The sequence below is a fragment of the Halichoerus grypus genome, chromosome 6 (assembly GCF_964656455.1).
Source record: "Halichoerus grypus chromosome 6, mHalGry1.hap1.1, whole genome shotgun sequence".
In the NCBI taxonomy this organism is placed as follows: Eukaryota; Metazoa; Chordata; class Mammalia; order Carnivora; family Phocidae; genus Halichoerus; species Halichoerus grypus.
In genome coordinates, this window is record NC_135717.1 from 172,076,372 (window position 1) to 172,145,364 (window position 68,993).

General features: G+C 51.8%; 3 protein-coding genes across 12 annotated transcripts; 2 read left to right on the top strand and 1 right to left on the bottom strand.

Annotated features, from left to right (window-relative positions):
• Positions 1-2,907: 2,907 nt before the first annotated feature.
• On the bottom strand, positions 2,908-14,300 carry CENPM (centromere protein M). Of its 6 annotated transcripts, none has more exons than XM_036098284.2 (6): positions 14,211-14,300; positions 13,054-13,133; positions 11,890-11,982; positions 9,091-9,170; positions 7,865-7,956; positions 2,908-3,686 (listed from the first exon to the last, which is right to left on the bottom strand). In XM_036098284.2, the coding sequence occupies exons 2-6, from the start codon at positions 13,086-13,088 to the stop codon at positions 3,546-3,548; spliced, it is 441 nt and encodes a 146-aa protein (XP_035954177.1). In that variant the 5' UTR covers positions 13,089-13,133; positions 14,211-14,300; the 3' UTR covers positions 2,908-3,545. The 6 variants fall into 6 exon arrangements, with proteins under 6 accessions (XP_035954177.1, XP_035954174.1, XP_035954172.1 ...); XM_036098281.2 differs by lacking the exon at positions 14,211-14,300 and adding an exon at positions 13,683-13,827; XM_036098279.2 differs by lacking the exon at positions 14,211-14,300 and adding an exon at positions 13,267-13,442.
• A 4,995-nt stretch (positions 14,301-19,295) lies between these two features.
• LOC118539581 (small integral membrane protein 45) lies at positions 19,296-23,354 on the top strand. Of its 2 annotated transcripts, none has more exons than XM_078076689.1 (2): positions 19,296-19,615; positions 22,133-23,354. In XM_078076689.1, the coding sequence occupies exon 2, from the start codon at positions 22,147-22,149 to the stop codon at positions 22,351-22,353; it is 207 nt and encodes a 68-aa protein (XP_077932815.1). In that variant the 5' UTR covers positions 19,296-19,615; positions 22,133-22,146; the 3' UTR covers positions 22,354-23,354. The 2 variants fall into 2 exon arrangements, with proteins under 2 accessions (XP_077932815.1, XP_077932816.1); XM_078076690.1 differs by lacking the exon at positions 19,296-19,615 and adding an exon at positions 19,679-21,922.
• A 5-nt stretch (positions 23,355-23,359) lies between these two features.
• On the top strand, positions 23,360-54,165 carry SEPTIN3 (septin 3). Of its 4 annotated transcripts, none has more exons than XM_078076687.1 (11): positions 32,602-33,937; positions 40,292-40,483; positions 43,410-43,538; positions 43,949-44,030; positions 45,004-45,141; positions 46,543-46,660; positions 47,482-47,577; positions 49,191-49,290; positions 50,533-50,584; positions 50,879-50,972; positions 52,826-54,165. In XM_078076687.1, the coding sequence occupies exons 1-11, from the start codon at positions 32,617-32,619 to the stop codon at positions 52,889-52,891; spliced, it is 2,388 nt and encodes a 795-aa protein (XP_077932813.1). In that variant the 5' UTR covers positions 32,602-32,616; the 3' UTR covers positions 52,892-54,165. The 4 variants fall into 4 exon arrangements, with proteins under 4 accessions (XP_077932812.1, XP_077932813.1, XP_035954181.1 ...); XM_036098288.2 differs by lacking the exon at positions 32,602-33,937 and adding an exon at positions 35,924-36,081; XM_036098289.2 differs by lacking the exon at positions 32,602-33,937 and adding an exon at positions 35,924-36,081 and having other exon boundaries at positions 49,194-49,290.
• Positions 54,166-68,993: the final 14,828 nt, after the last annotated feature.

The window sequence follows — 68,993 nt, forward strand, 5'->3', positions numbered from 1 at the left end:
TGCTGGAGTCCCATCCAGTAGGCCTGGCCCAGCACCAGCTGTGTGAGGGGAGGGGCAAGCTGGGGCAGGCCTTTATCTCAAGAACTCCCCAGCACTCCACCCTGCCCACCACCCCCCTGGGCACAAGCAGCCAGCCCTGTCCGGGCAGGGCATACACGGGGCACACACAGTGTCAGACTCTTTGGTTTCTCTGAGACTTACGAGAACCTCAAGAGGCTGTGGGGACAGGAAGACAGGAAGTGAGCTGCCCCAGGTCACACTGCAGGTTGGCCACAGACCCAAGTCAGTGAGACTCAAAGGCTGGGTCCTTTCCCACTGCATCACTTCCCCTCTGTGACCAGGTCGTCCTGTCGGAGCCCCTGCCTCATTCACTGAGGGGTGAAGGAGACACAGCTGCCATGCTGCTGAGCCCCCTCCTCCCTGGGAAGGCTCTGCTTCCTTGGCCAGGGTGGGAAATAGCATTAGATCGGGGCCAGGACACACAGGCCCAGGCCATCTCCTACGAAGAACGTGAGCTCCCTGGGGTGCGCCCAAGGAACAAAGGAACCTGTGACTTGAACAAGCCTTGCCCCTCTGAGAGCCCCGGATACCTCATCCGCACGGCGGGGCCCAAACCCCTCTCTTTCCTCCGTGTACTCAGACAGCATGGACCCGGCAGCTCCCAGGTCCAATAGGAAAGCATCTCCTGCAGGAGCCTCAGGCCGCCCACCCATTCAGACTGGCAGCGCACCCTCTGTCACTGCCTCCAAAGTGACCATCTTGTGACCAAGGCCAGCCTGAGAGTTCTGACATTTGCTTAAAGCTTTATGTTTAAAATAATGGCTTCTTGGGGCTCCTGAGTGGCTCAGTTGGTTAAGCGTCTGCCTTCAGCTCAGGTCATGATCTCGGGGTCCTGGGATCGAGCCCCGAGTCGGGCTCCCTGCACAGCGGGGGCTCTGCTTCTCCCTCTGCCTCTCCCCCTGCTTATGCTCTGTCAAATAAATAAAATCTTTAAAAATAAATAAATAAAATAAAATAATGGCTTCTCCTTCTCAGTCCTGAGACCAGCTGGGGAGAAAGGCATTCATTAGTCTGATCTCATCCTACAGACAAAGAAACTGAGGCTCATGGAGGATAAAGTGACCTGCCTAAGGTCATGAGATCCGTAAGAAGCCAAGCACAGCCTCTCCCAGCTCCCTCCACCCCACCGCAGCACCAAGCACCCATTCCAGGCACCACTGGGGCATAAAGACTGGTCTTCCATTACTTCCCTTGGTGGAACTGCCTCCCAGCGTCCCTGGCCTCCAGACCGTGCAGAGCAGCCGCCCCGCCTGGCCGGGGGCACAGGCCTGGGAGGGCTGCTGATTGCTGTTCAGCGCTGCTCAGCTGTGCTGTGAGGCAGACGCGGCCTCTCGGTTCCTGGGCCCCTGCCAAGCTCGCTGGAGTTGGCAGCTGCGACAGCACCGAGTCCCCCCGGCACTTGGAAGGCTCTCAGATCCTCGGCTGGAGTGTGATGCCACTTCTCTTGTTAAATGGCACCAGGTGGCAAAGAAAACATGGCACAGGGACCAGAGAGAGAAGTGTGCCCCGTGCCGGCTGGCGGGAGGCCAGGGGGTATGGGGAGACCCCGGGTCTCCAACAAAGTGCCGTGCCCAGCGGAGGCAGGCAGGCTGTGTCCAGGCTGCCTTGCTCTTCTGCTTGGATACCTGCTCCATCAGCTCCCAGAGACCTACCCTACTTGCACCCCCTCTCCACACTGCCCTGCAAAGCCCCACCCTCTCTGGCCCAGGCTACTGAGGAGCTGAGACAAGGCTGGTTCCTAGGGGGCACCGGGCCTCTGCCGATCTTGCCCATCCCCTCAGAGACCAACACACACTTCTACTTCTCACCTCGGCCTCTTCCTTCAACCCTGGACGCAGCAACCTCACCACGGGAGCTGGGCTCCCTTCCCCAGCGCCGAGGAGCCCCACGTCTGCAGTCATATTCTCCCTGGCTCGGGCAGTGCTCCCACCCTGCTCCTCGCCCTCTCCTCCCCCAGGCCTGCCCCTGTCCTGAGGCGCGGACCCCAGCACATGGGAGCGGCTCCTTGAGACTGCCCTTCCTGACGGCTGCTTTCTCAGTCAGGGCCTGCCCAGCAGAAGCGCCAGAACCTTTGTCCAACCATCAGGCACCTAAGAAAACGACTGGAGGGAAGAGCAGAGGGGGGTCTGGAGGCGGCCCCCCGATTAGCTGTGTGACGTGGACCCACTTCTGGCCGCTGCAGTCCTGGCTCCTCGAGCGGAAGTAGGGAAACAGTATCAACCTCGCAGGTCCACCGGGACAGGGGTGGGGGTGGGGGTGGCACAGGGGCGGCTGGTGAGGAGACTAAAGCGTGCAGTGTCCTGCTGCGTTGCGGACACGGGGGACCTCAACTGGAATCTTTGCTGCTGAGGTGCTCGGTGAGCCCCGTGGGGCGGCCTCCAACCAGCCAGGTGTCTGGCTGCCGGAACTTACTGAGCACTAGGGGTGCGGCGCTGGGCCAGGCTCGGGCAGGAGCCCCCGGAAAGGAGAAAGGCAGGCCCCGCCCTCATGAGTTTCAAGTGGCCCCACCTCATGGGGAGCATGGGCTCCGGCTGTGATGGCAAAGTCGAAGCGGAGGCCCCGCAGGGCCGGCCCTGCCCCGGGCACCAGGCAGGGCCTGGCACTAGCCGGGTGGGGGGCAGCGTCATGGTCCAAGGGAGCCCAGGCCCGGCTCTCCTCCTGAGGTCCCATCCACCAGCCCCCGTGTGCCCAGCTGGCTGACCAGATTCCTGGACTCCAACCCTGGCACTTCTGCAAATCCTCATCAGACCCAGAGGAGACGGGGAGCCACAGTCACGGCGCAAGCCCTGGCCGCCAAGCCGGGAGCCAGCCCTCCAGACAGCCTCTCACATAATTCCCACAAACGTATCAATTCATAAACAGTGTAATTCCTGGGTTTGCACCAGCTTTTGAACCTAGCTCCGTGGGATTTCACACGAGTTACCGTTCACTGAGCGCTTAGCTGGTACCGGGCAAGGTCTTACTGCAAAGGATCACGGGATACACGGAATACAAGTGCAGGGAGAAATACAGCTGCGGGCTTGTCATTTCATTCGGTCCTTGCAATGCAGCAAGGACACTAGAACGATCTCCATTACACACCTGGGAAACTGAGGCTCTATGAGGCCACAGCAGGCTCTGTAAGGATGGCAAGGCTAGGATGTGGGGTCAGATTGGGTCGCAGAGTCCAAGCTCCCCTGCCCGACCCTAACTGTCCGAAGTCAGTGTCCTCATCTGCACAGTCAAGGTGGTGCAGGAGACCAGGGGTTTTCAGACTTATTTTGGAGCCATGGACGCTTTGTTCAAGCGAAGCCTGAGGTGGAGAGGGAGCCCGGCAGGTGGATGAAGAGCATGGCGGGGAGGGGGCTGCATTCCCACCAGCAGGGCTCCGAGGCTGGGCCGTGCGGGGAACCGACCGCTGACCCAGAGCCCGGCAGGCAACAGCGGAAGTCCCCCGCGCCAGGCACCAGGCCATGGGGAGGGCCAGCTCGGGGGGCCGGCGGCTCTCACACGTCCTCCAGGGCGGGGTTCTCAGAGCTCCTCAGCAGGGACAGCAGGTTCAGGGCTGAGACACCAGGCACATGGCCCGCGCAGATCTGCAGCATGCGCACCAGGCGCTGGGCCACCGTGGCTCGAAAGCCTTCCACCTGCAGAGGGAGAGCGGAGGACAGGGGTGAGGCGAATCGGGCCAGAGCAGCTGCACAGGCTGCCAAAGGGGGGCCGGGTTCGGACATCACTGCCCATCACGGCCAGGCCCCTGTCCGCAGCACTCCTCACCCAGCAGCTTCCAACTGCTCCGACTTACAGAGCCTTCAGACGCCCTCCAGGGACACCACAGGCGACAGCCCCTCCTCCAGAGGAAACAAAGCTTAGCAAGCGGGGCTGGTGAAGTAGGCGAAGCGTCTCTTGGCCGCCCAGCTGGGATCTGAACCAGAGCTAGTTCCAACCGACGCCCAAGAGGCAGAAGCTCCAAAGGCTCCTTACCTGGGAGCGAGGAACACACTCCCAGGCGTGGAAAAGAGGAGTGGACCCAGAGTGGCCCTCATGGGGACAGGGAGGTGCCATCAACAGAGTTCCTTTATCAGGGCTTTCGAAGGCAGGGACCCAGAGGCGCCGTGGGGTGGGGTCAGGTAGGGCGGGCAACTCTGACCCCGGGCCTGGCGCCACCTCGGTGCCTGGTGAAGGACAAGGATGCTCCGTTGCCCTTCTCTGCCAACAGCCGCCTTAGGAGCGTCTCGTGCTCCCCTTGCTCCCCCTCTAACTGAGGAAGTGGGCCTCACCGTCCGACCAGTCACCTTAACTATTCCAAATCCAGAGGTGGCTGTCATTCTCACCGAGTCTCCTCTCAGCAGACCCTGGTCTGCCACAGCGCCCCCCCTCTCCAGAATGCTTCCCACCTGCCCCCCCCCCCCCCCCCGGGAGGCCACACCCCCCCTTCCTCCCGCCTCACAGGCTGCTCCCTCCTGTCACACATCTAAGTTCTAAGTGCTGCCCCCGCCCACAGCCTTGGCCTTTGCAGGGCTTCTCCCCACACACTCCCTGGAGACCTCATCCAGTTCCGTGATCTAAAACCATCTCACTGCCTACGATGCCCAAATTACATCTCCAGACCCTCCCTCTGAACATCAGACGCACATGTGCGGCTCCCTACCCGAGACACCCTGATCTTATTAGCATGTCCCCAGTGGAGTCCCTGAGGGTCCTCCCAACCCGTCCCCCCTGCAGTCGCCCCATCTCAGCCAAAGGCAGCTCCATCCTAACAGCGGCTCAGCTGAAAACTCCAGGGCCATCCTGAGTCTCCCTTCTCCCATGTCTCACAGCCAGGCCACCTGCACAGTCCGTGGGCTCCACCCTGGAAAAGCCCCAGTACTGCAGACGGTCCTGCCTCCCTCTTCTCTGATCACGGAGCCCAGGCCACTTCTAACTCTTCCAGAAACAGCCCCCCCCATTTCCCCATTTCTGCCCCCGCTTCCCTTCTACATACTCTCCTCCCAACAGCTGGAGGGATCCATTTAGACCCGCATCACATAAATAGAAAAGAAAAATAAATAAAGCCCAGGTCAGGCCGCATCCCTCCCTGCCCCCGCACCCTCCCTGTGGCTCCCGGTTTACTCAGCCAAAAGCCACCGCCCTCACTGAGGCCCACAAGGCCCCCCTGCTCTGGCGACGCGGTGACTGGTGCATCCACCACTACTCTGCCCTGTGTTTGCTGCGCTCGGGCCGAGGCCTCCCCAGGGGACCCTGGACACACCAGGCAGGCCCCGCACGACAGGCCTTGGCACTTGCTGTTCCTCCGGCCTCATGTGCTCCTTCCAGGGCCTGCCCTCCTCCCGTCTTCAGGTCTTCCAAGGTCTCATTAATGGTCACTGCCGTCAAGCCCGCTAAACTGTAACCGCTTTACCACCTGACCCACCACATCCTCACTTTCTAACACGTCGCACTCTTGACTTCTTTACTTTGTTCCCTCCACGACAACAGAGCTGGGATTTTTTCTTCTTCTTTCACTCTTTTGTTCTATGCTGCGTCCCTCGTGCCTAAACAGCGCTTGGCACACTGGACCTAAGAAGTCTTTGTTGCCGAAATCCTCTCCCTCTGAGTTCTGTGGCTTTGCCCCCCGAAATATACCTCCGAGCCGGCTGTTGCTGCTCGCACCCAGGCTCCCCGGCCAGCCTCCTGCAGCAGCCTCGACCCCCAAGCCTCGTCCCTGGCCGGGCCTCCTCCCATCCGGAGATGTGGCCCCAAGCCCAAGTCTGAGCACATCAGGCTGCTCCCGTCACCTGCAGGAATGACTTCATCCCACCACCAGGCTTCCAGGTCTCCGCAAGTCCTTCTGCTGTGGCACGCCGCACCTGCTGGCCTAGCTCACCCGATTCCGAGGGGGCGGGCGCAATGCCTGGCTCATTTGTGTGCTCAGGGAACGGCACAGGGCCCTATCAGCGGCGCTCGGAAATACAGTCACCGCGCCAATCCCCCAGCTTCTCGAATGTGTTTCTTCATGTGTAAAAGGGGGCTGAAAATTCCTGCCCCGCAAGGCTTTAAAATACAGCGAGGCTCAAACTCAGGTATGTGGAGTGTGCCCTGCAAAGGACAGCACAGGGACGAGGAGTGATGACTGTCCAAACGCCGGGTGCTTCTTCCGAGGGCAGGCCAGCTGCTGCCTGCAAACAGACGGGGCCACAGGCCTTTTCCTGGGCGCTCAGGCTCCCGGGACCCCAGGACCTGGTGTGGCCTGCCACCTACTGGCCACAAGGAGGACTGCACCACACGGGGCCAAGTGGGGGGCACCGCAGCAGGAACCACCGAAGGTTTGAGGTACCTGAGCTGTGGAGCAAAGATTAGGATTCCCCTTTGGAGATAAGGAGATGAAGGCTGCATGTAGGGGAAGCGACTTGTTCAGAGCTACACAGTCAGCAGACTAGGAAGGGCAGGGGACAGCCGTTTGCAAACCCGCGGGCTGTGCCGCTAACTTACTAGCTGCGTGACTGAGCAAGCAGGTCTTGGGTTTCTGGGGTACGTGGTGAGAAAAGCCTGGACGGGAAGGCAATTCGGGCGTGCCCCAGGCCTCAGTGTCCTATCTGACATCAGAGTGCTGACTAAAATAGTCATCAAATACGAAAAACGAGTTCGTGACAGAGTAGGGTGTGCATCTTTATTGATGCACTGAATAAGGAGAGCTGCCCATCCCCTTACGAGATGGAAACATCTGCCATTTCTGCTGGTAAAACAGCCCTAGCCCCTGCCAGTACTACCGACATCTCTTGCCTTTATTCATAATGCTAAATTTCACATAGAGTTTAGTGGGAAAGAAAGAAGTATTTTCCTCTTGTACAAATTCACAGATCCCCCGAATTCTACCCTCAGTCCAGAGGTGTCCACAGACCCATGACTAAGAACCCCAGGTCTGGGTGGTGATAACGGACAGGGTGCTGACTCAGCTCTCTCTGCATGACATCACTTGGCCTTTGGGAACAGATGCAAGACCCAGAACAGAGCAGAAATGAACCTCAAACCCAATAAATAGACCCCAAAACTAACTGAGCAGGTCTGGTACGTGTGTGGGGCGGCCCAGGCCCTGGGAGCCCTCTGAAGACCACCCAGAGGAAGCAGCTGCTGGGCACTTTTAGCAAAAAGTCAGGATTCATACTGCAGAAAGAGAAGCTGAAGAGCAAAATGTATCAGCAAAATAGAAATCTGCTCTGCTGTGCTCATAATTAGGATCGCCACTGAGAAACGCCAACAGAAGCGAGTTGGGGCAGAACCGACACCATACACATCCCTCCAACCCTCTACCCACCCACTCCCCCGCCATCCCTGCTGCCTGCCGGATGCCGTGCCCCAGGCTGGGACTGGACCAGGCCTGCAGTCCAGGGGCATAAGGGGGACAGTGGGCATTCTGACGGCGGGAGGACATGAGCAGCCCTGGTTAATGAAACAGACAAGATGCCTGGCGTCACAGCACTTCCAGCCCAGCAGGAGAGTGCGATATTAACGAGGACCCACCCATACACACACAAGACTTAGTTATGAGAGAAAACAAAGCAAAAGAAAAAGCAAGGCACAAGCCCTAGCACCCGGCATCTAAGAGGTGCTCGGGCTGAACGCATATCATCGCCCTGCTTTACATCTGTGCACCCCGACGCTTAGGGTGACTGCCGCACCCAAGGTACAGCCAGTGAGCAGACAAGCCAGGGTTCCAATCACGATCTTGTGTCTTCACATCAGGACCCCCTTGCTCGGGCACGCGACGACCCTCCGAGAAGCGTTCTCGACACACCCACGGCGTGCTGACGGCCCTTCCCTGTGCCCACGCGATCCGTGTCCTCACCTCCAGGTCACAGAAGAGCAGAGGGCTCCGGTAGGTGCGGGCCAGCCTCACGACGGTGTTCCGGTGAATGCTGCAGTGGCCCTCCCGCCCAGCTGCGGAGAAACCGGGAGGGCCACGGGCTGGAATGTCTGCCTTCGCAGCTGTGAGCCAGGGAACACTGGGAAAACTCATTCACTACCCCTCTCGGGGCCTCAGTTGCTTACTGGTCAGTGGGGTGACCATCCTGTTCAACCTGCTTTCCATCAAATTAGAACATAAAGCTGGAAGGCCCCGGATAGAGTGCTATATAAAAACACGAGTTTCCTCATCTCGTGTTGAGGATGGGATGAGGATGGGAACGGCCCCCAGCACTATAGAGATTCAATTAATTAATCTATAAGAATGACCTGGCATTCCTTATTCATCAATGCTTATTGAGAATAATCTGTGCCAGGCCCTCCCCCCTTCAGGAGTTCACGGTTCAGCTGGGTGGGGGCAGAGAGCTCAGACACACCACCCGTGTAGGAGGAAGGGTGGGGAGTCTATGGGATGGACTCCTTGGGGCCCGGACTGCAGGGCTGGTCAGGGAGGTGTCCCCCACGAGACGGGAAATAGGGGTTAGCTAGGCAAAGAGAAGAGCATTCAAGAGAAGCTGTAGGATGTAATCATTAAGGGCCTGGACTCCGGAGGTATGAATATTGGCTCCACCACTTTTAGCGGTGGGCCTCGGGCAGGTTACTTAACCACACGGGTAGTTTCCTCAGCTACACAACCTAACAGTATGTGCCTCAAAGGGTTGTACGTAGTGAAGATGAAGTGATACAGAAACGAAGCACTTTTGGAACAATGTCTGGTATACAGTGAGTGCTCAGGAAAGGCGAGCTACTGTTATTTCTGCTGTTAAATACGACAAAGTCTCCGGAACGGCAGGACTTGTTCAGAGAACTATAAGCCGAACCAAAGAACGGGAGAGTGACAGGAGACAAGCCCAGACAGGAAGGTGGAAGGCCGAAATCGTGTCTTCACAGGAGTTGGGATTTTACTCTGAAAGCCACAAGGAGTCACCGGGTAACTCTCCGCAACTCTCAGCAGAATGATCTGCTCAGATCTGCTTTCGGAGAGACGGCCAACAGGTCAGATCCTGAAGCTCACATTCTTTCCGTCCCCCCGGGGCGGCCTCAGTGAGGAGTCTACACAGTGCCAGGCACACGGCACCCGTGGCGGGGGCCGAGCGGGGATGCACTTACCGCCCGTGATGAGGAAGCCCACCTTCCCCAGGAAGAAGGTGGCGTCCACGTGGTGCAGCGACTCCTCTACGTTCCGGAGGCTGGTGCGAGAGGACAAACCAGAGGGCAGACCTTACCACCGAGAAGGCAGAAGGCCTCCCTCATCCCAGAGAGGCCGGGGAAGGAGATGTAAGAGGAAACACCACGGGGCGCCTGGGTGGCTCAGATGGTTAAGCGTCTGCCTTCGGCTCAGGTCATGATCCCAGGGTTCTGGGATCGAGTCCCGCATCGGGTTCCCTGCTAGGCGGGAAGCCTGCTTCTCCCTCTGCTCTCTCTCTCTCTCTCTCTCTCTGACTCTCATGAATAAATAAATAAAACATTTAAAAAAAAAAAAGAGGAAACACCACTAGGGGAGTATTTTTGCTCTTTTCATTTTGTTCAAGGACTTTTAATTACAAAGTGACTCAAGCCAGTAGAACAATCCAACAGTAAATATGGAGGCATTCAGTAAAAAGTCTCCCTCTTCAGCATCAACCTTCCGTCTCAATATCCTGGAGGTTACTGCTGCCCACCGTTTGGGGTATAATGCCATTTGCATATGCATATGAATTTCTCATATGCAAATACAGGCAGTGATATGTATAAGCATGTAGTTGGGTTTGGTTGGGTTCGACCTGTTACATTCTTTGGAATGATCACCTGGTATCACGATCTATTTTCTAAGTGATGGACACTTACACGGTCTCCAATTTTTCACCATTACAAAGAATGCCGCATGAACATTCTTTTCCTTGTATTCTCACACATGTGGGCAAATGTTTCTGTAGGAAAGATGCCAGATGCAGAATGGCTGGGTCACAATATGTGTCTTTCTAAAATGTACCTAGGTAGGGGCACCTGGGTGGCTCAGTCAGTTGAGCGTCTGACTCTTGACTCCTGGTTTCGGCTCAGGTCATGATCTCAGGGTCCTGAGATAGAGCCCCATGTTGGGGCTTGAGATTCTCCCTCTCCTTCTGCCTCTGCCCACCCCCACTTGTGCATGTGCACGCACGCTCTCTCTCTCTAAAAAAAAAAAAAAAGTACCTAGATATCACAAAATTGCTTTCCAATAAGGTGACAGTATTTACAGTCATATCAAGTATATGAAAACAGTCTTTTCCTCTAGGAAAAGGGCACTTTGACCTTCTGGGTCAAGGGTTTCATTCACTGGTGTCCAAGGAGCGATGAAATCTGTTGTCTCCTGGCCAAAACGCCAGCTTGGTCAGGTGAACCAAGCCAAGGTTTCAGCTGAACGAGCAAGGCCTGAGACGAACGGTAAGGACGGCTCTCTGCCCCTAAGTATGACTGAGGAGCAGAATCTCCCCAGAGACCAGTCAGCGTCCCTTTTGAACAGAGAGGTCTCACCCAAAGAGCAACAGATCTGCTGAGTTAGGACCTCTGGCCATCACGGCAGATCTCAGGCCTTTCTCTGCCCCACCATGGGCTCCAGTCACTGCCCACCTGTTCCAGCTGGCTGGGCAGCAGGTCTGGATTTGATCCTCCTGCTGGGTGTGTCTGGTAGCTCTATGTCCCTGGTTCTAGGTGTTTCCACCAGCCTTCCCTTAACCCCCACATGACTGGGTGTGTGCCTTGGTTTCTGTGCTGGATGCTGCACCCTGCCCAACCTCAGTCAGCCATCCCCCAAGAGGGAGAGAGCAGACCTTCCTCCGTACTCCCCAGGTTGGCTGCAGTCCTGTCCCCCAGGGCAGCCAGCACCCCAGGGAGGCCAGGCCGGGCCCCCAACATCACCACCACTCATTCTTCCTCTGGCTAAAGCCCCACATTGCACTGGGCTCCTGAGCCTGGACCGGCCTTCACAGTCCTGCACACACATTATACTCCTCCTGCCTGTTACATTAACCTTCTTCATCTGGAACCTTCTACTGACTCCCATTTTTACCAGGCTAGCTTGACCTGGTCACCTCCAGCAGAAAGTCTACCCTGCCCCAAGTCCTGAGAGTCAGAGGTCTTGTTGGGGCTCTCATAGCCCAACGTATTCTTCTTTTATGGTACCTATGCCAGATACTGTACTCATCTGTTCAGGACTCTAGCTTCCTCTCCCAGTGGGTTGGGAACACCTTGGGGACAGGGGTCTGCTTCATTCATGTCTGGGCCTGCCATCAGGGATACAGAGAAGGCTGCAGAAAGCTTTAGATAATTGACTGATGCCACTGCTGGAGTTAATTAGTGTCTTTATTTTTTATTTTTTAAAATTTATTTATTTGAGAGACAGCAAGCACATAGCGGGGAGGAACAGAGGGAGAAGGGGAGAGAATCTCAAGCAGATTCCGTGCTGAGTGTGGAGCTTGACGTGGAGCTCAATCCCAGGACCCTGAGATATGACCTGAGCCAAAATCAAGTCTGACGCTTTAACCGACTGAGCCACCCAGGTGCCCCTTTATCAGTGTCTTTAAAATATCATGCACTTGTGGGGCGCCTGGGTGGCTCAGTCATTAAGTGTCTGCCTTTGGCTCAGGTCATGATCCCAGGGTCCTGGGATCGAGCCCTGCATCGGGCTCCCTGCTCAGCTGGAAGCCTGCTTCTCCCTCTCCCACTCCCCCTGCTTGTGTTCCTTCTCTCACTGTGTCCCTCTCTGTCAAATAAATAAATAAAATCTTTAAAAAAATATATCATGCACTTGCCCCATCCTCACCCTCTGTGCTAACCCCAGGCAGCCTCTCCCTGTGTCCTCTCCTTCCATCACAAGTGAGGTCACCATCCCCGTGCACCCCTAAGCCAGGTCTAGCTGAGCCCTGACAGCCCCTAATCTCTGGCTCTCACCTGTACTTGCTGTGAAGGTTGACCACGAACACGATCAGGTCAATTCGGGGCCGATTCACATTGGAGGGCAGGGGGAGGGACCTTGCCAGGTGGCTGAAAAATGAGAAATTGCAGGATAAAGATATACATACCCACATCACAGTGAACTTTCACATGCTGCCCTCCATGGGGTACGAGGCTGTCAAGGGCTCCCCACCTATTCCCCGGAGGCTCTTGTGGGCTAGACTCCTCAGGTGAGCATAGGGACAGGGCAGAGCTGGTCCTATCTAGACTGACTCCTTCTGCCAGAAAGGAGCTCCGTTTGGGAACCACCTTGGCAAGAGGGAGTTCGGGATATAAGATGGCATGGGGCCAGCCAGCTACACTGCATGCTGGGAGGGAGATCAGGCTCAGAAGAGGGGTGTTAGACTGTGGGTTAAGATTAGGGGTTAAGACTGAACCCCTTTGGAGGGTGATGGAAGTGGGCTCAAATCTCAGGTCTGCCAATTATCAGCTATGTGACCTTGGGTAAGTCACCCTCATCACTCCCCTGAACTTGTTCCCTCATCAGAGTCTTTCAAATGCTGTAACGGGGTTTATTCTCGTAGTGAGGGGTATTTCTGATTCCCATGGAGGAACACCCTGTAGACTGGGATCCTTCTCCTTCAACATGAGCCTCTGGAGCTTATCTATCAGGGAGAATGACACCCACATAAATCCAGTCACCTGATTCCCACCAGCAGCTGTTTCTACTCTCCATCAGGTAGAAAAAGAAAAACAGAATACTACTTCTTTAGTCAACTTTTCTTGACTAAAAAGTATCTGGGGGGTATCTGAACACTCCTCTGTGCCAAGCACTGCTCAAACCACCGGGGATTCAGTAGTGAAAAAAGTCAAAGTCCCTGACCTCAAGGGGCTGACCTGGGGGTCCATGGGGGTGGCAGACCGGAAACAAGTAAACAAACAGGTGAACAAGGACATTTCCTGTGGTGACAAGTGCTGCAGGAAAACAGAAGTGTGTGACAGACAGTGATGGAGGATCCCTTATCTGGGGACAGATCACGCCTCGCGGGCCTGGCCCTACCTGCGCCCGCCTGTCTGGCAGCTCCTCCGCTCGCCCTCCTGGGCAGCCCACAGTTCAGGCCACCGCAGAGCGATCGGACACTCCCAGCCTCGGCTACTTACACCTTCAGCTCCGAGGCGCAGTCCTCCTTGAGCATCGAGTCGGCCAGCTGCTGCAGAAGAGCATCTTCCGTGCCCACCAGCTGCCCAGGGAGAGAAGGCGGCCTACTGATGTCTGGGCACAGCAGTCCCGCCGGAGGGCCTGGGGATCAGGCCACAGACCGAACAGCGCGCGACTCCCAGGATTCCCGCTCGCGCGCGCAGGGCGCCCTTTACCCAGAGAGGGCTCCGCCAGGCACGGGTTGAGGGCCCAGGCTGCAGCCGCTCCGGTCCTGTCCGCACAGGACTTCTAACCTCCCGGTACACCCCCTCGGGCGGCCGCACCAGCGACCCCGGGAAGCACATTACCGGCCCCGCGCTGAACTCAGCCTCCCGGGACCCAGCCCAGTCTCCCCGCCCAGCAGCCCCACCAATCACAAGCGGGGAAAGAGCCCGCCGCGCACCTATTGGTGGGGGCGTCCTTCAGCCTCAGAGGGCGGCTACTTCGATTGGTTCAGAATGTGGCTCTCCCGCCCACCACACCCCGGCCTGAAAAGCGCGCTCCAGAACCTGAGAGAGCGCAGAGGAGCGGGCAGCGGAGGCGCAGCCAAGGAAGGAAGGCGAGCGGGGGAAGCGGAGCAGCTGACGCCTACCAAGATGGTGGCCGTGTTCAGGCCAGGCTGCTTGTCCAGCGGCCGCAACACCGACATCCCAGCCACTGGCAGAACCGCCACTCCGGCAGCGCGCGCAGATCTTTCAAACCGCTCAGAGGCCCGCCCTTAAGTGAGCGACCGAGAGCCACGTGACCATAATCTGGGCGGGGCTTCGCGGGACGGGGTGGAGCCCTCTTAAAGGAACCCCTACCTCCTTTTTTGAGAGGGAAGTTCCAGCTCTGGCCCCAGGCTCTTTTTTTTTCTTTTTAAAGAAAGAGACACAGCGAGAGCGGGAACACAAACAGGGGGAGCGGGAGAGGGAGAAGCAGGCTCCGATGTGGGGCTTCATGCGCGGCTCGATCACAGGACCCTGAGATCATGACCTGAGCCCAAGGCAGACGCTTAACTACGGAGCCACCCAGAGTCATCCTTTTTAAAACAGAACAAAAAATAAATAAATAAAACAGAACCTGATCAAACCCCACCGACAGTTCCCACCCCCTTCAGAGTACATTGCAAATGCCTTACATGGACTTTGTGGCTCTATGCGTTCTGATCCCTGACAATCTCCCCAACCTCATCTTCTTCTGCTCTTCTCCCTCTTACACTCTTCTGGTCACACGGCCACTAGGCTGTTCTTCAGATATTCCAAGTATCCTCCTACTTCCTGCCTTGTCCCTATGGTACCCCGTGGCTGAAAATCTCTTCTCCCAAATAGTCACTTGGCTTGTTTTCTCACTTTGTCCACGTTTCTGCTCCAGCGCCACCTTATCAGGGGGTCCTTTCTTTTTTTAGAAAAAAATTTTTTTTTATTTTTAAAATTTTATCTATTAATTTTATTTTTTATTTAAAAAATATTTTAAATGTTTATTAATTTTTATTTTTAAAATTTTATTTATTTATTTATTTTTTATTTGACAAAGAGAGACACAGCGAGAGAGGGAACACAAGCAGGGGGAGTGGGAGAGGGAGAAGCAGGCCTCCCGCCGAGCAGGGAGCCAGATGTGGGGCTCCATCCCAGGACCTGGGATCATGACCTGAGCCGAAGGCAGACGCTTAACGACTGAGCCACCCAGGTGCCCCTAATTTTTTTTATTTTTAAGATTTTATTATTTGAGAGAGAGAGAGCATGAGCAGGGGGAGAGGCAGAGGGAGAAGAAGACTCTCAGCTGAGCCTGACATGGGGCTCAATCCCAGGGTCCTGAGATCATGACCTGAGCTGAAGGCAGATGCTTAACCGACTGAGCCACCCAGGCACCCCTAATTTTTATTTATTTATTTATTTTTTTTTTTTTTAAAGATTTTATTTATTTATTTGACAGAGAGAGAGAGCACATGAGAGGGGGGAGGGTCAGAGGGAGAAGCAGACTCCCTGCTGAGCAGGGAGCCCGATGCGGGACTCGATCCCGGGACTCCAGGATCATGACCTGAGCCGAAGGCAGTCGCTTAAGCAACTGAGCCACCCAGGCGCCCCTAATTTTTATTTTTTAATTAAAAAAATTCTTAGAGGGGCCTTAAGAATTCTTAACAATCCTATCTAAAACAGCAAGTCTTGGGGAGCCTGGCTGGCTCAGCTGGTTGAGCATACCACTCTTGAACCTGGGGTTGCGAGTTCAAGCTCCACCTTGGGGGTAGAGTATACTTAAAAATAATAATAATAAATTATCAAAAAAACCCCTCCATTATCTTTAAAAAATATCAGGTCTCCCCCATGCTCCTTGTCTTCCTTTTTCTGCTCTATTTTTCTCAACAGTACTAATCTCCACTTCACATGTGGTCAAGAACTGTACAGCCTCTGAGATTGTACAATATTTACAAACTAATAAACTGTTACTGTTTAGTATTGTTTAGTAATAGTGTGTTACTGTTTCATGGATGAAACTCCTGAGTAAGAGACAAAGGATTTTGTCTAGTTTGTTTCCTATTACTCATGGTAAGAACAGTAGCAGGGGCTTCACATGTGTTTGTGTCAGTACCCCATGTCCCCCGAGCCCTGCAAAGGACCCACCATGGAGCCCTATAGACCTCATGATGGCAGTATAGAAGAGGAACACAGGGATTAGAGATTCACCGCTTTTTTTTTTTTTTTTTTAAGATTTTTATTTATTTTTCAACAGAGAGAGAGACAGCGAGAGAGGGAACACAAGCAGGGAGAGTGGGAGAGGGAGAAGCAGGCCTCCCGCTGAGCAGGGAGCCCGATATGGGACTCGATCCCAGGACCCTGGGATCATGACCCGAGCCGAAGGCAGACGCCCAACAACTGAGCCACCCAGGCTCCCAGAGATTCATCGCTTTTATAGCGAGTGGTAGGCATACCTGTTCTTTGTCGGGGTGGGGGGAGAGGCCACCTCCTCCCTCAAGGCTGCTTGCTGCAAACACAACCCTGAGAAATAGTCTGGGTAGAGAGCTTTGAGGGCCTTGCTCTCCTGGCATTCCCAGCAGGAACGCGCAGGGATGTGCAGGGCCCATGGCCCATTGCTTCTCCCAACAGTTATATGATTACTTGCTCATTGTCTGTCTCTCCAGCTACAGCATAAGACACAGGAGAGCAGAGACTTTGTCATTTTGTATGTCCAGCCCTTTAAAAAGTGCCTGGCCCATGGTAGTTGCTCGGTAATTATTTGTTGAATGAATGGATTGATTTACATCCATTGATTAATTCTCAGCAGGGATTCTTTCATCATTTCCTACGGCAGACCCTTCGTCCCACCTTGAGAATACAGATGAATCAGACATTGTATATCAACTCTGGAGTAGGGGAGCCAGATCCTGACCACACAGTGTGTTCCGTGCTGTGATGTCGGGGAGAGCAGAGGCATGATCCCTGTGTAATCTACATCCTTCTCACTGTGGACCAAACTATATCTTGCTTAGAAAGAGCTGGAAGTACATGGCTTCATGGAGTTCTTGCCCCAGCACAGACGGGCTTGGATTCCTCCTGCCCGGGGTGTGGAGGGGACTCCCCAAAAGTCCGACGGTAATGAGTACTCTGAACATAAAGTAAGGTGACCTGGGGGATAGAGACAGACAGGAAGAAGCTACTTTAGGTCAGGGGAGGCCTCTGTAAGCAGGTGATGTTTGAGCAGATGCCTGAATTCAGCGAGAGAGGAGCCAGTTAAGTATCTTGAAGAGGTTTCAGGCAGAAGGAGCAGCAAACGCTAAGAGCCTGAGGGGGAGTATCCCCGAGGCTTCTGAGGAGCAGTGAGGAGGCCAGGGGCTGAAACAGATGGAGTGAGGAGAAAGTGGGGAGAGAGGAGGCTGCAGAGGTGACTGACTCTGGCCCTGGTAGCACTTTCTAGAAGGGGCTGGGCTGAGACCCATTCAATCAGCATATGCTGAGTGCCTGCCTCGGGCCAGGCCAGAGATGCCATCCCTGCTCAGTGGCAGATGGACAGATTACAACAACTACAGCCGCACAGTTGGTGAGAGCCACCCCAGGGAGCAGCAGGAGCCCGGATGCATGAAGGGTCCCTGGGGAGCCACCGCTACACTTGGCCGGGGAGGTGACTGTTGGCCTAGGAGTGAAAGTGAGTTGGTGCTGGTCACCTGGGCAGTGCAATAGAAAAGAGCTGTGTGTGGGACCCATACTGCGATGAAGAGTGGGGATGGGCAGGAAGGCCAGACCCAGGCCTGGAGATTCTTATATCAAGAACACCCGGGCAGGGCCATCAGACACCCTCTGGGATAGTGTTTTTCAAATTGGCTTCTGTGGAGCTCTGGGGAGATGCCTCAGGGATATACTGTAAGGGACAAGGGGAAGCTGCATGGGTAGGGTCCAGAAACCCCACCCCATTATTTAACAGAAGCAGCTCAGGCTTTACCTCTATTATATATTGAGCTTCCCAAATGTGTGTGAATAAAGAATCATGTGGCTAAAACAATATCTAAAGGCCATTGATCATATTTTTTTACAGCTGTATCAAAGTATAATTGACATAGGATAAGCTACACATAGTTAAATTCTATGGTTTGATAAGTTTTGGTCAACGTGTCCACCTAGGAAGCCACCACCATAATCAATGTAATGCACATGTCCAATATCCCCGAAAGTTTCTCCGTGCCCCTCCCCCAACCCCTCTCTGTCCTCCCACTCCAGACTGTTGAAGCTTTGCTCCCAGTAGTCCCATACTGGAAACACCCCAAATGTCCTTCAGTGGTCAACAGATAAACCAGCTGTGGTACACTGATCAACGTAGCAACATCGGTTAAGTAGCAAAAGCATTGTGTTGAGTGACAGAAGCCAGACACAGAAGTACATATTGTATGAGTCCATTTACATTAAATGCAAATACAGGAAAACCTAATTTATGGTGATAGAAATCAGTGGGTACCTTTGGGAAGGGGGTATTGACTGGCAACAGGCAGGAGGGAACAGTCCGGGGAGATGCAAATCTCTGAGACATTGATCACAGCTGTACACACAGGTAAACATTCATCACTTAAGATTTGTATTTTACTAAATATGTACTCGGTCTCATTACAAATCCCCCTGTGAATGCAAACTCACTCCCCTTGCCCTATATATGCTGGAGAGGACTCACCACCCTTGCAGGGGTCCAGATGGTCCCAGAGCTGGCAGGGTCTCTGTGGGGTGGGGGGCCCATGGTCCTTAAGGCATCTCTCCCTACGGCATTTCCCACCTGCCCGTCCTCAGGTTTCTGGGAATGGACTCCCTGGGGACGTGTTTCCTCGAAGCCTCTTTCCTGCCCCATAGGCCTCTGGGGCTGCTCTCTCTTCTGAGACAATCACCACTGATGTTTACAGAATGCACACTGGGTGCGTGGCACTTTGCTGACACTCTGTCTATAGCACAGGAGGGAAGACCCAGGCTTGGGAGGTGGGCCCCTTACCCCACCCCCACTCCCTGGCTTTGTCACTGAGGAGCTGGGTGACCTAGAGGAAGGAGAAGGTAAGCAGCATCACCTCTCTGAGCTGTAGCTGCCTCAACCCCAGATGGGCTCTCAACATCAATCAGCTGGAGGACGGACAGAATGGTGTGTGGGGCCACGCCTGGGATGTGGGGATGCTCAGTGCCTGCGAGTCCCAACCATCTGAGCCTATATCCCAGCCAGGGGAACCGTGGGGCTGGTGAGGCAGAAGCTGGAGAGGCAGCCCCTGTGTGGGGGCCTGAAGGCCAGCCTAGGACTCTGACTCTGGCATTGTCACTTTCTTGCTGTGTGACCTTGGATGACGGATAAATGATACTATGAATAAAGCACTGAAAGCAGTGTCTACATTGGACCAATGCGTCCAGAGTCTCAGTCTCAGTCTTGGTTCTTTCCTCTACAGCATATGACTTTCCCTGGCTCTACTAGTCACTACTTCTGTGTCCTCATCCGCTTGCTGGGGACCCTCATCTCTCCCTTCCTGCAAATGGCAAGCCTCCAAACCCTTCCGTTTATCTCAGCTGGGGTCTCCTCCTCTCCAGGCTCAGCAAACATGGGGCCCAGCAGTCTGCTGGGTGGTTCCTGTCCCTCCCCGAATTCTCCCAACCCTGCCCTGACTGTCATTTCTGTACCACGTGCACAGTGCGAGGGATCCAGAAGAGAAGGCTGGTTGCCAGGGCAACGGAGGATAAAGCCCTTGCTCTGCCAGTCTGCTGATTGGCTGAGACACGTCCCGCCTCCCGCCATCCTGAGGGTGGGGGGCAGAGGGAAGGGTCTCGGATGGGCAGGGAGAGGTACCAGTGTGCCTTGCCAGCACAGGACTGCCCCCTCCTGGTCAGTCCGAGCCCCGGGGCCTGAGAGGCTCAGTCTCCCACGGGGGACATTGGCCTCGCCCTTTCTCTGCCTCCAGCTCCCATGGCGGCTGCAGATGGCAGTGTCTTTGGGGACAGCAGCTGCGACTGAGTCTGCAGGCCGACGCTGAGCTGCTCAGGCTGAGGTGGTGCGCTCAGCACAGAGCCCCCGGAACAGGCATCTGCAGGGCATGAGGTGGGTCTGCGGGCATGCGGTGGGGAGGGGGCACCGAGGACTGCCAGTGGTTTGGGAGGCAGGCAGCGGGGCCCTACAACCCTCACACTGTCCTTTGGCTAGAATGGGGCTGGAAAATTCCTTATAGATCATCTGGTAAGCCCCTCTCCCACCTTGTCACAGTGCATGGGGAACCCTGAAACCCAGAGGGGGTGAGGTGCGGCCGAGGTCACGCAGAAGGCCAGCGAGTGATTTGTTTCAGCTAGGCGTCCCCTGAGAATCCAGGAGAAGGTCTAGGGGTCCTCAGTCTGCCCGGGGAATGCCTGGGGTTTTGTTCACAGGGCTGAGAGGTTGGGGGACTCTAAACTGTCCTCCATAGATCCACACCATTGCAGCCCGAGTGGCTTCAGCTCTGCTCAAGTCCCTCATTCTCATGTTTAAGCTGCAAGGCGACTGGGGTCCTGCCTGCGGCCAGGGGTGCGGCACAAATCTTTTAGCCTCAGTCAGGTTCATTTGGAGCAGCCTTCCTGCTTGGGGTCCCCTCTTCCTGACTTCCCCTCAACCCAGCTGCACCAAAGCAATTTTGAACTCTCTTCTTCGGCTCTCCAGAAAGGCAGATGGTTAGGAGAGCATGGCTAAGCATTCTTCATTTTATTTTTCCATGAGTAGGGCACCTTGAGACACTGTCCGTGCTTCAGAGCGGCCAGTGGGGACACTGGAGGGGGCAGGGGCAAGCATTGGGATGGATGTGGGACTGTGAAGCAGCATCTCTCTCCCCCCGGGGGTCACAGCCCACCTTGAAGACCCACCTGGAAGTAGCAGGACAAGAGGGGCTGGAGTCTGGAGACAGAGGTCTGAGAAGCTAAGGCTTCTCTTTAGCTTGCCCTGGAGTCGTTCCATTCATCCCCTTTCTTCCTTCCCCAGAAGCCAAGGTGGGCCTCTGCTCATTTCATTCTGCTCAGGTGTCTTTACCCACCCTGGAGGACTCAAACCTCAGGACATCTCTGGGGGCTTGGGGCCCAGCTCTTAGTCACCTTCCAATTGGGTAACCCCGGGCAAGTTAGTGAACCCATCTGGGCCCAGTAAAATGTAGACAGTAACACCTACCCCATAGGCCTTGTGATTTGTGAACACATCTTAATAGGGCTCTCCCTGCCTGGCAAGCAGAGGTGGGGCTCCTCACCCTTCCCCCTTTTTTACTCCTCAGGAAGGGTTTGAGGGTGGGTTAAATGGGTCCTACTTTATCCCATTCCTGGAAGAGATGGTCTGTGATCTGGCTTTTGAAGGATGATTAGGAGCCTGCCCCATGAACACAGTACAAAGGACACCCCAGGGAAAATGAAAATGAAAAGGATATCTCCATCCTATGAAAGATGGAGATTGTAGGACCCCCAGGGACACACAGGTGACTGATGAGCAGTTCCATATGACGGCACATGGGCTGGGAGATGAGGCTGGAGAGGTTGGCAGAGTGCAGCTGTGGGTAACTTTGGGCCATTCTAAGGGGTCTGGGTGTATGTAACGTTCGTGAAGCACCTTATACCTGTTACCTTCCATTTTCCTGCTTTCCTGCCTCTGGTTGGCTGGAAATAACAACAGGTAAGACAAGGGCTGGTTCTGGGCCATGCAGCGTGGTGCTAAATGCTCTTTAGGCTTTATCTTGTCAAACATTCACAGTGACCTTAAGAAATGGATCCTACTTCTATCCCCATTTTACAGATAAGGAAACTGAGGCTCAGAGAGTAAGAACAAAGAACTATGTAGCATGGATTATGGGCCAGGCACTAATTCTGAGTATTTTCCATAAATTAACCCATTTAACGGTCACAACAGCCCAGCGGTCCAGGTGCTATCTTCATGCCCACTTTATAGATGTGGAAGCCTGAGGCCCAAGTTTTCTGGGCTGGTGCTTGTGTTCACAGTGTTATAATTATGAAATTGGGCATGGGCCTGAATTTCGGGTGCCTGTGCAGACCCTGTTGACACCAACCCGATCCCCTGGGGATGGGTGTTTGTTCAGCTCGCTTTCACCAAGCCACACCCAGCCAGGATGTGCGGGTGGCTGGGGACCCACTCATCTGTGAGGGTCTGGCAAGTGGCAGCATCTGCAACTGCGCAGTCAGGGCCGGGAGGGGTGGCTCAGAGGACGCATGGCCCCAGCTGAGCTTTACTGAGTGCTCTGAATCCCCACTAGGCTCTGTCCGCGTCCCCTTCCTCACAGGGGACGACGATGCTGAGAGCAGAGAGTTTAGGCAACTTGCCTGAGGCACCTGTGCCTCAGGGATTGAGCCAGGTCCCGCCCTCAGCTACAAGCTGCCTTCTTCAAGGGTGAGTAGGAGCTAGGTGGGTCCCTGTGATGGGGGCAGCTCTGTTCTCGCTCCGGGGCAGGGGGCGGACGCCACTCTCCTGGGCCTCAGCCTTCCCATCTGTAAGGTGATGCTCGGACCTCGTGGCTCTGTGAAGCCCGCGCGTGTCCCTCCGGGCTGGCAGGTGGGACAAGGGGCGCCTCCGCCAGCACTCACCGCCCTGTCTCGGCAGCTGAGGCCGCCGCGATGCCGCACTTCCTGGACTGGTTCGTGCCCGTCTACCTGGTCATCTCCGTGCTCATCCTGGTGGGCTTCGGCGCCTGCATCTACTACTTCGAGCCTGGCCTGCAGGAGGCGCACAAGTGGCGCATGCAGCGCCCCCTGGTGGACCGTGACCTCCGCAAGACTCTGATGGTCCGCGACAACTTGGCCTTCGGAGGGCCAGAGGTCTGAGCTGACCCGCGACGGTGCCCGGTGGCGGCCACCGGGCGCCCTCCCCTGCTTCGCCCAGCTTGGAGACCCTGGGGCAGAAAAAGGACAACCCCTGGTCCTCCAGGCCATCCCTCTGTTGCCTGGACCCTCCCTGCAGAGGCTTCCGGGCGCTCGGGGTGGACCCTGGCTGCACCTGTTGAGATGGGGCACCTGGGTACCTTAAGGTGTCACTGCTGCTGGCCCAGGGCTTGCTTTCCACATCAAGCCAGTTCACCCCACACCTGCCCTCCCCAGCTCTGGGCTTAATCCCCCACTGACCCCCAGTGCCTTTGTGCTGCCCAGCACTCTTGCCCCTCACCTGGAGTCAGGCACCGCTGCCCCTGCCTGTCCTGAATCTAGAGAGTCCCACTTCCCCACTGAATCCCTGGTGACGCTCAGCGGCCGCCGCCACCCAAGGCACCCACCCTGCAGCTTCACATGGCCGACTTCAAAGCAGACCCAAGGAAAAGGCCCTATTTGGAGGGGCGTCTGCTTGGTCCAGCCCCGCCCCACCCCTCTGGACTCAGGCTTGGCATTGATGAGAGTGTGTGATGGGGTGGCAGAGGGGTAAGGCCACAGAGGAAGGAGGGTGTGTGTATGTGTGTGTGTGAGAGAGAGAGTGTCTGGGGGAAGAGGAGAAGCATGTGGGGAGGGGGAGATGCAGGTCTGTGTGTGAGAGGCAGAGTGGGAGGTGGTGGGGATAGGGCGAGCTTGTGAGTAGCCCCGGCGACCACCAGGAGCACTTCCTACCTCCCTCCGTCTGCCAGACTTTTCTATCTCTCCCCTTCCCCAAGGCCCCTGCCCTCCAGTTCCTCCCTGCCCTGTACTGCACCTTCAGGTACTGTATACCCCCAGCACCCCCTTCCCACCCCCCCTAGCCCCACCAGGGAGCCCTCCTCCTGTGTGACTGGCAGCCTGTCTCACTCTCCTCCTCTGGAGCTCCCCTCTTAGTTTCTTGCAATAATAAAGACTTCATGACCATTTTTGCAGGACTCTCTCCTTTTCTGAAGGGAGGATCATGTCTGTCATCTCATTGGATCTTCATAAACTATGAGAGTGCAATATTCCCCTTTTTAGGGACGGGGACACCTGTCTCCAGGGAAGGTAAAGCAGTTTCTCGGCAGCAGCACTATTGACATTGTGGCCCAGATTGTTCTCTGCTGTGGGAGGCTGTCCTGTGTGCTGTGGGATAATGAGCATTTCTGGTTTCCATCCACTAGAAACCAGTAGCTCTCACCCCCTCCCCCTAATCGGGACGACCGAAACCGTTAGCTGGAATACATGGGGTGGGGTACCTATTAGGATATGAATTCAGGCACAGAGATGCAAAACAACAGGGCCTTACGCCAAATAGAATGTTCTTTCCCGCTCACAGTACAGTTCATGGAGCTGGTCTGATGGCCGGGTCCCCGCATGTTCAGGGGCCTGAGTTACTGCTTCCCTGCACCTGGGATGTGGCCCCGGGGGGCAAAATCCAGAGGGCTCATCTGCACCCAGAGCAGCAAGGTGGAAGGAAGTGTATCCCCTCCCTCGAGGAACACTCTGTGATGGCTGTACCCCCCGCCCCCTTACATCCTACTGGTCAGTACTTCGTCATATGGTTAGGTCTAGCTGCAATGGGGGGAGGGAAGTATATTCTTTTATTTATTTTTTTTTTTAAGATTTTATTTATTTATTTGAGACAGAGAGAGAAAGAGAGACAGAGAACAAGCATGAGGGAGGGGCAGAGGCAGGGAGAGAAGCAGACTCCCCACTGAGCAGGGAGCCCGATTCCAGGATCCCGAGATCATGACCTGAGCCGAAGGCAGATACTTAACCGACTGAGCCACCCAAGCGCCCCTGGGAAGTATATTCTTCAGCTGGGTGGCCGTGTGACCATTTAAGAAGTCTGCCTCCTTGAGAGGGGGGGAACACAGGGACACAAGTAAGTACCATTCCATTTTCCTAGGGGTTAGCCAAGGCTGTGGGGCAGCGGGCTGAGATTTGGACCAGATCTCCTGACCCCAGAGCAGGGCTCGCTTGGGCACATGACCCATTTAAGGAATGAGGGCAGGCGACAGCTGCTTCCTCTCACCTGGAGGGCTGGGGCTGCTCTTCCTCCATGGGGCAAACCCAGGTCTTACATACCCTGGGTTGCAGGGCCAGGCCAGGGTGAGGCCAGAGAGGCACCTCGGGCTCACACCCAAGTGCCTCCTTCAATTCTGTGCCCTCGAGGCTTCTCTGGCCTCACCCTAGCCTGGCCCTGGCCCAAGACGCCAAAGTGAAATCAGCTGAAATAAAAGGGTTCGGGTCGAGACTCAGGCTTGGCTGGACCCTGGTGCTCAAGGATGTCACCAGGACCTGCCATCTCTCTGTCTGTCTGTCTGTCTCCCTCAGTCCTGGTTTCCTTTGTGTGGGCTGCATTCCCAGGCAGACTTTCTCCACGTGGTGGTCAAGTTCCCCTGGCAGTCCTAGGCTCCCACAGCCCTTAGCACCTTGATTTCAGAGGGGAGCAGGCATCTTGTTCCAGCAAAAGCTCAGGGGGTGGACTCCCATTGCCCCCCCCCCCCCCGGGGGCACCTGGGCTCAGGGCATGGGGTGCCCCATTGCCAGGCAGCTCTGGTACCCACCGCTGGAGCCAGGGGCAGAGACAGCCTACTGATCACATGGTCCGAGGAGGGGAGTGTGGGCAGGGGCAGTTGCCTAAAGGAGGGAACGGGTGCTGGGAGGAAAATAGCGGGACTGAGGATGTTATATTACAGAGGAGGAAACGAGTATGGACAGAAGTAACCCACCCAGGCCACCCGGACGGCTGGACTGGCTGAGCCTGCAGGGGCCTCAGGCTAAATCTGGCCTGCAGCCAAGTTTGGTTCGTCCAACACAACGTTTTGGGGGAAAAAAATGCAAATTAACTGGCAACATTTCTAAGTCAGGAGATTTCACATGAGAAATCTCTTTTTCTGACTCCTCTTTAAAAATAAAACTTCTGGCCATACTGGATTGGAAGTGTGAAAGTGTTCAAGGTTATAAACGCATAACCTCAGCAGGGAGGGAGTTGACCGTGACCCTCCCTGAGGCTTGGGCCATGGCCAGTCCTCCTCATGGGAGAGCTGCGTCCGCAGGAGGAAGGCAGCAGAGCTCCTCATCCCGGGGCTGCCGAGGAGGAGCCTGGGGCTCAGAGAGAGTAAGGGGTTCTCGCCAGCCTTCTGCTTAAACCTGGACCCTTTCCCAGTTCCCACGGCTTCTCACATGAAGCGTATTTACGCCTGCTTTTCCCATAAAGAACACAGGAAAGTTTCAATTAAAGAAGCCACGTACATGGGGGCGAGAAGGAAATGTTCTGACTCTGACTCCTCCCTGTGATACTATTATTTGTCTCCGAGCTTCCCGGCAGCCAGAGGGAAAGAGCACACACTAAGAGGTCATTTTATTCTTATGTGATAGAAGGGAGAGAGATTGACTCTTGGTGAAAGACGAATTTCTGGTTCTAGATACTAAAAGAAATGTCTCAAGTGGGACGTTAACACAACAGACTGCATCCTCGGCATTTTTTGGACAAGGGGGAGGATTGACTCAGACGGCAGAGCCTACAGAAATAGACCACTGCCCACGAAGACAGATTCTTCCATCTGCCAAGGCATGCCAGAGGGCTGTACCGGGAGCAACCTGGGGTCAGGACATGACGATAGTAAATCCTAGAAAACTGGTCAAGCTTCCTTAGCTCCCAGACACACGTCGGAATTCACCCAACATTTCTGTGTGCCAGGCATTGAGAATCACAGCTGATTGAAGCCCAGATGAATGTCCCCTGCCAGGGCCTGGCATGGTGCTCAGCTCATGGCAGGTTTTCCATAGACGGCCCGTTGTTTCCGTATCACTCCGGCCCTGCCTGCCGCCCCGGGTTGTGGCAAATGTCGAAGGAGCTAGTTGGGAAGTAAGCACCGTATAAATGCTGTGCATCCTACAGCTAACCTCCCGAACTCCATGGAAGCATGTCGCATACTGCTCTACCCAGCACAAGGCCTGGCACCAAGAATGCAATGACAAAGAAGATAAAGTCTCTGAATCTAAAGAGCTCACAAACCGGAGAGGGGACAGATGTGTAAACAGATGACAAGAAGCGTCATTGCGGCAAGGAGCTGTGCGAGAAACTGGAAACAGAACCAAAGACTCTTGGGGCGGGGGTTTGTCAAGGAAAGCTTCCTGTAGGACATAACGACTCAGCTAGGTTTTGAAGACTGAATAAGAGTTTTCCCTGTAAGGGGAAGGGCAGTCAGCAAGTGCAGAGCCATGGAGGCTAGGGGGAACCCAGTCCTTTCTGAAAAGTGTGAGGGGTGTTGTGAGGTTGAAGCCTAGAGTATCAGTGAGTGGTGGTGACGGTGGGGAGAATGACCAGAAGGTGGTTTTTCACATAAGGCTTAGATCCAGGGAGAGAATCTGATGACTTTCCAGTTGCTACCTCCTCCAGGAAGCCCTCCGTGATCCCACCGGCAGCTTTCCCCATTACAGCCCTAATCTTGTGCCGTGATTTTGTTTATGTATCTGTGGAGAGCATCAGTGGCATCTCCTCATCTCAGCCCACAGCCTGCCTGGCACTGGGCAGGCCTCCGTGAAAGCACGCTTGTTGGATGAATGTGCTGGTCTCTTTGGAAGTCTTTTTTTTTTTTTTTAAGATTTTATTTATTTATTTGAGAGAGAGAGAATGAGAGACAGCACGAGAGGGAAGAGGGTCAGAGGGAGAAGCACACCCCCCCGCTGAGCAGGGAGCCTGATGTGGGACTCGATCCCGGGACTCCAGGATCATGACCTGAGCCGAAGGCAGTCGCTTAACCAACTGAGCCACCCAGGCGCCCTCTTTGGAAGTCTTGCCAGGAGCTACCCATCTGCTTAGATACTAAGATTTTAGAAAGGCTTAGAGGCTTCCTGGGGGACCGGGGGGCGGGGGGGACGGTTGTGCAGGTTTTTAAATGCTTTGGGATGTTTTGCGGAGTCCCGAGAGCTTTCCTTTCCCACCATCTGGGAGCTGTCAGGATATAGTGGGTGTGTCTGGGCCAGGCCCAGAACAGGACAGGAGGCGGGAATGTGCCGGGTCCCTGCGTAGGAATGGTTGCAATGTTCGGACTCTGGCCCCAGGGGGCGGCACAGGCTTCTCATTGTTCCACCCCCTCAGCTCTCCACTCTGGCGGGGCAGGAAGGGCTTGGAAAGGCCAGAGACCAGCTTTGGGAGGAGGGCAGAGGCTTCAGGCTCCCTCAAAAGACCGTCACAGTGTCAATCAACACTCTTAGAGAACCTCGGTGGGCAAAGCCCCTTCTCCTCCGCCCCCTACAGTAGGAGGGGCTCAGAATTTGGAGACCTGGATGCCCAGCCATAGGTTCATTGTGTGAGTCTTGGCAAGTCCGTTTCCCTCTTATCTGCAGCTGGAAACAGGTGGAGCTGAGGCGGAAGTCACAGGAAATCATGAGGGCAAAGAAAAAGGGAACCAGCATGACAAGGCAACAGTTTTAATGGCTAGCATGGATGGAGTTCATTGCACTTCTCACTGAATTCCTACAACCTCGCAAGTGGGTCATCAGTCCTGTTCATCAACTATCTGGCTCTTCAGCTCTCACACCCAGGAGGGTTAACTTCCCTACCTCCTTGTGTGGGTGGGGCCATGCGACTAACTCTTGCCAGTGAGCTGTGATCAGAATTGAGTTCAGGCCGGGGGTGTCTGGGTGGCTCAGGCGGTTAAGCGTCCGACTCTTGATCTCAGCTCAGGTCTTGATCTCAGGGTCATGAGTTTGGGCCCTGAGTTGGGCCCTGCTTAAAAAAAAAAAAAAAAAGAAGTGAGTCCCAGCCAAAGCATTTTATAGCTAGTGCACACTTCACCACTCCCTCCTTCCCTCTGCCCCAATGACCAGCAAGGCCCCAGATGGTGGCTGCTCCATCAGCCTGGGTCCCAGACTGAAGATGACACGGAGCAGAGCCTCCGTGGATCCAAACGACAGTGGACATGAGAAATGAATGAGAAGTAAATCTTTGTTGTTCTAAGCCCCTGGGATTTTGGAATTGTTATTGCAGTATAATTTAACCCATCCTGACTGATATAATTCCCATTTTTACAGGTGAAGAAACTGGAGCTCGGAGACCTGGTGACCTGTTCAAAATTACACAGCTGTAACAAACCCAAGATGGGGATTCTAGAGCCTGCGCCACTTGTCTGGGAGGCCACCCCAATGATTTTTTTGCTTGGGTCAAAGTCTGTCCTCTGAGTCTACTTGCAGGTCTGTGGATCGTACCTTTGCGGAGAAAGAACAGCAGTGCAGACATGAGGTCATTGACACTTTGGACCACTAGAGGGCAGCTGAGCCCAGGCTGTAATTACTGGGCAGGCAGTGTCCTCCAGGCGCCCCCCAACCCTGGAGGACAGAGCAGGGCAGATGGGCCTGGGGGATACAGACATGAACCAGACTCATGCCTGACTCTCAAGTCCTTAACAGCCTGGCAGGGAGCCAGATGGAGGAATTCTATCTAGATCTTTAAGCTAGAAGAGCCCAAGTGAAGGCACCAGGGACCTATTTGCAAAGGCAACTGAGGCCCAGAAGGGCAAGTGATCTGATAGAAGCTGTATAATGACTCGTTTGCCAAAGTGGGAGAGAGAATCCAGGACTCCTGACTCCTGCTCAGGGCTTCCTCATCTCAGAGATGATGCAATCCAGTGGGGGTGACCAGTAAAGTCTCCCCTACCCAATCTGTCCGGGCAGACCCGTGCTGTCCCCTCCCCCAGCTGCCTGTATTCTTCCTCCAACTGGGCTGGTCCTCGGAGCAAGAAGGGAAGGGGGAGGAACTTCAGACAGCTCCCCTCCCCCACCCAGGGGGCTTCCAGCAGGTGTTGCCCCGGTAACGAGCGCGCAGCCAAGTTTGAAAACTTAAAGGTCTAAAAGGGAGAACATGGATGAAGAGGAGAATGTCGGAGGTCCACATGGTCACCATTCACTCAATCATTTCATTAATCACTCATCCATCCATTCATTCATTCAGTCAGTCTAACAGAAACTTATGAGGCTGATGCTTGCCAGGGCCTAGGACTGAGAGAAAATAAGCCCCCCCCGTGGCTAGTGGCTGTCACACTGGATGGCACAGATATAGAACATTTCCATTATCGTAGAATGTTCTATTGGCCAGCACGGCTCCAGAAGCTCACTCACTAAGGAGAACAATCCCCGAGAAAATCGACCAGACCACACAGCGTGGTGTGGGCTGCAGTGTGCTCGTCAGTCAAAAGCAGGTGACAAGGCGAAGATCACAGGAGATGCCGAGAGTGGGCTTAGCCTAGTTCCTGGCTCAGGGGGATGCTCGAAGGATGTCCTGTACTGTCACTGCCATATTACTGTAAGGACCTGTCCACGTACCCATCTTCTGAGCAGCCTGAGAGCTCCTTCCCAGCCCCGGCACACTCTGACGTATAGTAAGTGTCCAGTAAATGGCAGCTATGATTAGCACGGTTGTTATTACTATTGCAATGACAGGGGCAGAAGAGGACACCCAGCCCACAGGATCGGTCTCCTGGCCTCAGGGCTGGGTCATCTTCACGTCCTCAGGACCTGGGGACAGGGTCCAGCTGGAGTGAAGAGGGGCTCAGGGAATCGTTGTTGAAGCAGCTTCCAGGGACTCCAGCTTGCTCCCTAGAAGACCTAGGTGGGTGGACAAGATGGCTGAGAATCACAGAGCTAAACAGGGCGAGGGGGCAATGCAGAGGGAAATGAGGATGGTGCCTGGACCACCAGAGAGTGGCTGTATTTGGAGTACCCTTAATCTTACTGGAGACATCTCCCAGACAGAGTAGGAGATTTGGGGAGGGCGAGTGGGAGGGTACAGAGTAGGAGACAGAGTAGATTTGGGGAGGGCAGGCGGCAGGGTACCCCTTCACCCCTAAGGTGGCCTTGAGTCCAGGGCAGCCCAGCCTGGCCATTAGGAGCCTCCCCTGGCCCTTCGGGATTCCAGAGGCTCAGAGCAGCCATTCACGGACGCCCACTGCTGAGAAGCCAGCCCCTCCCTGCCCCAGAGCCCGGCCCAGCTGGGGATGTAGCTGGTGGGACAGGTCAGGAGAGGGCTGGGCCCTAGGCCTGGGGACGATGGCCTGGAGGCTGAGTGGAGGCCCATGAGGGGAGCAGAGGGAAGAAGGCCCTGAGCTGGTCACAGTGGCCATCTGGGCACAGAGGAGGGCTTCCCAGACTGAGCAGCACTGGACTTTTCTTGTTCTCTGATCAAGGTAGGTGGGGATTTATGTGTGTGTGTGTGTGTGGAGGAGGGAGTGAGTGGGATAGGCCCAGGGATAGATGATGGGAGTATAGGCTCAGTGAGGGGATGGGGGTCTGGTGACATGGGAACAAGTGTATCTCAGAGATCCTATCCTCAGGCCTGCTCTCTCTGTGTGGGCGTGCACACCGAGGGTGGATGTTTGTGGGTAAGTGCCAGGGTAAACCTGCATTCGCCCAGGTATCGTGGTTGTGAATAAGGCCAGGAGAGTAGGGCTGTAGGGACGTGCTAAGTGGGGGGTGTTGGAGGCTGACACAGTCTTGGGTACAAACATGTGGCTGGAGAAGGGCTGGGGTGTCACTGTGAAGACCCCTTGCTCCAGACCTTAGGGACCTGGCTTTAGGGTCAGCCCCTCTCCCGAGAACCCTTCTTACCAGCCCTGGCCTGCCCAGCCTGGGGTGTTGAAAGCAACACGAACAACTTCGGCCCAGCGCGTAAATTATATGGAGCCCAGAGTGTGCACCAGCTGGCCATCTGGGGGCCTTGGAGCCCACCTTGGGGGATGGCCCATCCTCACAGACTACCAGCCGGAGCCCTTGACCCCCGCCTCTCCCCACCTGCAGGTGGTCTGTTGCTTCTACCGCTGTGCTGAGCAGGCTTCTCCAGCTCCAGCCCCAGCCACAGAGTTTCAACGGTGTCCCTGCCCCTGTCCTTGCCTCCACTTCTGTTTCCCACTGATCCCTCTGTCACACGGCACGGGAGTGACTGTTCCCACCAGCAGATCTGAGCAGGTCATCTTCCAGGGTCGAGCATCGCTGTGGCCTGGCCTGGGCCTGATCACTGCACCTGTGGCCTTATGCCGCCCCACCCCCACCCCCCATTCAGCCTAGGAGTCCCGCAGTCGATTTTCAGGAAGGTACCACGCCCTCACCTTTGGGCCTTCTGCGGGAACTGCCCCAGCCTCTGGTCCAGCTGTACTCCTCTGAGGCCAACCCCACTTCTGGCTTAGCTGTACCTGCTTCGCCGGCTGGCACCACTGGAGGTGGCAGGGTCCCCAGGGGCAGGGACTGTGGCTTGTTCACCGCGAGCCCTTGTTCCCTCACTTCCCGAGCCTTCCCTTCACCTCGGCCTCTTCAGCTCCAGCTAATTCTGGCTCCAGCAGCAGGCCAGCCCAGGGCTGTTTCCTGGTTCTGGACAGGAGCCCCAGAGGCAGATGTTGTTTCCAAGCCAAATTGGTCATCCCTCGGCCTCCCACCTGGATGCCTGAACCCCTATTTGGGCTGCTGTGGGTGGGAACCCAGAGCCCTCTGGCACCTTCTGGAAAAGACAGAGGCAGACAGGCTTCCAATAACCACTGCCCTCCTGCAGGGGTCCTTGAACAAGGCCCCTTCAGACCTGGCAGTGCTTTTTTTTTTTCTTTTTTTCTAAGTAAGTCTCATGCCTAATGGGGGGCTCGAACTTGAAACTCCAAGATCAAGAGTTGCATGTTCTACCGACTGAGCCAGCCAGGCACCCCTGACCTCTAAGCATTTGCGTTTTTGATAACTAGGATAAAACTCAAGCCATTGAGGATCCCACAGTTTTACATCTTGATATATTACAAGTTTTCTTGTAAATATATTTCTTGCAATATATTTCTGTTTTCTTACTGTTAAAAAAAGTATATTTAGAAATTAAGCTTTATATATATATATTTAGCATTTTTTTTTCCATTTCAATTATAAAATGAACAATTTTTAAAACTATTTTGTACCTTACTGACTGCATAACATTAAAATGATAAATCATGCTTAAATGAACAACTACTCCATAACATTTCATAGGAGTTAAATATTTTGCATTTTAAAATACTGTCTTGGTTTATAAGACCCTGGCAAACACTGACAACTAAAAATTAATTTGCTACTTGGCAAAGAGGTTTTCATGCTCTTTATTAACTAGGAATCAAAGAAATGTAAGCTGAGCACCTCACCCCCGCTTGGCCCCTTCTCTCTGTTGATTGCCTCAGGGGAAGACGGAAGACCTGGATGGACCACAACTTTGAGAGGCAGCAGCATGGCGCCCCCAGCCCTGGAGCCTCCCTTTCCCACAGCTACCTGCTGGGGCACGCTGCCCGCCCCTCAAAGCTCCCTGGAGGGGTGTCTCCCCTCGTCCCTGTCCTCAGGAAAACCATCCGTCTGGATGCCTTTCCTCAAAGCCATATCCCACAGGCTTCCAGCAGACCAGGCCCTGGAGCCAGGGCCCGGAGCATGTCCTCACAGGAGACCGTGCCCCGGAAGCTCAGCTCCATCTCCTTAACGCTCCATCAGAACAGCAAGGCATGGCCCCTGGGTCCCCTACCTTCTCACTGGGAAGAGCTGTCCGCCCCAGGCAAGGAGGCTGCCACCCATGGAGGAGGTAGGCTTCCCAGCCCAGGCTCACGATCTGTGACTCTAGTACCGGGGAGCAGAGTCCACTCTGAGGGCCCAGGGAACCCAGGTCTGTCCAAACCCAGCAGGATGCCCATAGTGGAGAAGCCTCTGGTGAGTTCCTACCTGGCCCTACCGTTTCAATCCCGGTTAGCCCAGAAATCACCAGGCCCTGCAGGGCCAGGCTCGGTAGGTCAGAAGCATCCTGTCCCAGGGACTGCCCATGTGACTACCAGAGCTTCTCCAGGAAGAGGCAAGCCCCGGTCCAGGGGTATCCCGAGACCCCGGCTGCATCTCCAAAGGGCCACCTCTACCATGGGTCCTGCGACAGCCATGGATTTGGCTCCTCTGGACACAGCCAGGCTAGGCACAGCCAGACGTTCAACCACAATGGTCACCAACAGACCTAACTTGACTGCCCATCCGGCCACACCAAGCACATCCAGACTGGATACAGGCATAGAGTTGCCTGCTCTAGGTACCAAGCTGGACACGGCCATGGACTTTGCTACAGCAGGCCCAAGCAAGCTGGGCATGGTCATGGATTTGGCACCCCCAGAGCCAGACAAGCCGGACAAAGCCATAGCTAGAGCAGGCCCAGCCAAGTCAGGTCCGACCACAGAGGTTACAGCCGTGGATTTGGTGGTCCCAGACCCAGTCAAGCTGGGCACATCCAGGACAGACACAGCCAGGGCTTTGGCTAGAGCAAATACAGCCCAGCTGGACAGAACTACGGATTCTGTGGCTTTGGACACAAGCAAGCTGGGCATAGCCATGGGGGAGATCACGCTGGACAGAGTCATTAACCTGACCATATCATCCACCTGCCCACTGCTGCCAAGCGGAAGCACAGCCCCAGCGCGGGACCACGCTCTTACAGATGCCGCCACGGACTGGCCCGCAGGGCCCCTCATGCTGGACCGAGCCCGAGAAACCAAAGGTAAATGCAAAGAGCCTGGCTGGGGATGTACCGGGCTGCCGTGGGGGGCCAGGGTGTATTGGCCTGGAGATGAATAGGTTGGGCAAGGGAGGTGGGACTGTAAGGTCAGAGGTGAATGTGCTGAGGGAAAAGGGAATAACATCGAGGGGCAGAGCACAGGGGATGTACCCTGAGTTGGGTCCCAACCTGCCAGTCAGAGGTGAGGTTGAGGGAAGCCACCAGAAGGAAAGTTTCCAGGGGTGACTTGTAGACGAGCAATTATGCCGAGTCCTTCCTTCAGCATCTTCCGTGGTTGGTTCTTTGGTCCCTGAAGAGCTAGAGTAATCAGGTGATCTCCAGGTGGGTCCAGCTTTAAAAGCAAACCACCTGCATGAAAATACAGACCAGCACGTCAGTAAGTGGTGATTTGTCCAACAGCCATCACTATGGTGCTCCTCTAGATATGCGTAGTGACCTCACCTGAGACCTTCTAAATGATGCACATTCAGCCTTTTGGGAGGATATCTGTTGCTTGAAAAGTGCCCCACCTGACCTGCTCTTCCTTAGTTCCCCACCCCCGGCCCTTTAGTCCTGAAAGGTAAGTTGGAGACTTGTATGTATAGAAGTCCTATATAGAACTATAAATAAGTCAACACAAGGACTAGAAGTTCATTCGGTCTCAGAGAAACCTGGGTTTCTTCCTTTTCCTCATCTTTCACTCTCTTTCATCCCAACCAGTCTATTTCCAACTCTGTTGATCTATCCCCTCAGCACTTGGCTGGCTGTGCCCTCCTCTTTGACCCTCTGCCCTTGCCATGCCGCAGTCCCCACCCTCCCTCCCCCACCCCCGCTCCTGGGATGGGGGCTCTCTGTCCTCCACGCAGCTGCCACAGGACTCACATATCTGATGGTGGCCCTTTCTGCTGACAGTCATTGGTGACTCACCACTGGCTTCCCTCAAAGTCCAGCTCCTTAGCCCAGCTTTCAAGACTTTGATCTTCTCCAGCCTCTAGCTCTATATTTCCATCTGGAATTTTCTCTGCTGCTGCTGCATCAGGAGCTGTGAGTTGTCCACCAGCACCGTGCAGCTCTCCCCTCTGGGTCTGCTCACCTCTGCTGCCCCTGTCCACAGAGTGTCCTTCCCCTCTTCCCTCCCACCACCATTTGCCTTTCCGTCTTGGCCCTCAGCTTCCCCACGAACTCTTCCAAAATCTCTCTCTACACAGGATGCCCACCCCCCAGCACTCGAGCACCCTATGCATACCCCAGCCCCCTACATTAGGACAGTCCAGCTGTCTCCCCCGCAAGGCCTAGAATGGTCATCCCCATCCCTGTGCCCCCAGGCCCTGGCAATGCACTGTCCATTAATGTTGACTGAATGCATGAACGTTTTTCCTGACGGGTAAATTGAGGCTCAGGAAAGTTCCCGATCAGCTCAAGGTCATAGGGCTCATCCTCCAGAAGCCGGGCCTGGAACCGGGGCCCCTGACTCAGGGCTCCGCAGGCACCCGCGCCTGGGCAGAAGCGCGCTGAGCCCGCGCAACATCCCCACCACCGCGTGACTCGCGCGCGCACCGCAGCTCGCTGCTGCCACCGGTCCCCGGCGCCCCCGCCCCGCCCCGCCCCGGCTTGAAGGGTAAGAGGCGGGGAGCGGGATGGGGGGGGCGGCCAGGGATCGAGACTGGGATGCGGGCACCTCCCCCCGGCCCGGCATCCCGAGCTGCAGGCACAGCGCCCCCGCGCGCCTCCCGGGCCGCCTGCAGCCGGGACCCGATACCCGCTCCTGCGTGCGGGTGGGCGGAGAGCGGGTGCGGGCGCGGGCGCCGTGGGAGGGGGAGGGGCCCTCGGCGGGGCCGGCAGGCGCGCGGGTCACGTGGTGCGGGTGGCAGCGGCGGCGGCGGCGGCGGCGGCATCTGTGCGCGCGGGCAGGGGCAGCGGCGCCGAGCAAACCGAAGCGAGGTCCCGGGCGGGCGCGGCGGCGCGGGGCGCAGGGGCGGCGCGGCCGGGCCGCGGGCCGGGCGGGTGGGCGGAGAGCGCGGAGGGGCGAGGCCCGGCTGCAGGGGCCGCTCTGCCCAGAAGGAGCCCGCGCCCCGCTCAGCCTTGCAGCCCCACGCCCTGAGCATCTCCCCGGAGGAATAGAGACAAAGGAGGATTCATGTCCAAAGGTAGGGCGGCTGGCCGGGCCACCGGCGCCCGCTGGGAGGAGGCTGCGGCCCCGAAAAGCCCGGCTGGAGGTGCTACCAGAGGGAGGGTTGCGGCGCCGAGGAGCCCACGCGCGGTGACATATGCACGGACACACGCACACACCCCAAGATATATATGCCGGGAGAAATGCACACACGGGATCGCGGGGAGTCCCAGAGGCCCACGGACATACAAGCAGGGACCCAGATGCGCGCAGGAAGCCCCACGCTAGAGCACACCAAGACACGCACACACATGCACACCACGCACAGGTATCAGGGCCACCTACAGCCAGATAAGAGACCTGTGCGCTGACACATAGGCCCCTTCCCCCACACACAGGCGCACACTGAGACAGGCACCAGCTGGTGGTCTCCAAGGGAACTCATTGGCCTCCAGAGGACTGGGATGGGGGAAGGGGGTGTCCCAGGGCCCTTTGCAACTGTGAATGGGAAAGGACCGAGATGTCTTCTGTGATTCGTTTTCTGAGAGCGGGGCTGGAGCTGCGGTGGTCTGGAATTGCCTCTGCGGGTGGGGGCGGAGTCTTGAAGGCTGCTAGGGCTGGGAGCAGGGGAAGATCTCCAGCGCTGGAAGGGAGGAAGAGACCCCTCCCACCCCTACCCCTCACTGAGCCAAGGAGGCAGGTGCTATTCTGGAAATATCCCCTCCCCCTGCTGCCACCTTTCCAACAGAGGGGTGGGGTCCCTGGGCCAGACAAAGACAAAGCTATTCATTTGCCTGTGTAAAAGAAAGCACTGGGGTCCTTGCTTGGCACAGGGAGGGGGATTCTGTTTCTGTGGGGGACTCAGCCAGAGCTGAGTCAGGTGGACAATGCCTCTCCCTAGAGCATTGATGGGGCAGGTGGCCCCTGGCAGGGGGTGCGGCTGACAGATCCCCCTCCTCTCTAGAGAGAGCTGGGAGCTTAGGAAGACCCCAGAGGACCATCTAGGCAGGATGGCACTTGAACTATATCCTGCTGTGACCTTCATCCTTAGCTCTTCCCACCCTTAGGGAACGCCCATCCAATCCCTGTTGCAGGAGGGAGAGGGTCTCTCCTAACAGAGTCTGCTCCCTTCACTGTGGCCTACACGGGAGCCATTTGCTGGCTGGGGGTCAGCTGCTCTGCAAAGGGAGCAGCCTGTGAGGGAGAAGAAAGGTGATGGTTCTAAAGTGACATCTGCCTCCGTGCGAGGCGTCCGTCCATCCATCCATCCATCCATCCATTCACTGACGTCTGCCCCCCTGCGAGGCATCTGTCCATCTACCATCCATCCATCCATTGCTGAGTGCCTGTGTTATGCTAGGTTCAATGGGGCACAGAGATCAATGAGACATGGCCCCTTCCCTGAAGAAGGATGGGCATATGTTCAGTGCCAGGTAATTTATGTCCATGCTTTTGTATAACCTTCACAGCAACCCAGCAACGTAGGTACTTACGTGCCCATTTTCCTGAGGAGAAAACTGAGGCTCACAGGGGTCATCCAGCTGGAAGTTAAGCCTGGGCCAGCTGCCCGTCTGGGGTTGGCATGATAGGAATAGGGATGCTGTCTGGGCAAGGGATGGAGCTACGGAATTCCACTCCAGAGCAGCATCATCCTGTGCCCTGGAAATTTTTATGTACTTGTCAGTCACCCTCACCACACAGTGGACCTTGGGGGCGAGGACCTTGTTTGGGGTCCAAAAGTATCTTTGGCATCAAGTCTAGTGGGTTGGCTGGAGTAGGCTCCCGAGATTTGGCAGCACATGAAATGTCCTGGAAGGAATGGAGCAAAGAAATGAACGTGATGCGAACAAGGTACTAAGACGAGGGGCACTCGTATCAGGTAGGAAAGCAGAGGCTTTTCTAGAGGTAGGCCTTGAGCTGAATGGTGAAGGAGGAGTAGGGGCCAGCCAGGGGCTGGAGTGGGCAAGGGTCGTCCAGCAGAGGTCATGATGTAGTGACCCGCCGCACGTTTGCAGTGCTCATGGCTGATGGGTGGTTGCTGTTAGCGTGTGGCTGGCATGTAACTGGCATAGGGTTGGGACAGGTGACTTGGCAGCAGGTGCTCCACACAGTATGTGCATGGGTGCGAGGAGGTGCTTGCTGGTCCTAGAAGTTGCCTGGGAATCTGGTGGGCAGCCCCCTTCTTGCAACCAGCGTCTGTCTTTTGGGAACGCTCTTTGAGGATGCTGCCATCGACGGGCTAGAGCTGAGCAGGCCATAGTGAGGGCACACCCTTTATAAGGATACTAACAAAATCTCCCGAAAATAAATCAAGACTCACTTTCCAAGTCTGTAAAATAGTATATGACACCCCGCCCTGCCCCGTGGATCTATCTCACAACACAGTTTGTAAGAACAAGCAGGCTTGGCTGTGAGCCATGAGGGAAGTGGCCTGGGCCAGCCGGGGCAGCAGCTGGGCAGGGAAAATGGGGCATGGCCCCCGGTGCAGATGTGCTGAGTGGGGCCCGGGAGCCACGTGCAGAGAGTGGAGGAGCAGGCCAGGCTGTGAGAGTCAGCTGCTGCAGGGCCCCCTAGCCAATCTTGCGGCCGCCTGGAGCCGCCTGGCTGGCAACAGCTTCCTGGGAAGCGGGAGGGAGCCACGCCAGGCCCTGGGGAGGTCCCGAGGCTTCGTCCGATTTGGCTGTGCCTGGGAGTGACAAGGAAAGAACAGTTTCCCATCGGGAGAGAGAGTCTTGCCAGGACTGGTGGCAGGACCAGGTGGTGGCGGTACAAGAACAGACTCCTGGCTGAGTCTGGGGGTGGGGGAGGGAGACACTCCTGTCCCCTCCCCCTCTTGCCCATCTGCTGCTCCATCAATTCTCCCTGGGAGCCTGAGACTCTGCAGGAACCACAGGATTCCAGAATGGCAAAGCTGGAAGGGGTCTTCGAGAGAGCGTTGAGTCCAATAACTCTGCTGTGTAATTAGCATCGCTTGCACACACCCCACTTCATTTGCCCTCTGGACAAGCTGGTGAACTTGAAAGGGGCGTGGGGGCAAGAGGGTCTGGAAGTGTGAGGGGTATGCCGGGTGCTTCTAGGCATCATAGCTCATGTGATGCTTACCACAGCCTTAATCGTGCCCCTAGCCAGTTTACAGATGAGGAAGTAGGCTCACAGGGGTGAGCCCAAGTCCCCACATCTGGCAAGTAGCAGGGCCAGGCTCCTTCCACTTCACCACACACACACCCATTTTATGGATGGGAAAATGGAGTTGCTCTATACTGAAACCTGCCCCGGGGGACATTGGCCCCATGAGGAAATGCACAGATTTCCTTTGTGTGTGAACATGCCTGTGATCTGCCAGACCTAGTAGGGAAAGGCTCTGTCCTCAGCCTCCCCTTTCTTTTGCCACCCCCCATCCCAAGAACACACTATGTCATCTTAGGCAAGTGGCTGCCCCAACGTGACTGCGTCTCATCCCCTCCCCACTGGTCTGGTCAAAAGGAGAGACTTATTCCTCCCACAGATTTAAAACTATGGCTAGGATGGTGTCTGGGGCTCCTCAAGACATAGACACCCCTACTTTGCAGTGGTGCTCATGGAAAAGAGGGGACACTGAGGCTGGGGGCAGGAGTGATGCTCCTGCAGTGTGAGGGGGTAGCTCTATTTGCTTCTAAAAAACAAAGCAACTGAGGTCAGTGACAGACAGTCAATAGATGTTAAGTCCAGTATCCTAAAAGGTCTTAGCCCTTTCTTTGAGGAGGCAGGACTCAGGTCAGAATAACCCCAGACATCTCTTAGACCAGTGGTTCTCCATAGGGTTATGCTGCCCCCAGGGCACTGTCTAGAGATATTTTTGGTTGTCACAACGAGAGGTCAGGGGGGCCACTGAACATCCTACAGTGCACAGGACACCCCCCCTCCAATAATTATCCAGACCCAAATCTCAGCAGGGCCAAGGTGGAGAAGTCCCAGGATTAGACACACAGACGTGCTTTGGAGCAGTGAGTGTGCCAGAAAGCACCCCAGCAGCTGGAGAGGCTGCACACTGATCCCGATCTGGCATCTGACTTGCTCTGTGTCTTGGGGAAGTCCTTCCCCCACAGGCCTCAGTCTCTCCATCTGTGAAATGAGGGACCCATACTGGATGACAGCTGAGGTCCCTTCTAGTCCCAACTCCGTGTGATTCTGTGTCAGGAGAATAGTACTGTGGCTTCCACGTGACTTCTGTTTTCCTCTGGCCCACCTCTCCCACCTTGGCTTTGCAGGGCTCCCAGAGGCCAGGACGGACGCAGCCATGTCAGAGCTGGTGCCTGAGCCCAGGCCTAAGCCGGCAGTGCCCATGAAACCCGTCAGCATCCACTCAAACCTGCTGGGCTACATCGGCATCGACACCATCATTGAGCAGATGCGCAAGAAGACCATGAAGACTGGTTTCGACTTCAACATCATGGTGGTCGGTAGGGAAGGCCATGGGGTCACTGGAGACCATGCTGGTGGGCAGAACCGAGGATCCTGTTTCTTTCCCTAGGATGGGCCTCAGCCCTGGCTTCCCTAGGATGAGCTCTTTCCAGGAGGAAAGATTTCACTATGTTGATCACAAAAGCCTGATTCTCTTCTCTCCTGAAGACTAGCTGATGCAGGGGTGGGAACTCTGGGTGGATGGTCAGCCTGGGTGGATGTCCACTCCACAACACCAGTAGGGTGGACACAGGCAGCCTCTTAGCCCTGCTCAGCCAGTTTTTAGGTGTGTGGCGTGGGGAAATCATCGGTGTCTTTCTCCACTGGTATCAGATGGAGGGTGGTCTTCTTTCTGATCTTCTGTAGTGCTTGAAAGCTTAAAGAGAATTTGCAGGACATTGATTGGTCACTAAGTAGTGTTGCCAGGTCACAGCATGTAAAAGCAGGATGGGACCTTTGCCTGATATTAGTGAGATATTCACTCAGGTGCTGAAACAGGGACCTGGGCATCTTCTTTCTTTCTCCCTTATCCCCCAATTCAGTCAACCATCAAGACCTGTCAGTTTTCCCTTGTAAATCTCTCTGAAGTCTGCCCACTTCTTTCCATCTCCACTGTGACCACTCTCAGCTAAGCTAGGGCTCCCACCTGGATTGCCACAGCCCCCTGACTCAGTGCTACTCAAAGATTAGGAGCTGACTGGAGTTTAGATCATCTAGAAAGTCTTGCTGTAAAAAAAAATCAGCTGAACTAAATAGTGTGTTTAGTGTTATGGTCAACTTATTTTCCGGTACAAATTTCTTATCTCAAGAATGAGTAGCAAATTGTTCAAGGACCATGGCCCCAGGCCACACTCTGAGTGGCATTGACCCTCCCAGTCCTCTGTCTTCTTTCTGTTTCAAACCATTATTCACCAGTGACTGAATAATTTTCCCAACCTGCAGAACTCATCAGGTCACCCATCCTACTTAAAACCCTTCAATAGACTTAAGGGCTTAAATTCCTAGCCTGGCCTGGTGCTCTCTCTCCACTCACCTCTTACCACTAACCACGTAGCATTCTACTCCTCAGTGGTAAGTTCTCCTGGACTCGCTGTGCTCTTTTCAGCCTCTGAGACTTTGACTCTGCCATTCCCTCTGTCTAGAACCCCATTCCAGCTTCTCAGGGGTCTTTCAGAGTTTCTCCGCAGGTTTCAGCTTAGTTGTTGCTTCTTCCTAGAAGTCCTCCTTGATTCCAGAGAGACTGGATTACATTCCCTTCAGTTTGCTGCCGTAATACCCTGTGGTTCCCTCTTTCACGGTGATTATGGCGACATATCGTAACCGCCTGCTTGTGTTTTGGTCTTCCTCACACTAAATGGCTTCTCGAGGGTAAAGGTGATGTCTTGTTTGCCTCTCTACCTCCAATTCCAGGACAGCACTTGGCATTCAAGGGTACTTAGTGAGCAAATGACCTCAGAAAATATCCAGATCAGGAACAGCAAGTAGAAGCTGTGCAGGCTTCTTTCCCCAGCAGCACCAGAGGGAGAGACATAGCCGGTCAGTCATGGCTCACATTCGGGACTGAGTCCACAGGTAGCCTTTTTAACATATTGGCCTAGGTGGCTACTACTGATTGATCATTTGGAATGAGACATGCACCTTATCTGCTATCCCTGGTCTCCTCCAGTTCCCTCCCTTGCCATCAGTTGTCAGTAAAAAAACTAGAGGAGCAAACACGGCTAGTCCCAGGTGTTCAGGGAGACAGCACTGTTGGGTCTGGAGCCTTAGGCCCTCATCCTCCCACTAATATACCACAGGAATGTTCTAGACCAGAACTTCTGACTTTACTGTGCATGTGATTCATCTGGGAGTCCTGTCAAAGTGCAGATTCTGAATCATAGGGCTGAGGCAGGGCCTGGGATCCTGCATTTCCTACAAGGGTCCAGGTGACACTGATGCCATTGAGCAGTTGTAGGGCCTGCTTGTACGATCCTCGTGCATGTACAAGTTTGAGAAGCACGGCTCGGACCGGTGGTTTTCAAGTGCCTTTTAGTCGCAGAACTCCTCCTTGGAATGAAATCTTCTGTAGATTTTGTAGACCTGTGTAAAACAGGTCAAAATGGGGCGCTCGGCTGGCTCAGTCGGTAAAGCATGTGACTCTTGATCTCGGGGTCCTAAGTTCAAGCCCCACGTTTGGAGTGGAGCCTACTTAAAAAAAAATACAATACAATACAAAAAAAGAAAAAGATGGGTCAAAAGGGAGCACTCGTGAGGGAAGTGGAGGTAAGAGACCGGCCCTGCCCGCTCAGCTGCCCCCTCCTCTCTCAGTGCCCTCTCGGGCGTTTATCTGCATGAGGTACTGACTGGCAATAGAATAGAGTGGACACAGAACCAGGGGGTTCCTTGGGTTCAAGGCCCTGGTCTTGCATTTATTAGTTATGTGACCTTGCACGCACTTTATGTGAGGTGGGGGTCAATCTCTACACTTGAGCTGGAGGTAAAGAGAGCTCTGCTATGGGATTCCCAGGGCTCTGGGATTCAAAGGCAATTTTGGCTAGCAGATATGAAAATCTCGGATGCACTGAGGCAGTATCAGAGGGCCAAGTAGTGCTGTCATTCCGTTTAGTATTACTAAAGACTAAAAGTTGAAGTCCAGCAGGCACAAAACAAAAAATTGCTACACTAGACAAAGGCAGAGGTTGTCCCCTCTCCCAACGGGCCTGGGGCTCCAGGAAGGAGAGAATGTGGAATCCAACTCTCTGGTACCAGGGAACCATTCCCACCTGCTTGCTCTCCCACTCAGGCCTCTGCCCCCCACCCACCATGAGTGGTAAAGTGGCCTGGATCAAGGCTCTAGAATTCTGTAATCTCATGGGAGAGATGGCAGGCTCAGGAGGTGGACGCGGGTCTTCCCCACCGTGTCATCCTCCTCCTGTCTTGTGGCAGGTCAGAGCGGACTGGGCAAGTCAACGCTGGTCAACACGCTCTTCAAATCCCAGGTGAGCCGCAAGGCCTCCAGCTGGAACCGGGAGGAAAAGATTCCCAAGACGGTGGAGATCAAAGCTATTGGGCACGGTGAGGACCAGGCAGGGACTCCAGTGGCCACTGTTCAGAAGGCTCTCTGCCAGAGAGGGAGAGACGGGCCTACTGGGGGAATGAGACAAATGAAAAACAATCTCAAGACAGAAGAGAACGGAGTAGAGCCAACTCTTTGGTCTAGAAAAGACAGGGGGGATTAGAAACGGGGCTTGAGCTGGATGGGAGAGCATGGGTGGGATTCAGGCAGCAAGAAGCAGGGAAGGCATGCTAGGTGAAGGGAACAGCATGAACCGAGCTGCCGAGGTGGGAAGACCCTGAACTTGACTTTTCCAGTAATTGGTCCCGAGGAAGGAAGGAGCCTGGGTCTCCCTGGCTGGTAGGCAGCAGGGTAGCCAGCATCGGCCCAACGAGTGACTTCCCTGGTGCCTTTTCTGTTCACCCCCCAGTGATAGAGGAAGGCGGGGTCAAAATGAAGCTGACCGTCATCGACACCCCGGGCTTTGGAGACCAGATCAACAATGAAAACTGGTATATGTCTGCCTGTGAGATTTCTGCCCTGAAGACGCTGAACACGGTGCAGATTCATTCATATTGAGAACCAGCTGCGCCCTTCATGCTGAGGGGCTAAGTGGGAAGGCGCGCTAAAGGATGGGCATCAGGGGCTTTGTAAGGAGGCGAGGGAAGAGGCCCAGGAGGGGGCCAGTGCAGAGGGAATTTTGGCTGTGGGATTGCCTGGAGGTGGCAGCAGGGCAGGGCAGACAGAACAAGGGGAGCTGTGGCACAAATCTGGGCTGACGGGAAGGCTGTGGCCAAGCTTGGCCTGTGGGCAGTGTCATAACCCTGCATGAAGAGAGGACGGAGGGGAATTTCCACGAGGAGAGCACCTCTGGGAATTCACAGAGCAACGCGGCCATCAGCATCCTGCCAAGGATGTAGATGGAAAGTTCCAGGCAGGGATTTGCTCCCACATAGGGACGGAGACCGTGGTTCCTCTGTGAGGGAGCTGGGGTCTGCCGTACATAGGCAGGGCCGCCAAACCGCACAACTTAGAACAATCTTAGAAAAGTGACTGGTTGTCCTCTCCTCTGGTCATAGGCATGCTCCTTAAAGGAGAAAGGTAGCAATAGCATTGACAACAGTGATGATAATGAGTTGTCGCCATGTTGAATACTTTCTATATGCCGTTGCTATGTTAAATACCGTACATCCGTTCTTTGTAATCCTTAATCCCTCCAGGAGCCCATTGGTACTCAGAGAGGGGCAGAGACTTCCTCAGAGCCTCCTAGCTAATGAGGAATGGAGGTGGGGAAAGCGTGTGCTGCTTTCCGGGGTGGGGTGGGGTGCTGCAATTCCTCTGGCCCATTCAGAGGACTAGGTCCCCGTGGGAGTTTTGGTCTCGCTTAACAAGGAAAGCCATCCATGAGGGCCTGAGGGAGAATGGTCCACAGGCCTTTCTTTCTGGGACATCCATCTGCTTTCTTCCCGTCCCCCCGCCCCCCAGCTGGGAGCCCATTGAGAAGTACATCAATGAACAGTACGAGAAGTTCCTGAAGGAGGAGGTCAACATCGCCAGGAAGAAACGCATCCCCGACACTCGTGTCCACTGTTGTCTCTACTTCATCTCCCCCACGGGACACTCGTACGTACCAGTCCCTCCCCCACGGCTGCGCCTCGCTCTGGTTTGTGTCACCTGTGCCCATTCTGTCGTGGATAACCAGTCCCCCCGGATGGGCCCCAGTGTTGTCAGGGCCCTGTGATCCCCCGCACTTTCTCCAAGACAGTCTGACTCTCTTACCAGGAGAGGAAGGCTGACCAAGCCCAGTCCCCAAGCTGCCCACTGGTGTTCTAGCACAACTGTACCAGCAGAGGGGAGTCCGTGTGTGGGCGCAGAGGGCTCCTCGTCTATTCAGGAGATACCCGCTTTGCCCAAAGCTGGGGTGGGCCGGTGGGCAGCAACAAGAGTGAAACGGGGAAGGGCAGGGCTACTGGATCAGGTGGGTGTTTTGGGGGGGTAGGGGACCCAGCTGTAGGTATTTGATGGGTGGGCAGCCCAGCGTGTCTAGAGATGAAGGCTGGCGACCAGCAGGTGTACAGGGAAGTCGGTTGTGAGTGGCTGATGGGGCCGCGTGACAGGGAGTGCCAGCGTGGGATGGAGAGATCTAGGTGAGCAAGCAGGCGACCTTCCATAACTTATTACTACACCTAACTGCTGGGCCAGAGTTCAGTTCTTGAGCGGATGGCATGAGCAAGGTGGGCCCCCGATTTTGGAGGAACCAGGTACTCAGCAGGTGTTCAATGGTGGGGTCTAGGAACTCAGTAAAAAGATTAGCTTTATTCCTCCCTAGAATGTGGACCCAAGGTCAGAGCAAGCCAGCAGATAGCCTGACTTAGTAAGTGGCCCAGACTGGGAACTAGAGCCAGATGGGAGCCCCAGAGCCTAGGGGGAGCGGGGCCCTCAGATGGGGAGGGCCTGGGCCCCCAGCTGGGCCTCTGCAGGACTAAGTGTGGGCCGGGAGAAGGCCCATCAAAAGGTGCTGTCCTGGGGCGCCCGCTGGCTCAGGTGGGGCACACGACTCTCCATTGTGGTGGTGGGGGGGTCATGAGTTCAAGCCCCATGTTGGGCAAGGAGATTACTTAAAAAAAAGTGCTACCCCATACGGAGAATAAGATACACGAGTAACCATGACACAAGGACTTAAAGGGACATAAAGCCTGAGACAACAGTCCGCGGCTATTCCCAGGAGAAAAAGAGCCCCACGTCAGGAACGCTGTCCTGAAGGAGCAGTTTGAGCAGGGCTGCAGGAGGGGCAGGATTTGAAGAGAAGGGGAGACGGTGGTCCGAGTGGGGGCAGAGAGTCGCAGCCTGTTCCACAGGCGGTAAGACGCTGGGGGCGCATCAGGAAGGAGACGGAGCAGCCCCTTGGCTTCAGCCAGGTTCCCCGTCCAGTCCTCCCGTCCCAAGGGTGGCCCTGGCGTGGCGGCCGGGGCGGACCAGGGGAGAGCAAGGTGACTCTGACACCCTGCCTTCTCTGGACCCCAGCTTGCGACCTCTCGATCTGGAGTTCATGAAGCACCTCAGCAAAGTTGTGAACATCATCCCCGTCATTGCTAAGGCTGACACCATGACCCTGGAGGAGAAGTCTGAATTCAAGCAAAGGGTGAGAAGACCTCTCCTCTTTTTCCTGTCCCCACCCTTCCTTCCCCTCCTCTGGTCCAAGCTGTGTCCTATCCTTGATTATTATATCCCCCCTTTCCCACCCAGCTCCCACTTAACCATTGAAGAGGCTGGGCTGGTCGTGTCTGCCAACCAATGGTGAAGGGACGTTAACAACCTCAGGCTGCCTCCTTCCCATCCTCCAAATTTACTGGTGAAGACCACTGAATACATAAATCACCATGGGCATGAGAAAACACTCCTCAATGTTAGATTGCTTGAGGGGCTAGACTAATTAATCACCTGCCCTCCAGTCTTTATTAGTGTCTTTTATAAGCTCCCCCCTGTGCTGGATGCACCGGAATAGAAGTGGGGGCCTGCAAGGGAGGTATAAAGACATTTGGTGCCTTTGAGAAACTTACAATCAGGTAGACCACTAGGGAGTTCCTGGATGCCTTCCTGGAGGAGGTGAGACTTAAGTTGAGCTTTGAGAGAGGGCAGACCTGGAATATGACACATAGCAGCATGAGCACGTACTCAGTAGTGCTGCTTGTCTAAATCCTAAGCTTCTGGATCCTGAGATGAGCAAGCTGCACCCCCAGACTATTCCTCATCTCAGGCTGGGTTGTAGCAGCTGTGTGACTGGGGCTCCCAGTTATTAGGATCTTCCTGCTGCTCAGGGCCTCAGAGTTCAGAGATGACCGGATTATCAAAGGCTGCATTCATCCCTCTGATTTCAGCACACACACATGCTCACACCCGTGTACAAGCCCCCCCTCCATTATCCTGACACTTGGCTACCTTGCTTCTCTTCCTCGCCCCTAGGTTCGAAAGGAGCTCGAAGTGAATGGCATTGAGTTCTACCCCCAGAAGGAATTTGATGAGGATTTGGAGGACAAGACGGAGAATGACAAAATCCGGGTAGGTGCCTGGGGCTCTGTTCAGCACACAAATGCCCTCCTCGGCACGAGTGGGATGTGGATCGTGTACCCCTTCTGTTTTGCTACCTGCTTTTCCCCTTTCATACTGTCTGCCCCACCTTGCCTGACCCAGACCAGAAGTGACATGGAGAGGATGAGGAGTAGGGCCCTGGCCAGGACCGTGAACCCTGCATCCAGGAAGCTAAGGTTCGCGTCCATCTGCAGACTACCCCAAAAGCCTCTTCTTCCCCCACAGGGCCTGGAAAAACCAGGGTGTGGCTGATGGAAGGGCCTGGGCAGGAAGAGCATCAGGCTGGGGTCCAAGATGTCTATGCTCTAGTCAGAGCTCTGCCTCAGTTTCCCCTCTATAAAGTGCAGAAGTCAGGTTAGGTGAGTGGCTTATAGGCTTTTTTTCCCCCCAGAGGAACCCTTTAAAAAAATTAAATGTCAAACAGGACTCTTGTATATAAAACATGAAAACAGAGCTGCTCTGGCTCAGGGACATGGGCACAGAGCACCGTCTTCTCAGCCGTCCGTGGGGCGTCTCCCAGGGATCTTAAGGCTTCATGTGATTTCTACGATTGCTCTCAGTTCCAAACTTCGACAATTCTGGGATTTTACATCAGAATCCTGAGTTTCAGTCTGGGCTTTTCTACTCACCACTATGACCTGGGACAAGCCATTTACTTGCTTTGGTCTTGAATCACCTCCTCTGTGGAGGGTGGATCATCTATCAGAAGCCCTTTATCTAATGTAGTTGAGACAGGTAGTTGGTCAGTTAATGGAAAACGTCCACTGAAGTGAAGAAATCGTTAAAAAAAAAAATGATGTATACAAATCTTAAATGTTTTTAAAGCATTATTTCACTAAATTATTAAGTTAAAATAAAACACATCCATCACATTCACTAAGCATTCTTTTCATGTAGAGACAAGGCCTCTTCTTTGAGGATAAGTCTGGTCTTAGGGCAAGAGCAACTCACCTTTCTCAAGTCTTTCAGAAACAGCCAACTTGACTTTCAGAGAAACCATTCTCCACGGTCATACATCCTTGGCTTAAATAATAGTTTCTCCAATAGCAAGTACACATCAGGCAAATAGATTTGGGAACAAAGAGCTGGCTCTTGGCGAATATACAACCCAAGGGTCGGGGGTGGAGCAGAGGAGCCTACGAACCTCAGAAGGTGACCTATGGGGTCTGAGAGGTCAGTGGACGTGGGTCTCTGCCAGTAGGTTTGATGGGAGGTAGTGTAAAGCATCCGTCACTTGGCTGTCACATGGGTGGGTATACCTGAAGAGCTCTATCCTAGCTAGCTCAGAGTTGTTCCAAACCAAACTGATGTGTTAAAGTGCTCTAAAAAGTACAAAGCTTTCTCCTGTTGAAGGAAAGCCGACCTACTGAGGTTAACCAGCCAGGCAGGGTGCGACCAGGGCTGGACCCAGGACTTCAGACTCCCTTTTAAGAGACAAAAGCCTTGCCCTTGCCATCAGTGGGATCACTGAATGAGCAGCAGAAGTATGTAGTTCAAGGCCAGAGGCCCAGGACTGTTGGGCGTCCTGTCCGTGGAGGCCCGGATGGTAGGAGGCTGACATGCATGTGTGTGTGGTTTGTCAGCAGGAGAGCATGCCTTTCGCTGTGGTGGGAAGCGACAAGGAGTACCAAGTGAATGGCAAGCGAGTCCTCGGCAGAAAAACTCCCTGGGGGATCATTGAAGGTAATTCAGTGCATCTTCTTGAAGACCTGGCCGCTGCTGGTGAATTATGCTTACTTATTCAGCATCTAGAGTTCAGGGCACTATCCTGGCATGTCAGATACAAAATGAAAGCCAGCCAGACCCTGCCGTAAGGAGCTTACAGTCTAATTGAGAAGATGAGTCTCAGAGACAGGGAGCGCTGAAAGAGCGATTTAGCACCTGACCGGGAGGCCCTGACTTGTGCGTCAAAGGAGTGGAGAACGTGGAGAGACTAAAAAGCACTGGAAAAACCGGAGAAAGGTTTTTACATGAAAGGGGACGTGATCTGACAAACTGCTGGAGGGTGGTTCGGATGTGGCTGTTTTCGTCTTGTTGGGAATGGATGTGACCTCGAGAAGGTCAATACCGGTTCTGAAAGGTTTCAAAGAATTGCTTCTGTGATCTCATTCAAATATGATAACCCTCTACGGGGAGCAGGGGAGACGTGCCTGTACTTAGAACATTAGCCCCCGAGGGCCACGAGCTTCAGACAGGTGAAGGGTCTTGCCCAAGATCACACAACTTGTTGGTGGTTGAAACTGGGATTTCAGGGCCGAAGTTCAATTCTACAACTGAATTTATTTCAGTTCCCAAACCAAGTTCATCCCATTGGATCATATTGTCTCTCATTTGCCGATGACCCTATGTTGAGATTTTTTTTTTTAGTGGCATTTTCTCATCCACCTTGAATTGGAATCATTTATGAGGATGTCTGTCCTGTCCATTAGATTGTGGGACTAGAGCATTCATGTCTTAATCACCTTCTGCTCCCACAACGCTTAGCACGTGGTTTGCAGATAGTAGGTACTCAATCTGTATTGAATTAGATTCATCGTGTAGTGCGTGACCTTTTTTAAGATGGCTCGATTGTTACATTCTGTGTGTGTTATTGTTTTCCAATCAGATTATAAGCTCCTCGAGGATAGGAATTGTGTCTTAGGCCTTGGGCCAGTTTTTAGACCCCCTGTGTATTAATTTTCTTTCCTATAAATTGAGAAATCTAATAGTCCTGATTAGCTGCTATTTCACAGAGTCTAGAATAGTATTGTGCCATTGTTCCCGTGCCCAGAAATGCCCAGAGGAGCAAACCTCTGGAGGGCTTACAAGAAGTGACCTGTCCTGTGGCTCTCTCCTCAATGCCTCGGTGACCGGAACAGAAGTGCACCTGCTGGGTGTTGCTACATTAGTGAAATGACCACCTGTTTTGTTTTGTTTCGTTCACAGTGGAAAACCTCAACCACTGTGAGTTTGCCTTGCTTCGAGACTTTGTCATCAGGTGAGATGCACCCCTTCCCTCAGAGGACAGGTTAGTTTATTTGGGGTCAGGAGGCCATCCATTCAGATCTACTTCCTCCATCTCCAGGTCTCTCTGACAGAGCTCTCTGCCCCCCGTTCCAGGTCCCATCATGAAGCAGAAGGGGCCGAAGAAGTATTATTACTGGCTCTCTGGCCTGGGTCCCAGTCATTGGGCCCAGGCCGTGGGAGTGATGCGTTGACCTCAGATGTGGGTCCGTCTCTTCCTCCCCACCCCTAATCACACCCCTCTCTCTCCTCACCCTTTGTCCTTCAGGACCCACCTCCAGGACCTCAAGGAAGTGACACACAACATCCACTACGAGACCTACAGGGCCAAGCGGCTCAATGACAATGGAGGCCTCCCTCCGGTGAGCGTGGACACAGAGGAAAGCCACGACAGTAACCCCTGACGGCCCTTTCTCTGTATCATCACACATCCCCACTTTTCCACACACATCCCAAAACCACCACCAACCACCTTCTTGCTTTCTACTCTGTCCCACAGGCCTGTCTGGTGTTTGTGGAGTTTGTCTACAGTGTGTGCACGTGTGTGTGTATGTGTGTGTGTATGAGAGGGAGAGAGAGTGTGCGTGCGTGTGCGTGTGCGTGTGTGTACCTGTGCAGGGGTGAGGTATTTTCACTGCCCTCCCTGGAAGGTCCCTTGTAAGTTTGGTTCCTCCATGGCTGTCCATTATCTGTCTCCTTTCCTTGTGTCCCAGAACAAAGCCGTGTGCCTCACTCAAGAGGGGAGGTTTCACTTAAAAATGATGGGGAGCAGGTGAGCCACAGGTAACTCTTATCTCTGAACTGCCCACAGACAGGGACTGCAGAGACTCTCTGAGGACAGCTTTGGAGCTGGACCTGGTGGGGAGGGGGTGGTGGGGCTTGGCTGTCTAGGGTAAGGCTAGGACTTCCTAGGAGAGGGAAGGTCAAGGGAGAGCAGAGTAGGCTGGAGCTGGGCTCCTGCAGAAACAGTTCGTGCCCAGAAGTGGAGAAGAGAGCTCCACCCTTCAGCATGTGTCGTCTCCACTGTCCGAAATCCACCACCTGTCACCGTCCGTCCTGGTTGCTGACTGCTGCTTTCCACACGCGCCTCGCCTCACTCCCCTCTGCTCCCACCTTCTCCCCCTTCCCTCATTCCTTCATCCTGCCCCTCTCTGACTTCTTCCACTTGCTTGGAGTCTAATCCACCTTAGCTACATTTCCATATTTAGGATTTATGCCCAGTCTACTTCCAAAAAGGACTTCAGGCCACCTTAAAATAAAATCACAGCCAAAGCACGTGACAGTACACACTGGGATTATGGGATTACGACAGAAATCAGACCCACAGAGATGAGGAGGAAAGAAAGTTTCCGCAGCGCATGGTGGACCCGTGTGGGCCCAGGCAGAGGAGGAAACACGATGAGTTACCCAGTTCCCAGTAGCTGGTTCGAGAAGCACATGCGCTGGTCCAGTGAGACAGCCTTTCTTTGGGCGCTGAGTTAGAAGAATTAAATCTAAAGATGTATTAAGAGCAATACACAACCTTTACCTTTCTCAGTGGTTTGGCTTCAGAGGCGAATCGGAGACACCACCTCACTTTTCTCCATCACGATTCTTCCTCCTGCACAAGCTGTCTTCTCTACTGCTCGCTTCTCATTCATGCTTGACCCCCTCTGGACTTCTGTTCTCTCTCACTGTGCATGTCTGTCTGTCTGTCTCTGCTTTTCCCCGATTCCCGCCTCCTGACTCCTGTGGATGTTGCTAATGATACCCATAATCATACAGTCAGCCTTTTCTTGCCATCCCCTTCAGCCCTGTATTTATTAATGCATAGATTTTACAAACAAGTTACTCTTTCTCCTTCAGTCTGTAAGGTGGCTGAAACTTGGGGCTGGGGGAAAGAGTTTAGCCTTAGGTAAGGGAAAACACCAACTAGCTACCATTTACAATGACCTCATACAACCTCCTGTTCCATCTCCTGGTCCAGCCCTCGGTGTTTTACTGGTCCACGACAAATCCCAGCATTTCTAGTCTCTTATCACTCAGGTGCTAGGAAGACACATAGACTTCAGACCAAGACTCTAGTGGGGGCGGTGGGCGTTGGAGAGGTGGAGTAGAGGATGATGCTTGGCACCCCTACACCTTGATGTCAGCCTCCCCGGAGAAGCTGTTTTATGTGTCTGCTGCCAGCCGCTGGTCTCCACACCCTCAACCATTCTCACCCCCCCCCCTGCAGGGAGAAGGCCTCCTGGGCACTGTCCTTCCACCTGTGCCAGCCACCCCCTGCCCCACTGCTGAATGAAGGCCATTTCAAGCGCTGCTTCTCCCTCCATTCCTCCCAGCTGTTATTGCTGCAGGGCTATGCCCTTTTTAGAGCTGTCCTTGCCCAGCCCACCACCACCACAGCCCCTCTCAGCTCTCAGCAGATCGGAGGGCCCAGCTATCTCTTTAGGACAGTTGCTTCCTCCCTGTATCCAAACCACCCCCCTCCTCCCAGTGGAATGGGGTTCTCACCAGCACGGCCCTCGTCCATCGTCTGTGTCAGCCGGTCCCAGCCCATCCGCAGGGGGAAAGAACTCATCAAGAGCTCCTTCTGCCCTTGCAAACCCATACCAGCTACTTGTAACCATCTCCAAGGGGAAATGGCATTGCTCCCTGTCCATTCATCTGCATGAGCTACTCTTGGCTTCCTTCAAGGGTCAAGAAAGCAACTTTTCTGCTTGTCAGATTTGTTGAGGTCAGCCGTGTGAGCCCCAGTGTGGGACAAGGGTGTCTCCTTCATTGTTTAAAGCTTATTTCTAATGATGGGTCACTACAGATGTGGGGGAGCCAGGCCTAGGGTCATTTTAAAAAAAAATAGCCATTTGTGGCTGGCCCCAGAGTTCAGCTTCATGCCCTCCCCACCCTGTAATGCAGCTGCTTAGAAAGAGTGGTTTTCCTGAAGAGACATTTCTGGAATTGACTTCCTTACCCTCAAACTTAAAAAAAGAACTAAACACAGACACAAAACTCCAGAAACCCATGGGATGTGAACTCTAGGAAGAAATAAAAGCACCCTTCTGTCCACTTAGCAATAAGAGGGATCTCTTCCCACCTACTCTGACTACTCCTGCCCCGACCTCCACCCTGCTACTGTGAGTAATGAATTAGCCTGGCCACAGTTGGTCACTGTAGGCTAGTGGAAAATACCCAGTGGAGGGCAAAGCCCCCCATCAGATGCATGAATGTTTGCGAATGTTGGCTGCCACTGCCCCACATATTGTGTCTGTATGGGATTCCCCGCCCCCCCCGCCCCGCTCCCCCCTTCCCCCACTGTCTCCACCTGGACACTACTTTCTCAAAGGCTGGTGACTTGTGGGCCATTCATCTACAACTAAGTCCTGATGGAGCAAGAGGCCCAAGCCTAGGGGATGCAAGAACGACCCGTTTCTTAAATGTTACCAGTCCCAGCCAACTTTTGGGTGACATTATGGTTAAATTTCCCAATTGAAAACAAGCCAACACACTCAAACTGGTTGTGTAAATGTTGCTAGACTTTATGTGTTGTACAACTAAACATTGCTGTTTGAACAAGAACTGTCTGGCCTGTGTCTGATTTGTGCTCCTCACTCCTTGGCCAAATCGGCCATTACATCGCGGGTGGAGGGTGAGACAGGGATCGTCTTGGTAAGAAGCAGCCACAAAAACTATAGATGGAAAACATTTCATGAGATCAGTTTGTCTTCATTTGGCTTGAGGTTGGACTTCAGTCATTATTCTACGGAGTTTTGTATTCAGGAGTGATGGAGCTATCATGCTAGACCTTGAGAGATGCTGTGCTCTGTATAGCTTGTCTCCTTCAATGAACACAAGGTTTATTTTCATTTAACTAATTTCCTAGCTTTCCCCTCCTTCCTCCAGAAGGCATAAAACCCATTTCTATGAAAGGAGTGGACCCATCTTGCCTAGAGACCTGCCTACTGTACAGTGAATACTTTAAGAGTTAAGAATTTACATCTAATGCCCTAGCTTGTTTCTTGTCTTTTTCAAACTTAAACCAAACTTCCTCTCTTTGAGGTTCCTAATTTCTTCTGTAGCCAGCAAATAACATGGCTTTGTCTCTATCTTTCTGAATTTGAATGTGATGACCATATGCAATTGTGTTTGGGGCCTCAATATTCTGTAGGGTGAATGCAAGGAATAGAAGAGTGGTGGGGAGTCATTCAGGTAAAATGATGCGGACCAGGACCAGAGCGGCAACGCCACACCGAGATGGAGAGATATGGGAAGATTTGAGTGATAGAGTAGTTCTGCAAACTTAAAATATTACAGCTAAGAGAAAACAGTTCTTTTAGTCCAATTCTTTCATACAGATATGGAAACTGAAGTCTAGAGAGCATAGTTGTCTTGCCCAAAGTTGCACACTTAGTTACCAGTGCTAGAGGAGGACTCTATCTCAATGCTTGTTCTACAGTTTCACACAATTCCTATTGTATTTCATTTGTTCCAATGGTCTTGTGTTAAAAAAAAAAAAAAACATCTGGGGCGCCTGGGTGGCTCAGTCGTTAAGCATCTGCCTTTGGCTCGGGTCATGATCCCAGGGTCCTGGGATCGAGCCCCGCATCGGGCTCCCTGCTCCACGGGAAGCCTGCTTCTCCCTCTCCCACTCCCCCTGCTTGTGTTCCCTCTCTCACTGTGTCTCTCTGTGTCAAATAAATAAATAAAATCTTAAAAAAAAAAATCAGCTTCGGGCTGACTGAGTCCGTAGAGCATGCGACTCTTGATCCCCAGGTCATGAGTTCAAGCCCTATGTTGGGTGTAGAGATTACTTAAAAACAAAAACAAAAAACAGCTTACAACTGATGACATATCTTTATTCGGCACCTTTTTTTTTCTTAGTGGTACATTTAAAAATGATGCATCTTAAACTTGATGAAATACGGTAATCCAGAAGCTGTTACCATCCCTTTGCTTGAAGCCCTTCGGCGCTGTTTTGTGAATTCTAAAGGAAATAAGAATATGGACAACATTTTAGTCTTCAAGCGATTCCAATATAATGTATCCCACCGGTTCCTCACAATCACCGTTTGGAGGAGGCAGGGCAGGTATGATGGTTGACACACTCTCGATCTTGGGAGTGGGCACAGATCCTCCTGACACAGCTCTCGCACCCTTCCCTGAATGCTGCCTCACAAGAAACCGGCTCAGATTCCAGGCTCTTTCTGGTGGGGAGAAGTTCTGCTCGCCCTAGGAGAAGAGAGAAATCCTTCTGGACCCTTTCTCCAAAGGGCATTAGCCTCCTGCCCCGGCCACGGGGGACGCAGGAAAATCCTGCTTCTAAGTCCATTCCCGTGGGCAGCCCAGCAACCATGCCTGGGCTACCACGCAGGAGCCAAGAGGACAGGTGTGGATCCAGGAGGCCACTCACTCAAACCTCTGCGCTCCAGGGGCAGGGTCAGTTCCCTGGGTCCGCTCCCTTCCGCCTCAACCGGCATCTCAACGTGGACACTGCCTGGTTCTCTGACCACCGCCCCTCACGTGACCAGCCCCTTCGCCCACTCACCCCCCACGCTCGTCCTTGCGCCATAATCTCCGCCCTCCCTTCAAAGCCCCGCCCCCCGGCTTGGCGCAGGCCCCGCCCCTTCCCATCTGAGGGGCGGCAGGAGGGGGCCTGGAGAAAGATGGCCGTGAATCAGAGTCACACCCAGAACCGCCGCGGGGCCATCATCCCTTTTGGCGAAAGGTGCCTGAAGGGAAGCCGGGGGGCGGGGAGGGGTGCTGTCAGAGTCGGGAGGAGACCGACGGGTGGGGCTGGCGGCTTGCAAAGTCTCAGCCAATCGGAGCCTCTCCCGCCTTTTCCGGGCGCCGCAGGCGGAGCCCCGTCCCCGCCATTGGAGCGCGCGTGCCCCGGCGGGCGTTTAGGGGCTCCGAGGTGGCAGAGGCTGGAGCGCGTGGCCTCGCTCAGGTAAATGCGCGGGTGCGCGGTGCGAGGCGCTCGTCGCCTCAGAAGAAAGGCAGTAGTGGGGTGTCGCGCCGCCCTTCCGGGTCGCGTGCAGCTGCCGTTGGGAGCGCGAGACCTCCGCGGGGTGACGGCGGCCGGGGTGGGGGTGGGGGAGGCGGTGGGCGCGCCCCTCCGGTGCTCCCGGAACACCGAGGCGGAAGAGGCGGGAGTGCGGACCACTCTGAGGATGCCGCGCTGTCGGGGCCTCGCCTCGCCCTCAGAACCTCCAGAAGCCCCCTTTCTGTTCGCCCCGACGGGGTGGGGGGATGGCTGCCCTTACTTTACCGTAAAGGTGGGGACCAGACCCCTAGGGAGGAGGACGCTGGCTGCGCGGCTCTTCGGGGTTCGCGCGGTGGCTGAGCGCGGGGCCGGCGGGGCCCACCCCTCGCTCCCCTTCCCACCTCATGCGTCATCTCCACGCCGCTCCTCTCCTCGGTTCCTCCCTCCCAGCTTTCCAGACTCCTGCGCGGTGCCCCCGGCAGTTCTTCCTTAGGCTCCCGTCTCTGCTCCGACTGGCCCTCGGGCTCCTTTGCTGTCCGGTAGCGGTGAGATTGACACCCGGTGCTGTGTTCCAGGGAGACTGCGCATTGTCGGAAAGATCCGCTAAGACAGGACCGAGTGCTCGTGTCCAGATCTGTTTTCTCTGCTTCCTCCCGCAGAAAATGTTCTTGACAGATTCCCACGGGCGGTGGAGGCCGTCCGTCTTCCCCTGTAGTAGGAGATGATGGCCCGCCACTCGGACCGCGAGGTCTGCCTGGTCACCGGCCTAGCGTGCTTTGACCTGGGTGCAGCTGGCTCTGCGCCCTGAAGCCACTTCTGATCTGGTGTCTGGGCATCTTCTCGCTCAGCCTCGGGTCTGTCTCTCTGCTTTTCTGTGTGTGGGTTGGAGGCAGGGCATGAAGCATGTTTTAAAAAATTGTAGCAGAAACACCGATTTTATGGCCCTTTGAGCTCTCTTGATGGGGTCCGTTCTGTGCTCGTGAATGCTTAATCATCGCCAAACACTTGTAAGAGCTTTATACTCATCACTGCTCTATCTACAATGAGGATCAGTAGTATTTCCCTTATTTCTCAGGGAATTTCTCAAACTGAAACAAAGAGAAGTAAATTGCTTAAAATCATATGGCCAGTGCATGTGGGAGAGCTTTGATTGGGGTTTGAACTTCTCAACTCCAGCTGTCCCTCAGAAAGGAAAAGGACTGCTTCTCTGCCTTCTCCTCCTCAGAGAAGACCCACCCCGGTCAGTGCTCTGGCTTCTTGTGTAGAAAACGACCATATTTCTTTATTTTTATTTTATTAATTTTTTTTATTTGAGCATAGTTGATTCACAATGTTACGTTAGTTTCAGGTGTACAACATAGTGATTGGACTGCTCTGTAAGTTATGCTATGCTCACCATAAATGTAGTCGCCATCTGTCACCATACAATGCTATTACAGTATCATTGACTGTGTTCCCTATGCTGTACCTGTTATTCCTGTGACTTATTCATTCCAAAACTGGAAGCCTGTATCTCCCATTCCCCTTCACCCATTTTACCCAACCCCCCAAGACGTTCCCTCTGGCAACCATCAGTTTGTCCTCTGTGTTTATTTTGCTTTTTGTGTGTTTATTCGTTTTGTTTTTTAGATTCCATGTACGAGTGAAATTATATGGTATTCGTCTTTCTCAGTTTGATTTATTCCACTTAGTGTAATACCTTCTGGGTCCACCCATGTTGTTGCAAATGGCACAAATCCCATCCTTTTTTATGGCTGCATAATATTCCTGTGTGTGTGTGTGTGTGTGTGTGTGTGTGTGTGTGTGTGTGTGTATCACATCTTCCTTATCTAATTTTCTATGGAGGAACACTTATGTTACTTCCATATCTTGGCTACTGTAAATAATGCTGCAGTAAACGTAGGGGTGCATATATCTTTTCAAATCAGTGTTTTCATTTTCTTTAGGTAAATACCCAGTAGTGCAATCACTGGATTATATGGTATCTCTATTTTTAATTTTTTGAGAAAACTCCATACTCTTTTCCACAGTGTCTGCATCAATTTACATTCCTGCAGACAGTGCAGTTTCTCCACGTCCTCTCCAACACTTACTTCTTGTCTTTTTGATTTTAGCCATTCTGACAGGTGTGAAGTGATCTTTCACTGTGGTTTTGATTTGCATTTCCCTGAAGATGAGTGATGCTGAGCATCTTTTCACGTGTCTGTTGGCCATCTGTATGTCTTCTTTGTAAAAAATGTCTATTCAGTTCCTCTGCCCATTTTTTAATACGATCGTTTTGGGTTCTTTTGGTATTGATAGAAACTACTTTAAAGAAATAGGTTGAGGGCGCCTGGGTGGCTCAGTCGTTAGGCGTCTGCCTTCGGCTCAGGTCATGATCGCAGGGTCCTGGGATGGAGCCCCGCATCGGGCTCCCTGCTCGGCAGGAAGCCTGCTTCTCCCTCTCCCACTCCCCCTGCTTGTGTTCCTGCTCTCGCTATCTCTCTCTCTCTCAAATAAATAAATAAAATCTTTTTTTTTTAAAAAAAGAAATAGGTTGAGAAGGAGAAGATTGGTTGTATTTTGACTTCTTTTGCCTATTCAGAATACACATTTGAGAAATTCATCACACTGTAGCTGTGTTCTGGGGAGGTTGTTGTTTTTTTTTTCCCAGCTAAGTTATAATTGTGCAGATAGGGCTCTACTGGTAAATAGGGAAGACACTGAGTTTTCTTTTTTTAACCAATATTCTAAAATTGTACAGATAGTACCATATGTGTTTATTGTAGAAAAATTAGAAAAAAAATTAAATTACCCCAGATTCCAACATCCAGTGCTTTTTACATTTTGGTATGTATCCTTCTGCACTTCCCTCCATGGAAATATATGCAACACCCCCACACCCGAGACTGCTTTGTAATTTGGTTTTTTTTTTTTTTAAAGATTTTATTTATTTATTTGACAGAGAGAGACACAGCGAGAGAGGGGAACACAAGCAGGGGGAGTGGGAGAGGGAGAAGCAGGCTTCCCGCAGAGCAGGGAGCCCAATGCGGGGCTCGATCCCAGGACTCTGGGATCACGACCTGAGCCGAAGGCAGACGCTTAACGACTGAGCCACCCAGGTGCCCCTGCTTTGTAATTTGTTTTCCTCACTTACCAATGTATTGGGAATGCTCTCCAGTATCAATATCTACATCATTATTTTTAATAACTGGTATTCCAGTATGCATGAATCTTTGTTCAAGCCCCTATCCGGGATGTTCAGGGTGTAATTTGTCATTGCTTCAGTGAACACTTTTGACAACTTATCTTTGCCCACCTGTCAAAATGGTTCTTGGGGATATGTTCCTGAAAGTGGAACTGTGGAATCAGAGGATGTAGACTTTTTAAAAAAGATTAAAATGTATTTTAAAAAAATATAAAAATTCAAAGATATTTTAAATTATACAAATGTATATAGAAATACATGTTTTTGCAAAGTCACCCTATAGAATTATATCAATTTATATTCCTCTCAATACTCAGAGTGCCCATTTCACCACACCCTTGACAACACCTGGTGTTAAACTTTGCTATCTCTGCCAGTTTGAATAATTGAATCTTGAAAAAAATGTATTGGTAGTGAATTTATTTTTTTCCTAAGGTTGTTGGCTATTTGTCTTTGATAAATTTTCTTTGTAATTTTTACTAAGTTGTTCATGATTTTGTGTTTGTGTGTGGTAAAAAACATAAAATGAAATTTACCATATTAGCTATTTTTAGAAAATAGAAATTATATATATATATTTAAGGTGTACAACATGATGATGTGATGTACATATACGTACTGAAATGATTTCTACAGTCAAGCTAATTAACACATCATCTCCTCACACAGTTACCATTTTTTTGGCATGATGCCTGTGCCTGATATCTACTCTCTTAGCATATTTCCAGTGTTCAATATATCTTTTTTAAAAAAAGATTTTACTTATTTATTTGACAGAGGGCAAGAGAGCACAAGCAGGGGAGCAGCAGAGGGAGAGGGAGAAGCAGGCTCCCCGCCGAGCAGGGAGCACGATGTGGGGCTCGATCCCGGGAACCTGGGATCGTGACCTGAGCCGAAGGCGGAAACCCAACTGACTGAGCCATCCAGGCGCCCTTTCAATATACTCATTAAGTGTAGTCATCATGCCTACAGTACATTGGATCTCTAAACTTATTCATCCTACATAACTACAAATTTATAGCCTTTGGCCACCATCTCCCCATTTCCCCCATTCCCTGAGTCCCTGGTAACCACCATTCTACTTTTTGCTTCTATGCATTTGACTTTTTTTTTCTTAAGATTCTACATATAAGTGAGATCATACAGTATTTATCTTTCTCCGGGTTATTTTAGTTAGCACAGTGTTCTCAAGGTTCATTCATGTTGTAGCGTGTGACAGGATTTCCTCCTTATGATTGAATGATACATATATATAAATACCACATCTTCTTTATCCATTCATCCATTGACTTACACGTAGGTTGTTTCTATATCTTGGGTATTGTGAATAATGCTGCAGTGAATGTAGGAGTGCAGGTATCTCTTTGATATCCTATTTTCATTTCCTTTGGATATACACCCAGAAGTGAGATTGCTGGATCATATGGTAGTTCCATTTTTATTACATTGATTGATATTCATATGTTGAACCATCCTATGTTCCAGGAATAAATCCCAGTTGGTCATGTATATAATCCTCTTAATGTACTGTTATATTCAGTTTGCTAGTATTTTGTTGAGGATTTTTGCATCAGTGTTTTTCAGAGATGTTAATCTGTAGTTTTCTTGTCTTGTAGTATCTTTTTCTAGCTTTGACATCAGGGTAATGCTGGCCTCAGAGAATGACCTTGGAAGTGTTCCCTTCTCTTCAGTTTTTGGGCAGATTTTCAGGAGGATTAGTGTTAAGTATTCTTTCAATGTTTGGTGAATTGTCCAGTGTAGCCCTCTAGTTCTGGGCTTTTCTTTGCTGGGAAGTTCTTGGTTACTGATTCAATCTTTTTACTTATTATTGGTTTGTTCAGGTTTTCTATTTATTCATGAATTAGCTCCTGGGAATTTATCCATTTCTTCTAGGTTATCCAATATGTTGGCATACAATTTTTCATAATATTCTCTTATAATCCTTTTTATTTTTGCAGCATCCGTTGTAATGTCCTTTCTTTCATTTCTGATTTTGGTAATTTGAGTCATCTCTCTTTTTTTAATTAGTTAATCTAGCCAAGGGTTTGTCAGATCTTTAAAAAAAGACAACAACTTAGTTTCACTGATTTTTTTTCTGTTGCTTTTATATTCTCTCTCTTATTTATGTCAGCTCTAATCTTTATTTCCTTCCTTCTACTAGCTTTGGGTTTAGTTTGTTCTTTAGTTTCTGGAGGTATAAAGTTAGGTTGTTAACTTGAGATCTTTATTCTCTTTTATGTATGCATATACATGTTTCTATCTAGAAACTTCCCTCTTAACAGTGCTTTGATGCATCCCATAGTTTTGGCATGTTGTGTTTTCATTCTTATTCATTTCAAGGTATTTTCCAATTTCCCTTGAGACTTTTTATTTGACCTATTGGTTATATAAAAGTGTGTTGCTTCATTTCCACATATTTGTGGATTTTCCAGTTTTCGTCATGCTATTGATTTCTAGTTTCATTCCATTGTAATCAGAAAAAATACTTCAGATGATTTTAATTTCCTTGAATTTGTTGACTTGTTTTGTGGCCTAACATGTAACCTATCATGGAGAATGTTCCATGTGTACTTAAGAACATGGTTGAATCACCATATTGTACACTTGAAATTAACACAACACTGCATGTTAATTATACTTCAATAAAAAATAGTAAAAAATAAAGTTAGTCTCTTGTAAATAGCATATAGTTGGATCTAAAATTGTTCATCTTTTGGAAGGTTCATATATCAGAACCATTTCTTTAGCTGGGAACCTACTTACAAATTATAGATAAAAAGTATGTGAAGTATGTGAAATCTTTGCATATTTAGTAGCAGTTACTTAGAGCTCAATGCATTATAAGGATATTAACTCAAATTCAGATGATTAACTATTGGAGCTTGAATTTTTGGTGAAGTTCTTGTTAGTGCTGGAGACATAAGGATATTTGATATCCTTAACCAAATGGTGCTGTGAAATTTCATTTGCAGTTTTTACCTCTTTTTTAGAAATTTGTTGTCTCCACATTATAACATTTACCAACGTGGTGAAAATTCATTCTTTGTTTCACTGGACTATACTTTCACTGAAATTTTGCAGTCAATATGCCATCCTTGTAGGACAGTGGTTCTCAGTCTGGGGTGATTTTGCCCCCCAGGAGACATTTTGGTTTTCACAATTTGGGGTGGGGGTGGGCTACTACTGATATTTGGTGGGGAGAGGCAAGGGATGCTGCCAAACAATCTACAAAGCACAGCCCACAACAACAAATAATTATCCAACCCAAACAGTCACCCAGTGCCAAGATTGAGAAACCCCATGTATTATATGCTGACCCAAGGACATGACAGAATGAAATTGCAGAGTACTACTACCTCCTGAGTATTTCAACATGTCTAGAGCCAAATTTATGTCCCTACTTCCCAATAAGCTTCTTTTTCTGACTTTCCTATTTCTTTAGAGGTAAAAATCACCTTTGATTTCTCATGACTTTTTTGTCTCCCAGATCCAATGAATTACCAAACTCAGGGGATTCTTTCTTCACAGTCTTTTAAATTTGATTAATTGATTTATTGAGGTTTTACACTTAATATATAAACCCGCTTTTTTACTGAGGTAAAATTCATATAACATATAATTTGCCATTTTAACCATTTTAAAATGTACAATTCAGAGGCTTTTAGTATATTCGCAATATCATGCAATCACCACCATTGTCTAATTTCAGAACATTTTCATCACCCCAAAAGAAACTGTACCTATTAAGCAGTCACTCCTCATTCTTCATTCAACCCAGCTCCTAACAACCTCTGATCAAAAGTACAACCAGACAGAAGATAATAAAGCAATAGAGGAACTGAACAACACTATTGGACCCGATTGGCCCTAACAGACATGTGCAAAACCTCCACCCTTCTTTCTTCTTTAGTCCATTTTGGTTTTTGTCTCTAGGAATTTATCTGTTTCAAATAGATTATCTAATTTGTTGGCATATAATTGTTCATATATTCGCTCATAATCGTTTTTTCCTATAAATTCTCTGATAACATACCCACTTTTATTTCAAATTTTAGTAATTTGGGTTTTCTTTCTTTTTTTCTTAGTCTAGGTAAAAGTTGGTCAGTTTTGCTGATCTTAAGGGATTAAGTTTTGGTTTTAGTAATTCTTTTGTTTCTAGTCTTTATTTATGTCCACTATAATCTTTATTATTTCCTTCCTTCTGCTAGCTTTGGGTTTTGTTTGGTCTTGTTTTTCTAGTTTCCTAGTGTGGAAAATTATTGATTTGCTCTTCTTAAAAAAATTGCAAACAGGGGCGCCTGGGTGGCTCAGTCGTTAGGCGTCTGCCTTCGGCTTGGGTCATGGTCCCATGGTCCTGGGATCGAGCCCCGCATCGGGCTCCCTGCTCGGCGGGAAGTCTGCTTCTCCCTCTCCCACTCCCCCTGCTTGTGTTCCCTCTTTGGCTGTCTCTCTCTGTCAAATAAATAAAATCTTTAAAAAAAAAATTGCAAACATTAAAACCTATAAACTTCCTTCTTAAGCACTACTTTTGCTACATCTCAAAAGTTTTGGTATGTGTGTTTTCATTTTTATTCATCTCAAAGTTTCTAATTTCTAGTGATTCAATTCTATTTTCTAATTTCACTTGTGATTTCTTTTTTGACCCATTAGTTGTTTAAGAGCATTTTGTTTAATTTTCACATATTTGTTAATTTGTCAGATTCCCTCTGTTATTATTTATAATTTCATTCCATTGTGGTCAGAAAAGATACTCGATATGACTGCAGTCTTCATAAATTTAGTGAGACTTGTTTTGTTGCCTAGCATATGGTCTGTCTTACAGAATGTTTCATGTGTATTTGAGAAGAATGTGTATTCTACCTTTGTGGGTGAAGGTCCTTATATGTCAAGGTCCTTGACTTTTATTAGATGCATTCATGTTTATATTTGTAATGCCTTTTTGATGATGGCCCTTTTATCATGATATAATATTGCCTCATAATAATTTTTGTTTTAAAGTCTTTTTTCTGATATTAGTATAGCCACTGCAGCTCTCTTTTGGCTACTGTTTGATGGAATATCTTTTTTCATCCTTTCATTTTAAACCTATTTGTGTCTTTGGATCTAAAGTAAGTCTTTTGTAGACAGTATATAGGGAATCATATTTTAAAAATGTATATTTTGCTAATCTCTGGCTTTTAATTGGAGAGTTTAATTCATTTACACTTAATGTAATTATTGATAAGGAAGGATTTAACTTCTGCTCCTTTGCTATTTGCTTCCTATATGTTTCAATTCCTTCATTCATGCCTTCCTTTGTGTTTAATAGACATTTCCTAATATACCATCTTGATTCCCTCCTCATTTCTTTTACTGTTTATATTTTAGTTATTCTCTTTGTGGTTGTCCTGAAGATGACATTTAACATCTTAATTAACAATCTAGTTCAAATCAATACCAATTTAGTTTTTTAATTTTTTTATTTTTAAAGATTTTATTTATTTATTTGACAGATATATATAGAGAGAGCACAAGTAGGCCGAGTGGCAGGCAGAGGGAGAGGGAGAAGCAGGCTCTCTGCTGAGCAGGGAGCCAGACATGGGGCTCGATCCCAGGACCCCAGGATCATGACCTGAGCCGAAGGCAGCCGCTTAACCGACTGAACCACCCAGGCACCCCGACACCCAATTTAGTTTTTTTAAAGATCTTATTTATTTACTTCAGAGAGAGAGAGAACAAGTGAGAGAGAGAGAGAGCATGAGTGGGGGGCGGGGGTGGGCAGAGGGAAAAGGATAAGCAGATTCCCCACTGAGCAGGGAGCCCTACACAGGGCTTGACCCCAGGACCCTGGGATCGTGACCTGAGCCAATGGCAGACACTTAACCGACTGAGCCACCCAGGTGCCCCAGTACCAATTTAGTTTTAATTGTATGCAAAAAATTGGTTCCTATATAGCTCTGTCCCTTTATACTGTTATTATCCCAAATTACATCTTTATACATTGTGTACCCATCACTATAGATCTACAATTATTGTTTTATGCAATTGACTTTTAATTCATATAGGAAGAAATGAAGAGTTCCAAACCAAAAGTACATTAATACTGACTTTTATATTTACCTATGTATTTAGCTTTACCAGTGTTCTCTGTTTATTTGTATGGGTTTGATTTACTGTCTGTGTCTTTTTATATTTATTTATTTTAATTTTTTTAGAGAGAGGTGGGGGAGGGGCAGAGGGCGAGGGGAAGAGAGAATCCCAATCAGGCTCCACACACAGCATGGAGCCCGATGTGGGGCTCGATTTCACAGCCCTGAGATCATAACCTGAGCCGAAATCAAGAGTTAGACTCTTAACTGACTGAGCCACCCAGGTGCCCCTTTAGTGTCTTTTTATTTCAGGCTGAAGGACTTCCTTTGGCATTTCTTACAGTTCAGACCTATTAGTGATGAACTCTCAGTTTTTGTTTACTTGGTAATATTTTAATTTCTCCTTAATTTTCGAAGGATGGTTTTGCCAGATACAGAATTTTTGGTTGACAGATTTTTTTTCTTTTTAGCACTTTGTATACATCATCCCACTACCTCCTGCCTCCATAGTTTTTTTTTTTTTTTTTTTTAAGATTTTATTTATTTGATGGGGCGCCTGGGTGGCTCAGTCATTAAGCGTCTGCCTTCGGCTCAGGTCATGATCCCAGGGTCCTGGGATCGAGCCCCGCATCGGGCTCCCTGCTCAGCGGGAAGCCTGCTTCTCCCTCTCCCACTCCCCCTGCTTGTGTTCTGCTCTCGTTAACTCTCTCTCTGTCAAATAAATAAATAAAATCTTAAAAAAAAAAAAAAAAAGATTTTATTTATTTGAGGGGTGCCTGGGTGGCTCAGTCAGTTAAGCATCTGCCTTCGGCTTGGCTCATTGTCCCAGGGTCCTGGGATCGAGTCCTGTGTTAGGCTCCCTGCTCAGTGGGGAGTCTGCTTCTTCCTCTCCCTCTACTCCTCCCCCACTCATGCTCTCTCTCTCTCTCTCCTGCTCTCTCTCTCAAATAAGTAAATAAAAATCTTTAAAAAAATTTTTTTAAATGATAAAAAAAGATTTTATTTATTTGAGAGAGTGAGAGAGAGCACAAGCAGGGGGAGGGGCAGAGGTAGAGGGGCAAATAGACTCCACACTGAGCAGGGAGCCTGACGTGGGGCTCGATCCCAAGACCCTGGGATCAGGACCTGAGCCAAAGGCAGCCACTTAACCGACTGAGCCACCCAGGTGCCCCTGCCTCCATAGTTTTTTATGAGAAGTCAGCTATTTGTCTTATTGAGGTTTCTTTGTACATGATGATTCTTTTCTCTTGCTGCTTTTAAGAGTCTCTGTATTTGGCTTTCAGCAGTTTGATTATAATGTGTCTTGGTGTGGATCTTTTTGAGTTTATCGTAGTAGGAATTTGTTGAGCTTGGATATGTAGATTCGTGTCTTTCATTAAATTGGAGGCGATTTTGGCCATTATTTCTTCAAATTTTCTTTATGCCCCCCTTTTCCCTCTCTCCTTCTGGCAGTCTCATTATGCATTTGGTTGTAAGCTTGATTTTGTCCAACAGGTCTGTTAGGCTCTGTTCATTTTTCTTCATTCTTTTTTCTTTCTGTTACTTGGGTAGTAATTGTTATTCCTTTTTTTTTTTTAAGATTTTATTTATTTATTTGACAGAGAGAGACAAAGCGAGAGAAGGAGCACAAGCATGAAGAGTGGGAGAGGGAGAAGCAGGCTTCCTGCTGAGCAGGGAGCCTGATGCAGGGCTCGATCCCAGGACCCTGAGATGAGATCATGACCTGAGCCGAAGGCAGACGCCTAACGACTGAGCCACCCAGGCGCCCCAGTAACTGTTATTCTTAATTGACCTATCTTCAAGTTCACTGATTCTTTCCTCTGCCTGCTGAAATCTGCCATTAATCCCAGCACTATTGAATTTTTCATTTTACTTATTGTAGTCTCCACCTGCAGAATTTCTATTTGGTTCATTTTTCTATTTCTGTCTCTTTATTGATATTCTCTTCTTTTTGAGACATTGTTCTCATTATCTCCTTTGGTTATTTAGACATGGTTTCCTTTAACTTTTTAAGCATACTTAAAATAGTTTATTTAAAGTCTTGGTCTAGTGGGGTGCCTGGCTGGTTCAGTCAGTAGAGCGTGTGACTCTTGATCTTGGAGTTGGGAGTTTGAGCACCACGTTGTGGGTGGAGTTCACCTAAAAAACAAACAAACAAACAAATAATGTCTTTGTTTAGTTAATCCAATATGTGGGCTTCCTCAGGGCAGTTTCTATTAATTTGATTGTCTAATGTTCACAGAAGAACATATGGGCTATACTTACTTGTTTCTTTGCATGCCTCGTGACTTTTTGTTGTTGAAAACTGGACATTCTGAATATTATAATTTGGCAACTCTGAAAATCAGATTTTCTCTCTTCCTCAGGGTACTTTGTTGCTGCTTGTTGTAGTTATTGTTTAATGGCTTTTCTGAATTATAAATTTTGTAAAGTTTGTACTCTTTGTCATGTGTGGCCACTGAAGTCTCTTGTTAACTTAGTAGCCAACTAGTGATTTGACTATTTCCTCATATATCTGAACCAAAAACCAAAACCAAAACAAAACGAAAACCCCAAAAATAAAACAAAAACTTCCCGCTTTTGCAGATGGGGTCTACTTCTGTGTTTGGAGCATGTTTTTGTCACTCAGCCAGGCAGTTTACAGCTCTGTCTTAGCTTTCACTTCCTGCTTGAGCAGAGCCTCGTTGTCAACCAGAGGTAAAAGTTTTGGGCCTTCTCAGTTTTCTTCTGAGCATGAATCCAGCCCTGGGCAGATATGCATGTGGCTTTCTAGATTCCCATGAATATGGTCAGAGCTTTTCAAAGCCTTTATTCCCTAAAGCATCTCATCAGCCTTTCCTCCCTAACTTTTCAGTTTTGTTTGTTTGCACTAAGTGTCATCCTTTGCCCCAGATAGCAGCAACTAATACATTTACCTTGAACTGTTTTTGACAAATGCACCCTGGGTAGTCACCTGGGTAGTTCCTGAATTAGGCACATACCCTTTGAGCCAACCCCTCAGGGAGCGACCAGACAAGTTAAAACAACCACAATTCTTTGAGAATAAGGTGTGTTCTGCTCCCTTTGGTACTTGACACCACACTAAGAATGTGGGTTATTTTTAAGGCTGTTGCCAAACTGGGGATTGGAGGATGGTACCAGGGTAAGTTAAAGTGTCACAAAGCTCTCT

Excerpts from the sequence above, each read along its gene's own strand:
- CENPM (XM_036098279.2), bottom strand. The coding sequence starts at position 13,395 with ATGTGCTTCCCGGGGTCGCTGGTGCGGCCGCCCGAGGGGGTGTACCGG. Across the intron at positions 11,983-13,053 it reads TGCGCCTCGGAGCTGAAGGT|CCACCTGGCAAGGTCCCTCC; the intron begins GTAAGTAGCCGA and ends CTCATTTTTCAG. Across the intron at positions 3,687-7,864 it reads TGCTCTTCTGTGACCTGGAG|GTGGAAGGCTTTCGAGCCAC; the intron begins GTGAGGACACGG and ends CTCCCTCTGCAG.
- LOC118539581 (XM_078076689.1), top strand. The coding sequence starts at position 22,147 with ATGCCGCACTTCCTGGACTGGTTCGTGCCCGTCTACCTGGTCATCTCC.
- SEPTIN3 (XM_078076687.1), top strand. The coding sequence starts at position 32,617 with ATGGACCACAACTTTGAGAGGCAGCAGCATGGCGCCCCCAGCCCTGGA. Across the intron at positions 33,938-40,291 it reads CCGAGCCCGAGAAACCAAAG|GGCTCCCAGAGGCCAGGACG; the intron begins GTAAATGCAAAG and ends TTGGCTTTGCAG. Across the intron at positions 45,142-46,542 it reads ATCTCCCCCACGGGACACTC|CTTGCGACCTCTCGATCTGG; the intron begins GTACGTACCAGT and ends TCTGGACCCCAG.